This window comes from Acanthochromis polyacanthus, chromosome 22 (assembly GCF_021347895.1).
Source record: "Acanthochromis polyacanthus isolate Apoly-LR-REF ecotype Palm Island chromosome 22, KAUST_Apoly_ChrSc, whole genome shotgun sequence".
Classification (NCBI taxonomy): Eukaryota; Metazoa; Chordata; class Actinopteri; family Pomacentridae; genus Acanthochromis; species Acanthochromis polyacanthus.
In genome coordinates this window covers 27,885,845-27,936,583 of record NC_067134.1, presented here as the reverse complement: position 1 = coordinate 27,936,583, position 50,739 = coordinate 27,885,845, and the positions used below count along the sequence as shown (strand labels likewise).

Genomic DNA, 50,739 nt, shown 5'->3' with positions numbered 1-50,739 from the left:
TTGTAACTCTGTGGTCAAATTTTTGTCATTTAGTTTCTCATTTTTGTCACTTTGTGTCTCATTTTTGTAATATTTTGTCTTGTTTTTTGGCTGACTTATTTTGTTTCTTGTTTTTGTCATTTTGTGTTTTTTGTAGCACTTCTGTTGGATACTTTTTGTCATTTTGTTTCTCATTTTTTGTCGTTTTGTGTCTCGTTTGTCCATTTTGACGTCGCTTTGTAACTCTGTGGTCAAATTTTTGTCATTTAGTTTCTCATTTTTGTCACTTTGTGTCTCATTTTTGTAATATTTTGTCTTGTTTTTTGGCTGACTTGTCATTTTGTTTCTTGTTTTTGTCGTTTTGTGTTTCCAATTTGTCTCGCTTGTGTTTTTTGTCTGATTTTTGTCATTTTGCTTTATTTGTTGTTTTAAGCATCATTTTTTTTGTGTTTTTTGTAGCACTTCTGTTGGATACTTTTTGTCATTTTGTTTCTCGCTTTTGTCGTTTTGTGTCTCGTTTGTCCATTTTGACGTCGCTTTGTAACTTTGTGGTCAAATTTTTTGTCATTTTGTTTCTCGTTTGTGTCAATTTGTGTCTCATTTTGTAATATTCTGTCTTGTTTTTATGTCTTTTTTTTTGCACTAAAACAAAGAAAAAATGTGGAATTGTTTTTATTTATAGGCTATTATTCTGTCACTGGAGATCAGATTGTTCTAAATGTGGAACCTGAACTAAGATGAGTTTGACACCCCTGATCTACCGAGACAAAAGTTTGGGCACTAAAAGCATCCTTCCAGAACATTTTGGGCTTTCCTTGACTGGGACAGAAAAATAAACCGTTTTAATGAAGCTAATTTGGTCTGGTTTTGAATAAATAATCTCACAAGGGCACCAGGGAAGGCTGAAATAAAACATAAATATGGGCAAAGAAAGACAAAAAAGAAGAAATAAATCACCTGAAGGTTTACAGTCCTCCACTATGAATGTGAGGCTTTCACACACTTTAGTTCGGATCAGATTTATTAGAAACGTTTGACATCTTACAGTGTTTCTGGATGGATTTAATGATTCTGCTCCACCAGTAGAGGGCAGTGTGTGAGTGTGTGTCCATCAGTGTTAGAAGCTTACAAAACATCACATTTTTCATTTAAGAACTATAAGAAAACACATTAAAAAAAACGCACAAAATGTAAGTTACACATATATTTGATGGATATAAGGGGCGTCAGGTGGTGTCGGTTAAACACTAATAGAAGGAAGATCAGCTGCAGGTCGTTTTAACCCTCGTGTCGTCCTTTAAAGTTTGAAAATGTGAAAAGAAAAATACATATTTTCACAGTGAAACTTCTAATGTTCACATTTTCAACTTTTTGGGAAATTTCTGAACATTTTTGGTGGGAAATAAAGAAATTTTTCGTAAGAACATTCACCGAAAATCAACCAAAATCTGGTTGATTTAGGTTGATTTTTTTGGTGAATGTTTTTAAAGAAAATATTAGAAGTTTTACTGATTTTTATGTAATCACTTCAGATATTTTTAGGATTTTTTAAAAACATTTTTACTCATTTTTTAAAAAATATTTACAAGAATTTTCTTTATTCTGTATTTTTTAAAAATAAAACTTTCACCCTCGTGTCGTCCTGCGGGTCAAATTGACCCGTTTTAAAGTTTGAAAATGTGGGAAAAAAATTACATTTTCATCGTGAAAACTTCCACATTTTTGGTACATTTTTGAATGTTTTTTTGTGGGAAAAAAGGAAATATTAAAAAAATGTTTATTTAAGAACATTCAGACAAAAATCAACCAAAATTCTGTGAATGTTCTTAAAGAAAATATTACTGATATAAATGTAATCACTCTAGATACTTTTAGGATTTTTTTGGAAACTTTTTCCTCATTTTTAGAAAATATTTACAGTTTTTATATATTTTATTTTTTATTTCTTGCAAAATCTGGGGGATTTTTTTTTAAATAAAACTTTTAAGGGAAACTTTTAAAGAATCTTTGGAATTTTCTCCCTGAAGGTTTTGCAAAATTTTATAAATTTGGGATTTTTTTTTGCTGAAGTTTTGGATTTTTATTTTCAGACAAGAAGACAATATATTTGTTGGCTGTGAATGAGGACAACAGGAGGGTTAATCTGTGTCGATGGGTTGCTTTTTGTGTATGAAGTTCAGACTGCAGCGCTCGTCTGTATTCCTGAGTAGAAGATGTGGAGGAAAAACAACGGAGGTGTCTGTCCAGGATCATCTGACTCGAAGTGCTGGAGGACGGGGCTCAAAGACGGGGATGTAGTGGAGATACGGAACATCAGTGTGTGTGCCTGAGATTTATGAAAGGACCTTTACAACCCTGTGGAGAACGAGTGGTTCTAGCTGCCCCTCCTTGGAGTCTGTACAGCAGATGTAGGACAGACGAATTCCCTCAGCCTCCTGCAGAAAGAGATTTAATTCAGTTAGGATCCATGCACTGGAAAAAATGCCCCTCTCAAAACAAGAAAAAAAGAACTTAATTCAAGGAACTTTTACCTTGAAAAAGGTGAAAAAATCTGCCAATAGAACAAGTATAAAATGGCTTTGTAGGATTTCTTGAAGTATGATCTTGAGATCTTAAAATTAGCTGGGAGAACTTATTTTGAGCTTTATTTTTTATCAGGATTGTCAAGCTTAGGTGTCTTATCCCTCCTGTTGTCCTCATTTACGGCACCAAAAAGTATTGTTTCCTTGTCTGCAAAAAATCCCAAAAATTCAGCATAAAATTCTACAAATTCATAAAAAAATTCCCAAATCTTCAGTAAGAAGTTTCCCCTGAAAAAATATTTTTTAAAAATCCCCAAATTTGACAAGAAATAAAATTTTAAAAAATATAAAAATTGTAAATATTTCCAAAAAATGAATAGAAATCCTCCCAAAAAAAATCCTAAAAAATATCTAAAGTGATTACATATATATCAGTAAAACTTCTAATATTTTCTTTAAGAACATTCACATAAAAATCAACCAAAATCCAGCGAATTTCGCTGGATTTTGGTTGATTTTTATGTGAATGTTCTTAAAGAAACATTTTTTAAAATATTTATTTATTTCCACTAAAAAGTGTTCAAAAATTTCCCCAAAGATTTTAGAAAATGTGGAAGTCTTCACTGTGAAAATATTTTTCCCCACATTTTTAATCTTTAAAACGGGTCAACTTGACCAGCAGGACGACGGGAGGATTTAAATAAACAAGATAATTTCAAGATAATCTGACTTAACGAGATATTTAAGATGTCTTAAAACAAGTCCCTCCATCTGCTGAAATGTCACTTGTTAAGTGAATTCATCTTAAATCAAGCGGGACGAGACATTTAGACTAAAAATAAGACAAACAGACTTGGTGAGATGTAGAGTTTTTGCAGGGCACTAATTCTGATGCAGCGTCATTATTGGAGGCGGAAGCAGAAAGCAGCTCGGTGTGAACAGCATTAAAACAGGCGTGATGAGTCATGAGAGCGTACCGGTGGATCTGGAAACCACACACGTCCTCTTGCACTCCTCCTCCGTGTCGAAGCGGTTCTTGTTGCCGCTGCAGCCTCCGTACCAGAACTGGGCGCAGGCGTTGGCCTGCCGGTCGTAGTACCAGCGGATGTTGTAGTCCCGACACGTGCCCTGGTCCAGAACCAGCCCACAGCGGGGGTCCAGAGGGGCCGACTCTGCAGGGAAACCTCACGTTAGGATTTAAACATAAGAGAATAGGACAGAAATGACACCAAAAACGAGACAAAGGAGGTGAAAGAAAATAAAAAGAGACAAAAAATAGACAAAAAAGTAACAACGCAACTAAAAATGGACAGACGACAAAAACAAGAAAACGACAAAAACATGAGACAAACGACCAGTCAGTCAACTTTTTTGAAAAGTTTTTGGTTGGAAAAAAGAAATGTTAAAAAAAAGTTTCTTTAAGAACCTTCGGCGAAATAAAAAAAAATCCACCAAAATTCTGTGAATTTCTCTGGATTTTGGTTGATTTTTTATTTTTTATTAGAAGTTGTACTTATATATATATATATATATATATGTAATCATTTTAGATATTTTTAGGATTTTTTTGGAAGATTTTTATTCTTTTTTTGGAAATATGCACATTTATTTATTTATTTTTTATTTCTTGCCAAATTTGGAGATTTAAAAAAAACATTTTGAGGGAAACTTTTAAGGAATTTTCTTCCTGAAGATTTTGCAAATTTTCTATACATTTGGGGAATATTTTTGCTGAATTTTTGGACTTTTTTCAGACAGGGAAAGTATTTTTTTTGGTGCCGTAAATGAGGACAACAGGAGGGTTAAGACACCTAAGCTTGACAATCCTGGTAAAATAAAGCTTAAAATATATTTTCCAGCTAATTTTAAGATCTCAATGTTCTACATATCAGATCTTATTTCCAGAAATCTCACCAAGACATTTTTCATTTGTTCTATTGGCAGATTTTTTTTTTACTTATTTCAAGGTAAAAGTTCCTTGAAATAAGTTTTTTTCTTGTTTTGAGAGGGGCATTTTTTCCAATGTGTGCTCTGAGTGTTTTTCTCCTTATATCTGGCATCATTAGAGCATTAACAGTGCAGTGTCAGCAGTGTGCTCATGCTGTCGCTGTAGATGGAGTTTGAACAACAGCAGATAAATCTGAGATGTAACGTCTGCGTCTCAGTCACAGCACAGGTTTGTCATTTATTCAGCCTTTAAAACACAAAACTTCCTGATTGATTAATTAGTAGTGGATGTGATTCCAACATGTGGCAGATGGATGCTGATTCTCCTGAAGCTCGTCACATGATTAATGGGAGAGGAAGGAAGAAAAAAGCAGTCCGGACACACAAATCTGTTTTCAGTTTGTCTCCAGTCTTTGATTTTGACTCAGACATTGGATCACCGGAACATTTCTGGAAATGAAACCATGTGAGAAGAAAAAAAAACATGTGAGATGTGACAGACTACACGCTGCTTTCTAGAGGAAGGTCAGAAGTCACTGTTTAATCTGGAACTGTTGTATTTTATGAGCTTCTTAGAGTGTCTAGTAGAAAGTACCATGAAGTCACAGACAATGGGAGTAATTAAGTAAATGTTCTTTGTTACTTTCCACCACAGCTGTGCAGGAATGACGTATTTATCAGTAAAACTACTGTTCAAAAGTTTGGGGTCATCACGTTTTCCATGAAAACTCCCACTTTTATTCAGAGTTAAAGTTGCTCTACCTTAGTTTGTTAAATTCCAAATGTGATGGAATGGAATGAAAACTAATTCAATCATTTAAAGTTTGGCAGCGACGGATTCTGCTCCAGGAAAGTCCACAAATCACAGCCACAGTTTACACACAGAATCATTTCAGAACTAACATCAGAGAGATCAGCATTTAGACTTCAGGCTTTTTAGTTAAAGGTTTCACTTTGGTGGACTTTTTGTTTTAAAGATGCACAGTGCGCTCACTTCCTCTTTTGATGCTGTAACGCGCACGCTTAGTGCGGAATCCAATTACTCCATTAATCCCCAGAATAATCAATAGAATACTGGATCACTAAAATAATCGATAGAATACTCGATTACTAAAATACTCGATAGAATACTCGATTACTAAAATACTCGATCACTAAAATAATCGATAGAATACTCGATCACTAAAATAATCGATAGAATACTCGACCACTAAAATACTCGACCACTAAAATTATCGGTAGAATACTCGACCACTAAAATACTCGATCACTAAAATTATCGGTAGAATACTCGACCACTAAAATGCTCGATCACTACAATTATCGGTAGAATACTCGACCACTAAAATGCTCGATCACTACAATTATCGGTAGAATACTCGACCACTAAAATTATCGGTAGAATACTCGACCACTAAAATACTCGATCACTAAAATTATCGGTAGAATACTCGACCACTAAAATTATCGGTAGAATACTCGACCACTAAAATACTCGATCACTAAAATTATCAGTAGAATACTCGACCACTAAAATACTCGATCACTAAAATTATCGGTAGAATACTCGACCACTAAAATGCTCGATCACTAAAATTATCGGTAGAATACTCGACCACTAAAATACTCGATCACTAAAATTATCAGTAGAATACTCGACCACTAAAATACTCGATCACTAAAATTATCAGTAGAATACTCGACCACTAAAATACTCGATCACTAAAATTATCAGTAGAATACTCGACCACTAAAATTATCGGTAGAATACTCGACCACTAAAATACTCGATCACTAAAATTATCAGTAGAATACTCGACCACTAAAATTATCGGTAGAATACTCGACCACTAAAATACTCGATCACTAAAATTATCGGTTTGAATACTCGATCACTAAAATTATCGGCAGAATACTCGACCACTAAAATTATCGGTAGAATACTCGACCACTAAAATTATCGGTAGAATACTCGACCACTAAAATACTCGATCACTAAAATTATCGGCAGAATACTCGACCACTAAAATTATCGGTAGAATACTCGACCACTAAAATTATCGGTAGAATACTCGACCACTAAAATACTCGATCACTAAAATTATCGGCAGAATACTCGACCACTAAAATTATCGGTAGAATACTCGACCACTAAAATACTCGATCACTAAAATTATCAGTAGAATACTCGACCACTAAAATGCTTGATCACTAAAATTATCGGTTTGAATACTCGATCACTAAAATTATCGGCAGAATACTCGATCACTAAAATAATCGATAGCTTCAGCCCTAATAAAGACTGAACTGTCACATTTTTTGAACACAAAGGATGACTATGATGTGTGATGATGAAGTTCCTTGTTTGATGAAACCTACAGATAATATTCCTCTTTTTTGTGTTTCTGGAGAACTTCCTGCATCGTTCAGAGGAAACATCTCCACTTTTTCATTCTCCTGTGTTGCAATTGCTTCTCTGTAATTACGTCCTGTTTAATCTGGACGGCCGCTCTGTTTGGTGTCAGATGTTTAAAGAGAGTCTTCTCTTGATAAAAATGTTTCAAACACTAAATCAGACTCTGTACCTTTGGGAAGAGCCGGCCGTGGAGCAGGAATGTACTGCACCGACACACTGGATGTGGTTATATTTGTAGAGGATGAAGAAGATGAAGAGGAGCCTCGGCTGCTGGAGGAGTCCTCTCTGGAAGTGGGAACTGGAATGTAGTCCGAGGTGTTGCGGTTAAATGTGTCCCCGCGCTCGGTTCCTGTGAAGACCTGCTGGCGTCCTCCTCCCTGAAACGGGAAACAGGAAGCAGTGGCTGCAAAGATCTCAGTGTGAAACGTGTGTGTTTGTGTCGTGTTGTTTCATACTTGTGTTGTGCTGGAGCCTCGGCCTCCTTGGCTGCCGGTCTGTCGGCCATTCTGGACTTCCTGTTCGGGTGCAGGTCTGTAGCCGTAGCCTCCGATGGCGTAGTTCCCGTTGAAGCCGTTCCTGTTGCCGTTGTTCCCGTTGTAGCCGTTGGTTATCCTGTTGTAGATCAGAGCTCCGTTCTCGTCTTCACAGAACTGGCTCACTAGCTTTGATTCCAGAGCTGAAACAAAGACGAGACGAGGAGGAAGTAAGTTACTGTTGGTCTGAAGGTTGCCTGGAAATGAAGGGAGAATCCTTCAGAGACAAAACGGATGTTTTTACATGAACATGGTTCACACTAACCCAAACAGGATGAATTCTAACACTCTTTTTACTCATTTAAGGCCTCTTCTTATCTGCATTTTTCAAAATAAACTTCAGCTTTCTATAAAGTTCCTTTCTAGACGTTGATTAAACCCCTAAAACTCCTCTTTGTGTGTCAAACCCATGAATTTTGAAGTTTTTTTCTACTAAAATAATCCCTTCCTGCTTCAGTATGGCTTAGATGTAACAGTGCAGAGTAACATTTTTACTGTTTTTTTGAGATTTAATAATTTTTGCTTGTCAAACCACAGTTTTTTGCCATTTCTGTTTGAACACCACTTTATAACATCTCTAAAATGTCATCTGAGCAATAAACAGCTGCATCATCTGCGTAAAAACACACATTAATTTTGTGATTTATCCTAACAGCTTTACTGTATAATATATTTACTGGATGTAAGAAGGTTCAGGAACATAGGTTCTATAAAGCGTCTTGAGACCATTTGAACTGTAATTGGTGCTACGTAAGTAAAATTGAATTGGAGTAAAATACTGTATTGTTCAGTTCTAGATACCTGTGATTAAAATTAGGAGTTGTGGTTAATTATCAGTTTTTTTGCTGTGATTTTACTGGTCATTGGAGATCATATTGGGCTGACCGTGGAACCTGAACAAAGATGAATTTAGCTCATCAGTAAACATGTTTAGTAGTTCAGTCATCTCTTCACGTAGGTTTTTAATGTTTTTCTGCCTCAGAAACAAGGAGCTCTGTAAACATCAGTCTTACCGGGCAGAGTGTTGAAGTCGTCGATCAGGAACATGTGCTCGGCGTCGGGGTCGGAGGCGATCAGGTTCAGCTCCCTCAGGAACTCCGCCTGGGTCGGGTCTGAGGTGTTCACGATCCCCAGAGCGAACATCTCGATGTTGGCAGCATGAGCTTCCCTCACAGCGATGTCCAGCTTCACCGGCTCCCGTTTGTCTGTCTGCCCGTCGGTAATCACGATGGCCACTTTACTGACTCCTACCCGTGAGCTGTAGAAGGCCTCCTGAGTGGCTTTGCGGATGGCGGTGCCGGTGTGGGTTCCTTCTCCCATGTAGGGGATGTTCCTGATGGCCTGCTTGATGTCCTGCTTGGTGGCGTAGCGGGCCAGGTTGAAGACCAGTCTGACCTCCAGGCTGTAGAGGACCAGGCCGATCCTGGTGGCGTTCCGTCCCACCGTCACCCGGTCAACCAGAGCGTTCACAAAGTCCTTTATGATCTCGAAGTTCTCCGGGCCGACGCTCTCCGAGCTGTCGATGACAAACACCAGCTCCATGGGCCTCTCCTTACACTTGATCCCACATCCTGGAATCACATCACACCAACACATGAGATCACGGCTGAAGTGTCACGTTGACGAGGTGGAATCCGATCAGACGATTCACAGATAAGATGAGACGGCTGCTCAGACGGAGAAACTCAATCTTCTCCTGTGATATCTGTGCTGTTTGGTCAATGCTAGGAAGTGAAATAAATACTGCAAAGATCAGGAGATACCTTACCGCAGATCTCTTTGATCATACGAATGATGTCCTCTCTCTGAAATGAAGATACCAACGCAGAATAAGCAAAGAACGGGAGACATAAAAGATGAAAAAGTAGATAAAAATAAAAGAAACTCACAGTGAGGCCGGCTTCACCTTTGATACCTTGGCGACCCTAAACATTAAAATGGAGATAAAAAAGAGCAGAAATGTTCTAAAAGTGTTGGAGTACCTACTAATGTTGGGACAACAAAGACTATCATGCCCTTCTATTAAACCCTTAAATGCACAACACGAGTCAAGAGGTTCTCATTTTCCATTGAATATGGGTCACTTTTGACCCACATTGTGCATCAAAGGGTTAATTCTTCACACTATAGAGGAAGCTTCAAGCCCCATTACCACAGTGAAAAACAAGGACGCAACAAATCAACACATGAAGACATCAACGGCGTCACCTACAGGCTGTCCAGGAACTCCAGCGTCTCCCAGATCTCCTTTGGTTCCCTTCATCCCCCTCTCCCCCGCTGAGCCTCGGTCACCCTGTTGCACATTATACGGCAAATATACCATCAGTGACGAGACTGTTACAAAACACTGACAATCCAAATGTCCCAGACAACATAGAGACTGACTTTAGCTCCAGGAAAACCCTCTCCAGGGAGTCCCCTCGGCCCTGCCACGCCCTGAGGACCCTGTTCCCCCTGAACCAGAAACAGAAATCAACAGAGGGGTTAAAACAAACCAATACAGATGAAAGTATTTCAGTTAAATATTCCTTTTGAGATTGTTGAGACAAAGACAAATAACAAGACCGATGAGATTGCATCCATTTCTATGAGAAGGAGCACCAATCACACCTTTGGCCCTTGAACTCCTTGTCCTTGAGGTCCTGTTGGTCCTGGTGGACCAGGCCGACCCGGGTTACCCTGCAAGTCAAAGGAACTGTATTTGTACGGCATCTTCCAGCTACAGCTCCATTCAAAGAGCTTTACATCCATCCGTCCATCCATCCATCCATCCATCCGTCTGTCCATCCATCCATCCATCCATCTATCCATCCATCCATCCGTCCATCCATCCATCCATCCATCCATCCATCCGTCCATCCATCCATCCGTTCATCCATCCGTCCGTCCATCCGTCCGTCCATCCGTCCGTCCATCCATCCATCCGTCCGTCCGTCCATCCGTCCGTCCATCCATCCATCCATCCATCCGTCCATCCATCCATCCGTCCATCCATCCATCCGTCCATCCATCCGTCCATCCGTCCATCCGTCCATCCATCCATCCGTTCATCCATCCGTCCATCCGTCCATCCATCCATCCGTCCACCCATCCATCCATCCATCCATCCATCCATCCATCCATCCATCCAGGGAAAACATGCAAACTCTATGCAGAAAGATCCAATTCAGCATCAGATTGAGGATCTGACTTTTGTCATGCATCTCATGTTTTTGCTGTTTTGTTTCTCATTTTTGTCATTTTGTGTCTCTTTTTTTTTTTTAAAAACTACTTTTCTTTCAGAAATAAGGACATTTCTAACCGACCCCCTGACTTTTGAATGGTAGTGTAGATTCTGATTCCAGTGAAGTCAGTTCTGGCTAACTGGTCAGATCTGCTAACAGGTGAGAGGACGCTGCAACGAAACAGTGACATTATGAAATATTTAACTATTATTAATATTCATTCCTTTGAAATTCCACATTTTTGCCCTGGTTTGTTGACCTTGATAGAACTAAATTAAAGAGAATCACCTGGTATCATGATGAACTGAAATAAAGTCTATCTATAACAGTTTTACTGTAATGGGTTTCCAGAAAGAGAAGACATCAGAATAAGGCTGTAACATGAAGAATGTATGGCTGGTATGACACACATGTATCATCAATTATTCAGTTTTAACCAGATCCAAAATGAATGATGAATGATGTCCACATTTTCAACATTTTTGGTGACAAAAAAGAAAAGTTAAAAATGTTTCATAAGAACATTCACAACAAAATCAACCATAATCCAGTGAAATTCACTGGATTTTGTTAGATTTTTTGTGAATGTTCTTAAAGAAAATATGATAAGTTTTACTGAGATATATGGAATCACTTTAGATATTTTTAGGATTTTTTGGAAGATTTTTACTCATTTTTGGAAAATATTTACAAGAATTTCCTTTGCAAAATTTGTTTCTTTTCAGTATTTTTTAAAATAAAATTATTAACGGAAACTTCTAAGGAATTATTGGAATTTTCTTCCTGAAGGTTTTACACATTTTCAGAAATCTCGATAATTTTTTTCTGAATTTTGGGATTTTTTTCAGATGAGGAAACAACGTTTTTGGTGCGGTACATGAGGACAACAGGAGGGTTAAATCCTGGCTTTGCAGCATGACTGACAGACCTGCAGAAATGCTGTTGTGAAGCAGCAGGGAGCCTGGTTGGGATCTGAGAGGACATATGGGGTTCTGGGTGCTGTTTCAGTGGATCCTGCTGGGCCGAGTGTTTCTCATCAGACACATATGTCCGTGGAGATTCACACTCTGCAGCCATGTGCCAGAGCACTGAGGGGCAATCAGGATTAATACCCCGGACAAATCAGCCGGCAGCCTGTGCATATCAGACCTCAGCGGGGTGCATGTCGGCACAGGAGATGAAGAGCTATATTTTCATATCTGTGAATCTTCAGAGAGCATGACTCAATCAGGACCATCTGCTGGGACGTCTTACAATTAAAGGAGGCTTCCTGCGCAAGTTAACACCTCAGAATGTCGTCCTGGACTCGTGTTTGCACAATCAGAAAACAAACGGTGTGTTTTTACAATCAAACAGTCTAAAGCAGGGGTGTCCACCATGAGGTCCAAAAGTGGTCCTCCAGAGGGTCCAATCCGGCCCTCAAAGTGGAAAAATTACAGAGAAGACATTAACTGCAGATTGTAAATTAGTAAAACTATAAATTTAAAATAGTTTCGAGACCATGACAAATTGTTTTGATCAGAAAGTAAAATATTAGATTGTTCTTTTGCAACTTTGTGTCTCATTTTTGTCATTTTTTTTGACAGGTCACCAGTGTATCACAGGACTACATACAGAGACAAACATTCACACCTACGTACAATTTAGAATCACCAATTAGCCTCAGCATGTTTGTGTACTGTGGGAGGAGGCTGGAGAACCTGGAGAAAAGCCACACATGTACAGGAGAACATGGAGACTCCATGCAGGAAGATCCCAGGAAGACCGGGACACGAACCAGGAACCACTGATCACTGTTCAGCCCCAGAAGTAATCAAAAAAAGGTTGAAATTTACTGGTTGTCCTTGAAGGCCTTCTCCCGGAGGTCCCGGTGAACCAGGCAACCCTCGGAATCCGACATCACCCTGTAAAGACGGAAACACAGCGAGGACATGGGAACACTTAAAACACGGCAAAATACAGTCCATCAAACAAATGAACTTCTGCACTGAGTAAAATGCTGTTTCCTTTAAACCAATGAGCTCATCTTTCACTTCTCTTCAGGCTGAATGTAAACACGGCTTTGAAACTGATCCGACCAGTGATTGGTTTTGGCTAAATTTTAACAACAGACAAAATTCAGCAGAAGTCTGAACACAACATTTTGTCCACATATAACCTGAACTGTGAACCATCTGGATCACATCAGGTCACTCATCTCACTGTAATGTCAGCTCATCGCTTATCTGGAAACGTGTTTTAAATGCAGGTCAATAATGTCTCCAATTCACTACAGCTCACCGTTTATATACACTACAGTAAATCCTACATTTATACAAGATAAAAAGATTACTGTGGACTTTATATGATTCATCTGACTGGCGAAAGGACTTGTGATTGGCTAAAATCTTCCATCATGGTCAGATTTTCCAAAAGTGGAGTCAGGAGGAAGTGCAGAAGTCCAGATTGGTCTCCCATCACCTTAACTGTACTATTTTGAAATTTTAGCATGGAATTAGAGCCAAATAAACCTAAAAAAACTACAGCAACCATCACAGATAAAACCTCATTTTAGACATGAGACAACAGTGGAGGTAAAGTAACACAAAATGTATGCAGCTCTAAACAGGAAGAGGCATCGCTTTCTGTCTGATTTTTAACAAACTCTCATCTTACAGATCCACATTCCTACCTTTGGTCCAGGGATTCCTGCTCCTTCGGGTCCAGGTTCTCCTTGGAGTCCAGGTAGACCAGGAGGACCCTAAACAGGACAGGACATAAAGGTAAAACACTGGAGATGCAGAAATATTGCAGAACGACATCTCTAGGTGCACAATTGTCCAGATCAAAACATAATGAGCTTTACAGGTGCTGAAACGGACTCAAGTTTAAGTTCCGCAGAAACCACACAACCCAAACAACAATAAATAGACTTCAAAACAGAATGCTGCACCCATTCAGTCGCCCTACAACAATATAAAGACGTCATGAATTGGTCAAAAGTAGGGAAAGACTAATTTAATGGTTGTTGGTTGGTATAATTGGACATTTGTGATCTTTGAATGAGGTTTTACTGCTGATTGCTGTAAAAAACAATGCACATCATCTGCATTTAAAATATGTTGAAGTTCTTGTCCGATGGTTTCCTGAAGTGTCATCAGACTCTCCTCAGGGATGCTCAAGAACAGATTGAGTAGGAAGGCCTTGTCCATAGACGAAGCCTCCTGTTGGTTGGCCAATGAGCATTTCCTTAAACGTACATTTGAGGCTTAAATAACATCAAGCAACCAAAAGAACTGCTAGAAACAGAAGGGAGCTGTTGTGGATCAAAGTTTTTTTAAGTTAGACATCCTTGGGGTTGGACATGAAGCGTTTCTAGTAAACAGGAAGTGGTGAAGAAGACGTCTGAATGAGCACCAATCCCCTCAATCTGCATTTCATGATTAGAAGCACGTTCCATTATTAAGGCTAGCTAATATTTACCCTGAACCCATACTTTATACTCCTATCAGCCTAAATGTAAATCCTGTCCTTTGTTTGTACCTCTGGTCTTAGTTAAGGAGAATATGTTCACGAGATGTTCAAAGGTGAACTACTGCAACTTTCGGCAATAAAAGTCTCTCTGATTGATAGATGGCTGGACCTGACGTCCAGAATGTGGAAGACAAAAGGCAGAAGGATGGAGGACTAGATGGAACGTCTACATGGATGGTATGGAAGTAGATTTATGAGATGAAAGATGAGCAGAGTATAAATCAGCTCCTCACCATGGGGCCGGGATAACCGTCTCCTTTGGGACCAAACGGTCCTGTAGGGCCTGGATCTCCTCGATCCCCCTACAGAAGACACATAGAGTCAAGTCCATACGTCAATCAGGCAAAGCATACACAGAGATTTACAGATTTTCAAAGCAAACTGCAGTACAGAGTGGATATAAAAGGACATGTGCTTTCTGCTTCTGTGTTGTAAAGCCTGAAAACAAGGGGGAACGTTAAAACTACAACACATGCTGGAGCATTTTATCAGCTGGAATTCTGAACAAATGTTGGCGTCAGGACAGCAGGACAGGATGTGCTTCCCCTTTTCTGACATCTTCTGTTCTTTGTAAATGTTGGGAAACGGCTTTTCTGATGAAAGCGAACACATGTGCTGCTGGATCTCATTACACTCATTAGATCAGTCAGCATCCAAATATAGACTTTCAGCTGTGAACGTGTTCACTGAAGATCTGAAACCAAGTGTGTTTCTACAGGCAGGCCTCCAAGATGAGTGTAGTCGGTGTTACCTTCGGACCAGGAAGTCCATAACCCGTCTCCCCAATCGGACCTGGAGGACCACTTGGACCAGCATCACCCTAGAAGACATTTTAGAACAGAGTGCAGCCACATTAGAAAGGTTTTAAGTCAGGGGTGTCAAACATGAGGCCCGTGGGCCAAAAATGGTCCTCCAGAGGGTCCAATCTGGTCCTCAAAGTGGAAAAATTACAAAGAAGACATTAACTGCAGATTGTAAATTAGTAAAACTAAAAATCATAAAATCATCTAAAAATCATTTCTAGACCATGACAAGTTGTTTGGATCATGAGGTGAAATACAAGAGTATTCATTGTTCTTTTGTCATTTTGTGTCTCATTTTTATCACATTTTATCTTGTTTTTTTGTCTTTTTTGTCTCACGTTTTTGTCATTTTGTTTCTCATTTTTGTCGTTTTGTGTTTCCTTTTTGTTTCGCTTGTGTTATTTATTTTTGGTTTTGTTTGTCGCTTTTGTCATTTTTTTTGTTTAATTTTTGTGATTTGTCCATTTTTTTGTTGCTTTGCAAAATTTGTTTATTTTTTGTTTTGTTTTGTGGTGTTTGTCTCATTTTTGTCATTTTGTATCTCATTTTCATAATATTTTGTCTTGTATTTGTTGTCTTTTGTCTTTTTTTGTCTGATTTTTGTCGCTTGTCTCTTATTTTTGTTGTTTTGTTTCTCGTTGTTGTCGTTTTGTGTTTCCTTTTTATCTCTCTTATGTTTATTGTCTTACTTTTGTCATTTTGTGTTTGGCTTTATTCATTGTTTTTGTGTATTGTTTCTATTGTTTTGTGCTTTTGTTGTTAGTCTATTTTTTTTGTCGTTTTGTTTCTCGCTTTTGTCATTTTTTGTCTAATTTTTGTCACTTGTCCGATTTTTGTTGCTTTGTAACTTTTTTCGTCACATTTTTATTTTGTCATTTTGTGTCTGATTTTAGGAATATTTTGCCTTGTTTTTGTTGTTTCTTTGGTCTTTTTTGTCTGATTTTTGTCATTTTGATCATAAAGTAAAATACTCTGTCATTCAGTTCCAGGTAGCTGTGACTAAATGTTCATCATCTCTCGACCTCGCTGAAATTCCACAACAGTTTGTCAGAACGGACTTGAAATGTTCCACCAAAGAAAGACTCTTCCAGTAAAAGATCTAAACGCTGCTTTAACCGGCGCTAACATCACTGTGAATAAAGTGATCATCGTCTCAACTGCCATGAAACATTTAACTCTGAAGCAGCTGTTGGTGTTGTTTTACAGATAATCAACTTTCATTTTTTAGTTATTTTTGGCCCTTTTCAGCTTTATTGACATGACATTAATGGGTTGTGTGCCAACCAGTTGAGCTATTGGGGAACCTCAATGTCAGTTTTTAACAAGAAATATGAAGTCTTTTTAGCACCACTGGCATCAATCTAAATAATTTTCACTTGCTTTATGGAAACACGCAAGAAACTTAACAGGATTTCCCAGTTCTACGGTGTAACTTGGGTGGATGTGCGTTACCTTGGGCCCACTGACGAAGCGTCCTGGTGGACCAGGAGAACCCACTCTGCCTTGAGCCCCTGGTTCCCCCTGATGGAAATGAATGCAAACCAAGTGGTTAAAATCATTAAATCATAGCTGATCTTTTGTCCACGAGGCCACAGATGAGGTTCCAGTGCAACAATGAATGAATTGTGTATTAGCTGCTGATGGCGGCCCACCTTTGGTCCTGAAGGTCCGGCGATGCCAGGCGGACCAGTCAGACCTCTTATTCCTCTCTGGCCTTGGTCGCCCTTTAAAGTCACATTGGGAAGACAGTTATTGACCTCCTCACTCATTACATGGAGGTGAGGAAAGGCCCTCTGCTGGACGTTTAAATGAAGCCATCAGGACATGCTGCTCTCTCACCTTTTCCCCCTGGGTGCCGATTCCAGGTGCCCCCTCCAGCCCCCTGAGGCCCACAGCGCCCGGTTCACCCTAAAGACACACAACACGCTGACTGGCTTTTGGTGACACACACAGCAGTGACATTGGTGCAAACAACCTTCCGACTACCTTCTGTCCGGGAGCTCCGTCCTCCCCCGGCAGCCCCGGCAAACCGGACATTCCCTGTGATCCCGGCTCGCCCTGACGACAGATTTGTGGATTTGTGTCAGTTCATGAAGCAAAAAACTTTAAATGAGATGGTTTGGTGGAGCTTTGACCCACCTTAGCTCCAGGTTCTCCAGCCCCTCTTTCTCCTGGAGCGCCAGCCTCACCCGGCAACCCCTGGTCACCCTGTGGAAGACACCAACGTTTGATTAATCTTAGACCAGAGATGTCAAACTCGTCTGAGTTCAGGTTCCACATTCAGTCCAGTCTAATCTGCAGTGAGCAGTAAAATCACAGCACAATGACCGATAAATAACTACAACTCCTAATGTTTCACTTGTTTTTTGTGCAATAAAAATACATTCTGAAAATGTTCACATTTAAGGAATTATCTTTTTATTACTAAACATCATGAACAACCTGAGATTTGTTAAGAAAAATAAGTTCAGCTTCATCAACATTCAGCCTCAGTTTATCATTTCCACATTACAGAGTGTCTACAAAGGAACACAACATTTAGTCACAGCTATCTGGAACTGAATGATCAAAATGACAGAAGTCATTGCATCAGTTTTTTATTATTCCCATCATGACTGCACGTCCAAACCTTGGGTCCAGGCAGGCCCTCCCCTGGTGGACCTCTGCTGCCTGGTGGCCCTCTGGGACCCTCCGTGCCCTGCAAGGATAAATGAAAACAGTCAGTAAAAGGAAGGCCAGATAGCAGTGATTGAAAGCTGGATGGTTGGAGGACTGTTCAGGACCTCATCCAGTGAGATTCCAGTTTGTTATCATGTTTCATACGGAGTTTGTCTGAGATGTGCAGAAAACGTAGAGCAGCTAACAGTGGACTGGAACCATATTTTGATGGTAACTAACTCGTGTTTGGATATCAGGGAGGTGACACTTTCTCCACTGACTCTACAGCTGTTGTGCCAAAACATATAATTATGGAACATATATGTCACGTTATTTAAACTATGAAGCTGATTAATCACCTCATACACTATATAAGTTTCACCCACTTTTGTTCAGTCCTCGTGCACATAAAAAAATTAAAATTTTACCAAGTCTGTTTATCTTATTTTTAGTCTAAGTGTCCCATCCCACTTCATTTAAGATAAATTCACTGAACAAGAGACATTCCAGCAGATGGAGGGACTTGTTTTAAGACAACGCATCTTAAAGATCTCGTTAAGTCAAATAATCTGGAAATTATCTTGTTTTAACTCGTGTCATCCTGTGGGTCAAATTGGCCCGTTTTAAAGTTTAAAAATGTAGAAAAAATAATAATTTTCACAGTGAAAAGTTCCACATTTTCAACATTTTTGGGGACATTTTTGAAAAATTTTTTGGTGGAAAAAAAGAAATGAAAAAAAGTTTCTTTAAGAACATTCACATAAAAATCAACCAAAATCCAGTGAAAGTCGCTGGATTTTGTTTGATTTTTATGTGAATGTTCTTAAAGAAAATATTACAAGTTTTACTGATATATATGGAATCACTTTAAATTTTTTAGGATTTTTTTGGAAGATTTTTATTTATTTATATCAAATATTAAATATTTACAATTTTCATAGACTTTTATTTTTAAAATTTTATTTCTTGCCTAATTTGGGGATTAAACATTTTTTTAAGGGAAACCTTTTAAGGATTTTCTTAATGAAGATTTTTTTTTTTTTTTAATAAATTTGGGGAATTTGTTTCGGATTTAAAAAAAAAAATTTCAGACAAGGAAACAATATTTTCTGGTGCTGTAAATGAGGACAACAGGAGGGTTAAGACACTTAAGCTTGACAATTCTGGTAAAAAAGAGCTTAAAATAAATCTTCCCAGCTCATTTTAAGATCTCAATATTCTAAATATCAGATCTTATTTCTAGAAATCTTACTGAGACATTTTTCACTTGTTCTACTGGCAGATTTTTTCACTAATTTCAAAGTAAAAGTTCTTTAAAATAAGTTTTTTTTCCAGTGTGAAGCCGAAAATCAGAATAAAAGCTGCTTACCTTCTCGCCCTGTATGCCTTGTCCTGTTAGGCCGAGGGGCCCTGGAAGACCTGGGGGGCCAAAATCTCCCTACATAAATTAAGAACAGGCATTAATGATGACAACGACATATAAATGTTGGTAGTATGATCACACTGAAATGATTTACTGCATGTGGAAAGCACCCAGCTGTAAAAGACTTTGCCAAGAACCGTTGCATTTCCTTTTGCAATGAGTATAAATGTGGTTTTACTGCAGGAGCCCATTCAGGCAGTTAAACCTTTTTATGTACATAACTCGATGACAAACCCGTTACATGCAACATTAACATCACAGGTAAACATAAAGAAAGCCCTGCAGGCACAGGTTTGTCACACACAGCAATGATCTGTGATGAACTTCACCACAACGCTGCAGTAAAACTGTCAGCAGGATGTGTGACAGCGGCGCCCACGGAAAGCTCCGTGTTTTCAAAGACCTGTGCTTTTTGGTGGTGAATGATTTCAATAAATGCCAAATGTTAACATCACATTCCAGCGATGTAAGATGAATTATGTAACGTTAGAAGTCTTTTTTAAAATCGATTCAGCGTTTCCTCGTCGTGTCCCTTTCTGTCTGCGAGCTACAGAGTGCCAGATGGCTGCAAACACATCCTGAAAGATAAAAACCTGCGTGTTTCTGTCTGACGGTGCCAGTGAAGAAGAGATAACTTTCCCACATTCATCAGCCGAAACCACGAAGCCGCACTCCTCCTACACCATCCAAGCTCTGACCTTGATTCATCACCTGCAGACGCTGACCTCCTATATAACACCACGCTGAATGCATTCAGCTGTGGATCTGCCAACTCTTGGCCTTTTTTGCAACAGGATTCTGGCTTTCTCTTCGTGCCTGTGTGAAGGCTTTTCAGCCAGGCGCCTTATTTACAGCCTCTCTGTGCTCTACCTTGTCTCCTTTGATTCCGGCGCCCGGCTGTCCTCTGGGCCCCCGTGGCCCCTCCAGGCCTCGCTCTCCCTGTGAAGGCAGAAGAGGAGAAGTCGTTGCATTCTGAGTCTTCAAATCTTAGTTTAATGTGCTGCAGTTATGGCAGAGTGAGAGCACATGCAGCACAGCGGAAAACGTCTTCTTAATGGTCTCTTTGATAAGAGCTGCAGAAAGGACAGGTCAGACTGAGGCTGAATCTTATTTTCAGTCCTCTCACTTAATCTGATATCCACATGAAACACAGAGGACAAAATGTTGCACAACACTAGCTCTGATTGCAATCTGGCAAAAAAAAAAAACACTTTATGTCAACATTTTACTGTCAAATGGTTTTACTTTTGATGGTCTATTTTCCTAAAAAAAAAAACAACTAACTTTGACTTTTTTGACACCGTCACCTAGCCTAGCCGCGCTAGACAACCCACAGCAACGAATTTAATTCTCTGCCAGGGTGGGTCTAGTTACCCTCCATAAGGCTCGAGGCTGGATGCTCCTAAAACTGGCCGGACCAATCACCATGAAGTGTAGAGTCAGAAGGCGGGCGTAACTAAGTGACGACAGAGGCGTGACGATTCTGACAGAAACAACCGGCGCACAATAAACAGTTATCTTTCCACTCGGCTTTGGCCACAGCCCTTAAAGATTTGAAGCTAAAATTCAACTTGAAAGATAAACAAAGGACGGCACTGAAGTGTTTCATTGAGAAGAAAGACGTGTTTGGACTTATGCCGACGGGATTGGCAAATCCTTAATATACCAGTTGGCTCCGCTGGTTGGGAAGCTAATGGGACTTAGCCACAATCCGGCGCTCTAGGAACTACGTCAGCCTATTCGTTGCACTGATTGGTTGTATACCTACCCAATTGCTGCAGAGTGATTTGAAAGACAACCTTTTAGCCCGCCTCCCTCTCTGTCGAGCGGCCCTAGACCCTTGTGTCTTAAGAGCTGGGTCTAGCACAGCTAGGCTAACCGTCACCTCAAATGCTGCCTGTTATTTCCTGTTAGACTTTTACTATATAAACTTATCTGTCTCAGCTTATTATTAGGCGGCAGTTTCAACATTCCTCTTTTAAAGAAGGGACACTTTTCTCCCTGAAATGTTCGTTCCATGTGAGTGATTTGTGATAGGAGACTCCAGTCTCACTTGTATCTTTGACTCATCTTTGTCATTTTATGTCGTTCATCTCACTTTTTGTCATTTTTTTTCTCGTTATTGTCATTTTCTGTCTCATTTTTCGAATATTTTGTCTTGTTTTTGTTGGGTTTATTTGTCTTTTTTTAAATAAAATACCATATTGTTCACTTCTAGATACCTGTGACTAAATGTTGTGTCTTTGTAGACACTCTGTTATCTGGAAGTTGTAATGTGTAAAGGATGAACTGTGGCTGAATGTTGTTCACACTGAGTTTGTTTTTCTTAACAAAATACAGGTTGTTCATAGTGTTTTGCTAAAAGATAATTTTGGTGATCTGACATGACTAATTAGTTTGGTAAACATGCTAAAAGCTACTAATCACCTCAGACCAAATCCAGCTGTAGCCTACAGGTCTGTGTGTTTGCTTCATGTCTTAAGAATCAGTATTTGTACAACACAGAAAAAAGAAGCAGGAGTAGAAGTACGGTGAGGGATCAGAGCATGAATCCAGGCTGACAGTTAGTAAATGAAAAGAGCGCTGCATAATGTCTGGCTCTGCAGAGAAGTCACCCAAGGACAACGGAAAAACAGAACCACACACGGAGGCAACATTTGCATGTTTTCCTCCAGAGGTATGGATTTATCACCATGACGGTACGATCCTTCAGTTTGGCACACAAGCTAAGGTGCTAATGATGTGAAGAAAAGGGTAATATTGCTGCTGAGCTCCTGTAAGGCTGGGACGTGTCGAGGCACGAAATGTGAAGAACGTTGCTTTAGAGCAGAATGCCATCTGCAAGTCCGCAGTCAAATCTGTTAAAAAAAAAACCCAAAAAACAGCACCCTCCAGGGTAAATCTCTAGAGGTGGGGAACACCTCCTCCTGCTCAGGGTGGAAACTAGCTGTTAGCATCTTCGAGGAAAGTCAGCGAGTGATAAATTAAATGAAGGTTAGTGGAAAAACTTCACTCACATTCCGGTTACCTCATCCTCTACAGCTGCCTGACGACGGCAGAAAGCGATTACATTCATCACGACCTAAACGACTTAATCACGCTTAATTTAACTGTCTACACTTATCAAAACTACAAAAGGGCTCGGCCTCGCTTTACACCTGCAGTCTAAAAGGAAGCACGCACATTTCACAGAGCAGTGATGATCAGTTCTGCAGTTACAGTGACGTAAAGTTCAGGAGTGTTTGATAGGGCTGTGAGGCAGATGTGTAAAAATATCTGAGTGTTAAACTAAGCCTGACGGATAATTCTGCTCAAAAATTAAAATGTGTTAAAGCAAGTCTGACGGATGTATGAAGTCTGGGCTGCTGATGAATCGTCCACAGCGTCTTAAATCACACCATTCCATTTTTACAGAATTTATGAGCCAGAGCTTCAGAAACAGTGAAGTCATCACCCCAAGTGGAGTCTTTAACGTAAAAATGGACCCAGAAACGTGGATTCCAGGGTGTTATTTGCATTTAATGGTCTAAATCAGGGGCGCCAAACTCATCTTAGTTTAGGTTCCACATTCAGCCCAATTTGATCTCAAGTGACCAGTAAAATCACAGCATAATGACCTATAAATAGTAGGGCTGGCCCAAATAGTGGTTTCTGGTCTCCGGATATTCGGATATATTTTTGTTTAATTTGTCTGATTCACATAAAATGAATATACTGACCTTTAGTGGACTTGTATGCATGGTCTCGAAAAGAATAAAAAATAAAAAAAAATAACTGTGGACATGGCAGGACCTGAAAAATATCAATCAATGCGCTCGGACCGAGGCGTTTGGTTTGCTCCCTTTCTTGTCAATCAAAAATCTTCCGGCTCAGGCCTAGTTACGTAGATTACGTACGCCTTGGACTTACGTGTTTTCTGAATGTGTTGCTTTGGTATAGCTTTTGCTATACCAAAGTTTTGCTCATCTTTTTTTACACAATGGCAGATAAAGATCCAGGGGGACCCAGCCGTAAAAGACAACTTCACGAGTGCTACGCAAATTTCTGGAGGGGGGCGTTTCTAAATGTTAAATGTTAAGAGGGGGGAGGTTAGAGAGGGGGGTGAGGGACAGGTTGTATGTGCGCATGCTACGTTCAAAGTCGTAGGAAATTAAATCTCCTCTAATGCCTTTAAAGACGAATATCCGAATATTCGTTCCACCCCGTAACGTCCGGGGGGGTGGGGGTGGGGGTGGGGCCCCGAACATTCGGATCCATTCGTCTGGTCTCCCGGAGACGAATTTTGCACACTGCCTTCGTTTTCTCTTCAGTTAAACTGAACAATTCCCAAACAGCGGCGGTCTTCAGCATCTTGTCTTGTGTTTATGCAACAAAGTGAAGCGTGACGTCAGAGTCAGCAGCAACCCGGCCATTCGGGTGGTGGTAAGAAACAGGAATGGAGGAGCCGAGATGAGCTGAACACGACGGGATGAGTCGATGTGGGCCGAAGGCGAAGGGAAGAGACGAGCTCCGAATATTCGTATTTTCGTCTGGGGGGAGGAAGGGGTGATCACATAGACAGACGTGTGTATATGTTTATGTGATCACAGGACGAGATGAGCCGATATGAACCGAAGGCGAAGGGAAGACAGTAACGACGAATATGAATATTCGTTCCGCCCGGTAACATCCAACCGGGGGTGGGGGGTGGGTGGGTGGATATTCGGATACCAAAATTAATATCCAGATACTGCCGTACCAAACGAATATTCGGATATTCGGGTCCAGCCCTACTAAAAATAGGACAAAATATGACAAAAACGCGACACAAAATGACAAAAGAACAATCTAGTATTTTACTTTATGACCACAACAACTTGTCATGGTCTAGAAATGATTTTAAATTTATAGTTTCACTAATTTACAATCTGCAGTTAATGTCTTCTCTGTAATTTTTACACTTTGAGGACCGGATTGGACCCTCTGGAGGACCACTTTTGGCCCACGGGCCTCATGGTGGACACCCCTGCTCTAAATGCTGCCTCAGTAGGAGTAAAACCTTCTGTGGAAGAACTGAATGTGATCATCGTTTTGGCCTGAAACTGTTAAAGACATCGATCATGTGTGACCTCAGGTAACAAAGTGGTGGGACGTGACTAAAAAAAAAATTATCCATTTAATTAGAGGCTTCATAATTAATTTATCACGATTAATCACATTTTATAAGCAAAGTTTTTAAATTCAAATACATTTTGGTTTACGACTGAATGAATGAAAAGACATTTACGTGAACTGAAAAAACATTCATTTATATTTATTTGCATTTTTCATCTGTCTGCTACATTCAAATTACTACCCAAACTTTCTTGTTGCTGACATGACTTAGTGCATCCACTTCACGGTTTTCCAAACAGACTTTATGCTCATTATTGCCACCTACTGGGCTGGAGTGTATTGGTGTGACAGAAATTCGGGAACTGACAAAGGTGTGATTAAATGTGTTATTTTTTTGTCGTCCCAGCCCTACAAACAATATTAATGTTAGGAAAAATGGTGAAAGAAGCTGAGTGTGAGCCTACATGTGACTGAGCTGTGTCTTTGTGTCTGAGCGTGATGAAAAAACACAGATGGAGGAACAGACTCTTTCTTTCCTCTCACTGAGTCATGCCTCTGCCATGTGTCAGAGTGTCCTGGCTCTCTTCCTGCGTCTCCTGCTCTGTCTTTACATCTTCTCCTGTCCTCTAGCAGGGACACTCAGTGGACCGGATCCTCGCCTCAGCTAATCACATCCATACTGCACGGCTCTATGTGAATTTATGGAACTCCTGTCTTGCGTGTGACCGTACACAGTTTCCTGTCATTACGTCCTGGAATCTGGAGTCCAGACGGGGCCTTTGGTGCAGGTCACTGGGTGGACAGGTGAAGTGAAGATGGATGCATGAAACCAGCTCAGAAGGGTTTCTGGTTTGAAGGTTTGAATGCATGAGGCTTCCAGGAAGAAATGTCAGTCCCAGGAGCTTAAAACATAAAAGATAAGAACACTAACTCACCTTTGGTCCGGGGAGACCTTCTCCTGTCGGTCCTCTCTCTCCTTGGACTCCCTGTGGCCCTTGAGGTCCCTGTGGAAACCAGAAGACATGAATGACCACAGGAGGAAGATAGAAATGATCTTTAACAAGTGACTGTTCTAAAAATCCTGTCCTCAAACGATCTGTGCTGCTGGTGTCAGGTGTATTTGTGAGGATTTTTTTTTTACTCACTGGTGGTCCAGCCTCGCCGAGCCCAGGAGGACCGGGAAGCCCTTGTTGTCCCTGGAAACCAACGTCACCCTGCAAAATGCACGAGAAGCACGAGAGAAGAGCCCAAACGAGGTGAGATGCTGGCAGGTTATTATGTTGGCGTGACTTCACTTTCCATAACAATAGGGTGGCAGCCTCACCTTGGGTCCCGGAAGGCCGATCCCTGTTTCCCCTTGGATTCCAGGTGGCCCAGGAAGTCCCCTTTCCCCCTATAAAAACACAGGCAGGGACATGTGCATGCAGGGACGAATTAACGATTGCACATATAGCCGAGTCAAACTGATCATTAGCTTTGTTTTGGTATATGCAAACCAACAAAGCAGCCCCAAGTTCTGAGAAAAACTGCTGTCGTTCCTTTAATATTCCAAATATGTTGGTCTTATTGGGGGTTCAGACTTGTAGTGTTGGGTTCCTTCATTCCTTTAGTCAAGACTTTATTGGTAAAGAATGCGATTATTCACTGAGAAGCTGTAAATCACAGCGGTGGTGTGCAGCGGGAGGGCATACGAGAGTCATAAAGAAGGCGTGGAGATATTTGTCGGCGCATACCAGCACTTTTACCCCCCGTTCCCTTAACCTTTCGAGCAAGTTGGGACAACGTTTAAAGTCAGACATTACCCTGCCATTCAGGTGATATAGGATGACAGCCAGACTATCAACATGAACATTCTTCCAAAATAATTAAGGAGGGAACAGTCGGTGGGGAGTGTGGGCTCATGGCAGAATTGGCAGGTAGAAGAGGAGAGAGGGGCCAAAACGTACGAACAGACAAATAAGCTGACAAGGTAATAACAGACGAGCTACCTGAGAGCCGCTCCAAATGTTCCAGTGGTGATGGATCATAATTCATAAATAAGTGTTCAGATATCACAGGCTGAGCAGTTTGTAGAACATACATGACATCTGTGACACTTTTACACCAGTGCAAAAACGTCAACTTGTGTCAAACCTTATTCCAAGAAAACAGAGAAAAGACTTTTCTCCACTCTGCCACACCACAGGTACTTTGATCATTCATTGTCTGTGTTGCTGACATGAATGCGCCTTTTGTTACAGAGTCTTAATGCAGACCAGACTGGAAATCACATCATGTACCCAACCAAAGATCCAGGGCTCCTTCCATATGCATCTGGTTTTGAGACCTTTGATGAATATGTTTGGGCAGGAGGAGTGGAAAAGCCAGTATAGGGGGTCCTCGACTTACGTCTGAGTTCCGTTCCAACAGATCGATATAAGTCGATTTTCGCCACAAGTCGGAACTCCGGCGAAAACGTATGAATGGAGAAGGAGCCTCAAAACAGTGGAAGGGACTCTCACAATGAGGTAAAATGAATAAAATACCTTCATTTTAAGGTTTCATTTTACTCTACATCTGTTTATGAACACGAGGAGGGCGAAGAGTTTCAACGGGAGGGATTCACGTGCATAAGTCTGACTTACTGGATGTGCACTGTGAATATAAGCCTGCCACAAGATGCAAACATCACACAGCTTTGGATTGGAAACGACAACAACCGCTTCTGGGCTAGCAACCTACCTCACTAAAAACATCAAGTTTTCCCAAGGATTCGGATAGAGCCGTAGGCAGCGTTACCAATTTAATAACAGTGCTCGCCTCCCTGAATATACACCACCGTTCAAAAGTTTGGGGTCATCCAGACAATTCCATGTTTTCCAGTAAAACTCCCACTTTTATCCATGTGCTAACATAACTGCACAAGGGTTTTCTAACCATCAATGAGCCTTTCAACACCATTAGCTAGCACAATGTAGCATTAGAACACAGGAGTGATGGTTGCTGGAAATGTTCCTCTGTACCCCTATGGAGATATTCCATTAAACATTTAGAGCTAGAATAGTCATTTACCACATTAACAATGTCTACACCGGATTTATCATTCATTTAATGCTATCTTTCTCTTAGTTTTTCAAAGACAATGACCCCAAACTTCTGAACAGTAGATGTTCCAACTAAACATTTCCACTCATCACTATTTTGCGAGGACACTCTTGCTTCACTCAAATAAATCCAAACAAGTCACAGCATTTTTTCCCCTTATAGCTGAATGATACGGAGCCATTCTGTGCTGTATAATGGTCTTAAAATGCATGACTGCACACACTAACGTGCATTAATATGCAAGCTGACAAGACCTAGATCAGACAGGCTCAGATCACAACACGCAAAGCTTTCTGCATATTTAATTTCATACTATTTAAAAGCGCCTATATTGAGTCCATCAAGAGTAACTTAATAGATGCGTCTCAAAGGAAGAAAGAGTGATCTACAATCTAGTATTTGTCTTCAGCCTCTTTCTCAGCAGGTAAAACTGTCATTAGGACTTACACACGTGGACAAAATTGTTGGTACCCCTCAGTTAAAGAAGGAAAAACCCACAATTCTCACTGAAATCACTTGAAACTCACAAAAGTAACAATAAATAAAAATTTATTGAAAATTAAATAATCAAAATCAGCCATCACTTTTGAATTGTTGATTAACATAATTATTTAAAAAAACAAACTAATGAAATAGGGCTGGACAAAAATGATGGTACCCATAACTTAATATTTTGTCGCACAACCTTTTGAGGCAATCACTGCAATTAAACGATTTCTGTATTTGTCAATGAGCGTTCTGCAGCTGTCAACAGGTATTTTGGCCCACTCCTCATGAGCAAACAGCTCCAGTTGTCTCAGGTTTGATGGGTGTCTTCTCCAAATGGCATGTTTCAGCTCCTTCCACATATGTTCAATGGGATTCAGATCTGGGCTCATAGAAGGCCACTTTAGAATAGTCCAACGCTTTTCTCTCAGCCATTCTTGGGTGTTTTTGGCTGTGTGTTTTGGATCGTTGTCCTGTTGGAAGACCCATGACCTGCGACTGAGACCAAGCTTTCTGACACTAGGCAGCACATTTCTCTCCAGAATGCCTTGATAGTCTTCAGATTTCATCGTACCTTGCACACTTTCAAGACACCCTGTGCCAGATGCAGCAAAGCAGCCCCAAAACATTACTGAGCCTCCTCCATGTTTCACCGTAGGGAAGGTGTTCTTTTCTTCGTATGCTTGGTTTTTGAGTCTATGAACATAGAGTTGATGTGCCTTACCAAAAAGCTCCAGTTTGGTCTCATCTGTCCAAAGGACATTCTCCCAGAAGCTTTGTGGCTTGTCAACATGCATTTTTGCAAATTCCAGTCTCGCTTTTTTATGAGTTTTTTTTCAGCAGTGGTGTCCTCCTTGGTCGTCTCCCATGAAGTCCACTTTGGCTCAAACAATGACGAATGGTGCGATCTGACACTGATGTACCTTGGCCTTGGAGTTCACCTTTAATTTCTTTGGAGGTTGCTCTGGGCTCTTTGGATACAATTCCAACGATCCGTCTCTTCAATTTGTCATCAATTTTCCTCTTGCGGCCACGTCCAGGGAGGTTGGCTACTGTCCCGTGGGTCTTGAACTTCTGAATAATATGAGCCACTGTTGTCACAGGAACTTCAAGCTGTTTAGAGATGGTCTTATAGCCTTTACCTTTAAGATGTTTGTCTATCATTTTTTTTCGGATGTCCTGGGACAATTCTCTCCTTCGCTTTCTGTTGTCCATGTTCAGTGTGGTACACACCTTTTCACCAAACAGCAGGGTGACTACTTGTCTCCCTTTAAATAGGCAGACTGACTGATTATGAGTTTGGAAACACCTGTGATGTCAATTAAATGACACACCTGAGTTAATCATGTCACTCTGGTCAAATAGTTTTCAATCTTTTATAGAGGTACCATCATTTTTGTCCAGGCCTGTTTCATTAGTTTGTTTTTTTAAATAATTATGTTAATCAACAATTCAAAAGTGATGGCTGATTTTGATTATTTAATTTTCAATAAATTTTTATTTATTGTTACTTTTGTGAGTTTCAAGTGATTTCAGTGAGAATTGTGGGTTTTTCCTTCTTTAACTGAGGGGTACCAACAATTTTGTCCACGTGTGTAAATCTTGTCCAGTCCATGCAGTTTTTGTCTTGGATTTGATGGTTCTAGTGTGTTTGAGCTTATTATCTTGAAGCAGGATGATGGTACGGCCACCATAAGGACACAGCCAGACTAAATATGTGTGTTTACATTTCAGCTTTCTGCCATCATCTGTTCCATCATCAATCCTGATACGTGAGCCAGACCCAGCAGCAGCCGTGCATGCTTCACTGATGAGGTCCAACGGTTGGTTCCGACTCCCTACATTTCTTGTGCTGTTTTTCCTCAATCGCGTGTTTGTTTTCTGCTCTTACATGCACCTCGGTTCTTTCTTTCTGCTGGTGTTTGCCTTCTAGCAACACCTGTCAGTCAGCGGTTAACTTACAGCTGCACACCTGAAACCGGGAGCCTTTTCTGAGAAACAGTAAAGTGAATGTGCACTGTGAAGACTGTTTACTGAAAGGTGATAATCAAATCTAAGCACCTTAAAAAATTGGCCTAAACTTCAAATTTGATGATTTTGTTGACTTGTTTGAAGACAAATGAATGTGGCGTGTTGCAACGACTCAGTGGAGTTCAAACTTCTTGAACCGTGACTGGAGGCGTGTTGACCTCGGTTGGAGCAACTAATCACTGATGACAACTATGTGAACTGAAAGGATTGACAACAAACTAATTAGGGACTTGTGAAGTCCCTGTGTAAAAACAAATGGCCCTACAACCAGCCATAGACTGCATATTTAAGATGGACACTGTGACGCTACCAACTGGTTTGAGGACGACGGCTTTCAAGACCTGAATTTGGGTTTTTGAAGCTGGATGTGATGATGGAGGCGACAGAGAACTTCAGGACACGACACATGGCAATAAGGTAGCACTAAAACACTAAAACATATCTTGCTTTTTAATCCATCCATCCATTATCTATACAACAATTAATCCTCATTAGAGTCATGGGGGACTGGAGTCTATCCAAACTGTCTTAGGGGCTCGACACACGGGAGGTGACAACAGTTGCGCTACATTCATTTTCTATGGGTGCTGTGTGACGAGACGAACATCGCTTTCCCCCCTCCCAACAACGCGACGGCGACATTCGTGCATGTGAAATTTCGCGCGCGTTCACGTAGACGTGCACCCGCTGGCTTGCGACGCGATACAAGAAAGTTGAAAAATGTTCAACTTCTGTTGCTGTCGCCTGGAGCTTCAACCAATCAGCGAGGGTTTCACTCACTGACCAATGAGCTTACAGCATGTTACACAGTGCAGTCCGCTCCTATCCATTAATGGTCCGCTTTGGAAAAAAGTTCTGGGCTAAGGCGAAAGTAGGCCCGGAATTTTTCTGGATCTTTTTTGAGATCTGGCATCAAATGGTGGCATTCTCAATGCTCTTTCTGAGTTTGCAATATGGCATGGACCCAGGGTCATTTCTTTCTTTTAAAAGCCAATGTCAAGAGTAAAATTCCGGCTAAATCAAGCAATATCTTCTGGCTCATCATCTTTATGCTTTTCTGTCATGAAACTCTTTGAAAACGTAAAAAATCCCTCCAATTTCACAGCCAATCAGAAGTGAGGGAGACAAGCGATCTGTGCTTTTGCACAGCGCGCCGTGTGTCGCCGTCGCCTGCCGCTGCCAAGTATCGCGCACCGGGTGTTGAATCCATCTCCTGTTGCGATGACTTTCACATTCCCCCCTCAACTGTCGCTCCCCGTGTGTCGAGCCCCTTAGGGTGAAGGCAGGAGTCTATGAAAGGGCTCCACATACAGACAAACAATCACGTATCTACGGACAATTTAGAGTAACCAATTAACCTCAGCATGTTTTTAGACTGTGGGAGGAAGCCGTAGAACCCAGAGTGGTGATATAGGGTATTGAGGGACTACTTCCTGTACAGCCCAAATAAGAACACACACTCTTTAAGGTCAAACAGTCCCGACACAGCAAGGCGTGACACCATTTAGTCCAGCACCATCAGGACTTTGGTGAACTTTTGGACAAGTTTGAACAATCTTTCCAGGCAGCGGAAAGCAAATAAAAAGTTACAGCAAAGGGTGGACACGGTGACACCTCCCAGATTTAGTTTCACACGTCCAACAGTGAGTTCAAGACTGAGGAGAACTTACTTTTCTACCCATCACACCCTCAGGTCCGATGTCACCAGGTGGTCCAGGCAAACCCTAAAGTATGAACAAATATGTGAGGGTTAGAGTTCAGGTGAATGGAATGTCCAGTCAGACCGTCCACCTGTCAGAACTGGATGTATGGTGGTCTTAAGAGTTTTTCTTTGGACTTGACTGCAAGTGAAAGTTTTTAAAAATCACTATAAATGAGTCGTAAATCTTTCGAACTCCAATGTGAACACGTGATGCTAAAATAGGCAGAAAGAAAAGTAGATTCAACCTGAAGTCCACGGTTTCCTCTTGGGCCAATGGTGCCTTCAAGACCCTGGAGAAAAATGGGAGATCCTTAAGCTTTAAAATCCAAGATGGTCATCAGCAATGCTTTTATCTCTCACATTAAAATACAGTGTGATTAAAAAAAGGTAAAAGAACATGGAGAAAAATGTTAACATACGACTAGATTAAAAGAAAAACAGATATCATTTTATAAAGGTCAGAAGTTTATCGTAAATAGATGAATCATTTCTAGCAATAAGAGGGAAAAAATAAAGGAAATTCAACACTTAAAGGGCAGCATACTCTGTCTCCTTTAATTCCAGGTGTGCCACATTCACCTCTCTCTCCCTGAAAAGGAACAAAAAACAGTTCAGTGATGGCATTAGCATGGTGTTATTCTGCAGAATTTCACACGTATAATCAAAAAGCAGTTTAATATCCCAGCTAGGATCAGGTTTGCAACATCGAATGCCTCCAGATTTACGTAATTAAATCACTTTTGGGTTGAATTCCTTTAAAAAAAACACAATAAGCAGCGAATGATCCTTGTAAACAAGCTTGACGTGAAAAAAAGGAGAAGAAAACGGCTTTATGTTTGTAGTGTCTCAGCATTTTATCACGTCTGGAAAGCAGCGTGGGAAATCCGTTACCGTGAGAAACCATAGGAACGCAGAGACCACAGAGGAATCCATACGGTACCTTCTCTCCTTTGTATCCCGGCTTTCCCTGTGAGGACAGAACAATTTAGTTAAGTCAGAAAGAGACAAGAAAAGAGCATAAATGCTGCCACACAGACCACAGAAAAGGAATTCTTTTTTATGCTGACGACAAAGAAAACAAAAGCGATTTTCATAATGTGCCCGTCAGTCTTATTCTTCTCCTCCTCCAGGTCATATTCTTACATTTTTACATTCCGTAGTGACATTTTTTGGAGTATTTTTATTTGCTTTACATCAGTACACTGGAAAAACTACCCCTCTCAAAACAAGAAAAAAAAACTTATTTCAAAGAGCTTTTATTTTGAAATAAGTGGGAAAAAATCTGCCAATAGAACAAGTGAAAAATGGCTTGGTAAGATTTCTTGAAATAAGATCTGATATGTAGAATATTGAGATCTTAAAATGAGCTGGGAAAACTTATTTGAAGCTCTATTTTACCAGGATTGTCAAGCTTAGGTGGTTTATCCCTCCTGTTGTCCTCATTTATGGCATCAAAAAATATTGTTCCCTCCTCTGAAAAAAATCCAAATCTTCAGGAAAAAAAATTCCTAAGAAGTTTTCCTTTAAAGTTTTCCTTTTTAAAAAAAATCCCCAAATTTGGCAAAAAAATTAAAAATCTAAAAATTGTAAATATTTTCAAAAAATGAATAAAAATCTTCCCCAAAACATCCTAAAAATATTTAAAATAATTACCCATATGTGTATATATATATAACAGTTCTAATATTTTCTTTAAGACTATTCGGGAAGAAAAAAAATCCATTTCGCTGGATTTTGGTTGATTTTTCTGTGAATGTTCTTAAAGAAACTTTTTCTTTGTATTTCTTTTTTCCACCACAAAATGTTTAAAAATTTCCCAAAACATTTCTGAAAATGTGGAAATTTTCACCATGAAAATATATTTTTTTCCACATTTTTAAACTTTTAAACGCGTCAATTTGACCCTCAGGACAACACGAGGGTTAAAACACGCTAATTTCAAGATTATTTGACTTAACAACATATTTAAGAGGCATTGTCTTAAAATAAGTCCCTCCATCTGCTGGAATGTCTCTTGTTAAAGGAATTTATCTGAAATCAAGTGGGATGAGACATTTTGACTTAAAACAAGACAAATAGACTTGGTCAGATTTAGAGGTTTTTCAGTGTACAACCCTTATGTCCCAATTTTTAACAACATGTATTGATTTGTGTCCAAACTACGACAATAAATTGCTTAAAAGTGCAATAAATCGTTCTTGTTTTATTCACATATATTTCAAAATACAAAAATTGCACAACATCCTGTGGTCTCGTTTAGAAAGATTTTTGTTGTGTGCGCTTTATTGTATATTTTTACGAACCCGTAACTGCAACTAAAGAGCTCTCTGAGACCTGGAGAGTGTGTGAAATGTTGGTCTGACTCCCCAGATTTTAAAAGCAAAAAGAACGATGGATCCATCTAATCTGGTTTTAAATCTGTCACCAATCAAAAATACGCTCACCTCTGATCCTTCCCGTCCTGGAAGTCCACTCAGACCGCCCTCACCCTGCACAGAACAGGATTTTGGTTTATTAGGAAAGCTAACACACACTGTCTGCACATAAATTAACAAAAAAATGGAGGTTTCTGAGCATTCAGCACCTTCTGTCCTTTTGGACCGGGGCTTCCATCCTCTCCAGGACGACCTTTTTTACCCTGCAGAGACATTTACATGAGAAACATTCAGTGGAGAGAAAAGAAAGCAGCTAGCAGAGAAATAAACGACAAACTGGTACAAAACATTCAGTAAAGCGTTGTCATTTTGGACAATTTTCCAGTCATTTTGGACAAGTTTCAAGTCATTTTGGACAATTTTCAAGTCATTTTGGACAATATTTGAGTCATTTTGGACAAGTTTTAAGTCATTTTGGACAATTTTCAAGTCATTTTGGACAATATTTGAGTTATTTTGGACAAGTTTCAAGTCATTTTGGACAATTTTGAGTCATTTTGGGCAATTTTGAGTCATTTTGGACAAGTTTCAAGTCATTTTGGACAATTTTGAGTCATTTTGGGCAATTTTGAGTCATTTTGGACAAATTTCAAGTCATTTTGGACAATTTTGAGCTATTTTGGACAATTTTCAAGTCATTTTGGACAAGTTTCAAGTCATTTTGGACAATTTTGAGTCATTTTGGACAATTTTTCAGTCATTTTGGACAAGTTTCAAGTGATTTTGGACAATATTCGAGTCATTTTGGACAATTTTGAGTCATTTTGGACAATATTCGAGTCATTTTGGACAATTTTCCAGTTATTTTGGACACGTTTCCAGTCATTTTGGACAATTTTCAAGTCATTTTGGACAATTTTGAGTTATTTTGGACAATTTTCCAGTCATTTTGGACAATTTTCCAGTTATTTTGGACAATTTTCCAGTTATTTTGGACAAGTTTCCAGTCATTTTGGACAATTTTCAAGTCATTTTGGACAAGTTTCAAGTGATTTTGGACAATATTTGAGTCATTTTGGACAATTTTCGTGTCATTTTGGACAATTTTCCAGTTATTTTGGACATGTTTCCAGTCATTTTGGACAATTTTCAAGTCATTTTGGACAATTTTGAGTTATTTTGGACAATTTTCCAGTCATTTTGGACAATTTTCCAGTTATTTTGGACAAGTTTCCAGTCATTTTGGACAATTTTCAAGTCATTTTGGACAAGTTTCAAGTGATTTTGGACAATATTTGAGTCATTTTGGACAATTTTCGAGTCATTTTGGACAATTTTCGTGTCATTTGCAACAAGCTGTATGTCAACTTGGATCACTTCTCACCATCCAATTATTCATTTTTGAGTCATTTCGGACACTTTGAGTCATTTTGGACAAGTTAATTCTATACTGATCCATCTGCTCCTCTGGGAGATTCTTTAATATGTTCAGTAGCTGCAGATCCATGCTGTACTTTCATGTAATTAGTCAATAATAGCCTTCATTCTTCTTCGTAGCTGTTATATTTTCTGCCTTATGCCATAAAGAGCTCTTTTAGAACACGTTTCATGTCCATCGTGGATAAAGGTCGCCGGGTTTAGGAGCAGATGAGTCAGAGGGACTGCAGTCGTCTGGCTTTTCTCTGCTTCTGTGGACTTTTCTTATCTTTTAAGCGTCTCTGTCTGCTCACATCGCCTCCATCAGTGCTGTCCCCTGATGTGAAACAGCTTTTGTTCACAGCGTTACATTGAAAGGGGGTAATCGCTCCGTTCTCATCCTGTTAAAACACATCAAAGTGAAACCGCAGCGTCTAATTGCGGCTGACCTTCTCCGTGTGATGAAAGGAATGATCGTAGCACGACATGCCAAGAAAGTCCTGCAGGTAACGTCTCATCATCCCATCCCGTGTCCTCAAACAATCCCGACCACCAGGATTCCTACGGAAGACGTGAACCTGCTGCTTTCACGTCTATTATCCAGCCTGTTCTCCATAAACTATAGGAGGAATGTGCGGCATTCCTCTCACTGCTGCAGGGAAACAGATCCTCCAAACCGCATGATTTACTGAAGCCCGACCAAACCCTGCAATTATGCAGCCTGCCGGCATTAGCGGGGCTCTGGTCGGCTATACTGGTCTTTATGATGCTGCAAAATGAGCTATATTGTGAGTAATTGTCTTTGTGTGACATGAGAACAATACATGTGGCTTAAAAAATAAAAAAGTGGGTTTTACTGTATGGAACACCGAAGTGAAGGAAGTTTCATGACAGTTTTTACATGAAAATTCTAGTAATGAAATATTTCTTACCCTGTGGGTCAAAAAACGAGTCATTCTGGACAATTTTCTTGTCATTTTCAACAGGTTTTAATGTCAGATTGGATCTTTTCTCATCATTTTGGATCATTTTTATGTCTCTGGGATAATTTTCGAGTCATTTTGAACCATTTTCTCATCATTTTGGATCATTTTTGTGTCTTTGGGAACATTTTCAAGTCATTTAGGTTAAATTTCATGTCATTCTGGACTAATTTTAAGTAATGATGGATCATTTTCAAGTTATTCTGGACAATTTTCTTGTCATTTTCAACAGGTTTTAATATCAGATTGGATCTTTTCTCATCATTTTGGATCATTTTTATGTCTCTGGGATCATTTTCAAGTCATTTATGACAATTTTCTTGTCAATTTCAACAAGTTCTATGTCAGCTTGGATGTTTTCTCGTCGTTTTGGATCATTTTTGTGTCCTTTAGATAATTTTAAAGTCATTTAGGACAAATTTCATGTCATTCTGCACTCATTTTCTGTAGTTATGGATCATTTTCAGGTCATTTTCAACAATTTTCTTGTCATTTTCATGAAGTTTTGTGTCAGCATGGACCTTTTCTCATCATTTTGGATCATTTTTGTGTCTCTGGGAACATTTTCAAGTCATTTAGGGCAATTTGATTCATTTTGGACAAGTTTTGAGTCATTTTCAACAAGTTTTAGTAGCCGCTCTGAGCTTTTCTTGTCATTTTTGGATCATTTTTGTGTATTTGGGATCATTTTCAGGTCATTTAGGTTAAATTTCATGTCATTCTGGACTAATTTTAAGTAATGATGGATCATTTTCAAGTCATTCTGGACAATTTTCAAGTCATTTTGGACAAGTTTTGAGTCAATTTGGTCAAATTTGAATATCAGCTTGGATCTTTGTCATCTTTGGCATTAACGGGGCTCTGGTCGGCTATTCTGGTCTTTATCGTGTTTCAACATGAGCTATTTTGTGAGTAACTCTTTGTACGACATGAGGAGAATACATATTATAATAATGCTACGATTAAATGCTCTTTTTGATTTCCAACTACTGCAGAACTGTGTTGTTTCCATGAAAATGTCACAAGCTGGTTTTGCAAGCAGCCGGTTGAAACTGAAAATCCCTCTGCAACTTGTTCATGTCACTAAAAGCTGTTTCTTTCTGTCATCAGTCACTTGTCCAGACTGTGTTCTGTTTATGCCGATTCCTCACGCAGGTAAAACATTCGCTTTGACTTGAGAGACGGCTCTGAGTGTTCCTTTGAGCAAACGGCTTTCCAGTCAAGAACTTTCTTCACGTTTCTCGGTCATGTCAAGAGCACTCAGAGTCGTCTCTCAAGTCAAAGGGAAAGTTTTACAGACGGAGTGTTAACAGCTGGAGGGAAAGAGCGGAAAGTGTCGACAAAGTGGACATTCTTCTGCTGCTGTTCTGTGTGACATTCTTCTTTTACAATTATCACAATGTTCAAAATACGTCCTAAAATGAAAAATAAACATATTTCAAACATGAAATCCTCTCGTGTGGACCAGAATAAAATATAAACAACAAGACAAATGATTATTCTTCATTAAAATGACAAAAATGGCATAAAAACACATTAATTCTGTCATTTTTGACCCACTTGTGGAAGAGCATAGTGTCCAATCACTCCATTATTCATGCATTTATTTTACACAGTGGACCCATGCAGCTGTGTTTTAAATCAGTACATCTAACAGTGGCTAGGCTTGCGCTAGCCAGTCGCCACTGCGCCATTGGTGCATCGTTTTGCTGGATGGCGCTGTCATTCTGAACCGTGTGAGCCACAGTGGCGCTCTATTTTTCTGGTAAAAAGTAACAAAAAGCGGTTCGACTTACTTTTTCCTCGAAACGCCCGAGCGATAATATAAGAAAAACAAACTTTTCTCTCAGCAGGCGTCGGAAACGGTCGGAGCCACCCGAATCTTGATGATGCGCCCAAGTCATGACCCGCTCTCGGCCAATCACAGAAAATCATGCTATTTTAAAGGGGAACTTCGGGTTTTTTCAACCTGGGGTCTGTTTTCATGTCATTTCATACATGTGAGTGATGGAGAAATGAATTTTCGACATAGCTCCAGTATTTAGCCAGGCAGGCAGCTTAGCTAGCAGCTCAGCTAGCAGCTCAGCTAGCGAAAACTATGGGGCAACTGGCCCAAAGTCCGCCCTAACGTGCTTTTTCCCCACACTGACCGGCTCAGACAGTCTCAACAAGTGTGCCACAACATACTAGAGATGAGAGGAGAACGAAAACCTCCACATTACGTGGTGATCGCTATTTGTTGTGGTCTGTATCCAAATCTCAGGACGCTAGAAAGGAAATCTCGTTCTGAAATCGCGCGATAGCTCGCGCCAAAACACCGGTTTTGGCTTGAGCTACCGTGTGATTTCGGAATGAGATTTGCTTTCTAGTGTCCTGAGATTTGGATACAGAGTGTGGGAAAAAAAGCACGTTAGGGCGGACTTTGATGCGGGGGGGCCAGCTGCCCCATACTTTTCGCTAGCCGAGCTGCTAGCTGAGCTGCTAAGCTGCCTGCCTGGCTAAATACTGGAGCTATGTCAAAAATTCATTTCTCCATCACTCACATGTATGAAATGACATGAAAACAGACCCCAGGTTGAAAAAACCGAAGTTCCCCTTTATCTGTATGAAATCTCTGAACGGTGTGCCACAAGGCGAGTCATTTGCGATCAGGAAAAGCGAGAAAGAAAGAGGAGGTTTTTGTTGAGTTTATGCTACAGTTGTGAGATATGGTACATAGTGAGGGTTGAAGAATTGGACACAGGAGGAAAAGAAGGTAACTTGGACATGAAATTAATATTTTTATGGGTCAAAAAGTTTTGATCATGAACATGTTTCAGGTAGAGGTTTTTAAATGGCCAAATGCACATGGGAATGTGTCTTCACCCCTGACTGCCTGTTTTTACGAAAAGAACATTAAATTTGGATCTGAAAGTTTAGCAAAATTATACAGACTCACACTTTGTGATGATATTTATATTCAGGACTTAGAATTAAACATTTCACATAGTGTGTGTGTGTGGGGGGGGGGGGGCAGCCGAGGAGGAGTAAAAATGTGTAAAAACAATGAAAATAACAACATACATTTAAGTAGAAATAAAATAGTTAAAATAGAACTGTTTTTTAACCTCAAAATGCACCAGAAAGCAGGAAAATGACTCCATTTTTTCCGCTATCACTCACACAGAACTTTGTGGCTTTTTGTGGCTCATTGTTATTCTTATGAGTGAGGCACAGTGGCTCTTCATTTCAAATTCCTAGTGCAAGCATAGAGTGGACAGTCATACTTACTGCAGGGCCACTGGGTCCCCTCTCACCCTTCTCACATGCACACTTGCTCTGGGCCAGAGGACACTTTAAAAAAAGGAAAACAAGAGTGAGACGGGCCATGAAGACACACAAAAAGCAAACTATGAGCAGGAATATGAGCAGTCTGCAGACTCACCCCTTCATCCGCCAGCGCCGTCTGCGGAGCAAAAAACACGAGAAGGTCAACATGTGGACAGATTGAGTCCATACGGCTGATTTAGTACTTCATTCTAAACCTGAGGACAGCAAATGTTCTGGTTTTGAGGAAAACTGTGAGCACCTGCTGCTCAAAACGCCTAATTAAACTCCTCCAAGTTCAGTGTGTCAAAGCCTGCTCCTGCCAGCAGATTCACATCCTCCACCAGTAAAAGACAAATATTGCGTCACAATTTTCACCCGTTTCTCCTCAAAGCCGACAACATTCTCTACAGCAGAGGAGTCAAACTCATTTAGCTCAGGTTCCACATTCAGCCCAATTTAATCTCCAGAGAACCGGACCTGTGAAATCACAACATAATAACCCAAAATTTTTTCCTAATTTTTCCTTTGTTTTAGTGCAAAGAAGTACATTCTGAAAATATTTACTTGTAAGGAATTATCTGTTTATAAAAAATCATAAAAACGTGAAATTTCTTCAGAAAAATATAATCAATTTTAGAAATAATGTGCCTCAGTTTGTCATTCACATAAAATATATTTTAAAAAATTAGACAAATGACACAAAACAAAACAACAAAGAGACAAAAAAAATGGACAACGACAAAAATAAGACAAAAAAATTGCACAAATGACAGAAACAAGATCAACAGATGACAAAAGCGAGAATCAAAATGACAAAAAATTAGACAACACAAAACAACAAATAAAGCGAAACACAAAATGACAAAAATTAAGACAAAAAACACAAGCGAGACAAAAAGTAAACACACAACACCAAAAAAAATGGGACAAACAACACAAAAAAGGTACAAAAAATAACAAAAAGTTACAAAGTGACAAAAAATGGGACAAACAACACAAAACAAAACAAAAAAGATACAAAAAATTAAACGAAAAAGTTACAAACCGAAAAAAAATGGATGCAAACAACACAAAACAAAACAAAAAAGGAACAAAATGACAATAAAACACAAGCGAGACAAAACGGAAACACAAAACGACAAAAAATGGGTAAAACAACATGAAACAAAACAAAAAAGATACAAAAAATTAAACAAAAAAGTTACAAAGCGACAAAAAAATGGATGCAAACGAGACAAAAAACAAAAGACCAAAATGACAGAAGATACACAATAAAACACAAGTGAGAGAAAACGGAAACACAAAACGACAAAAACATGAGACAAACGACAAAAGTCAGACAAAAAATGACGAAAAGCAACAACATGACAAAATATTACAAAAATGTGACACAAAACGACAAAAATGAGAAACAAAATTCCAACAAATGAGACAAACGACTCGAAACAAAACAAAAATGACAAAAATTTGATCAAAAAGTTAAAGCGACAAAAAATGGACACAAATTAGACAAAATAATGACAAAAAAGAACAAAACAAGAAAAAAATAGTGACAAACAAGAAATATGAAACGACAAAAATGAGAAACAAAACAACAACATGAGACAAACGACAAGCCAGATAAAAAACAACACAAACAAGACAAAATATTAACAAAACGAGACACAAAACGACAAAAGAACAATCTAATATTTTACTTTATGATCCAAACAACTTGTCATGGTCTAGAAATCATTTTAAATTTATAGTTTTACTAATTTACAATCTGCAGTTAATGTCTTCTCTGTAATTTTTCCACTTTGAGGGCCGGATTGGACCCTCTGGAGGACCACTTTTGGACCACGGGCCTCATGTTGGACAGCCCTGGTTTACACAATGGAGCATCATCAAACCTCTACTGAGACTAAACATAAAGCACATTTACATGATGAGGAAAACAGCCCAGCTAAGCATGCAGAGGATGTTTCTGGTGTCTGAAGACAGTCGGTCCATTCTTCGTGTCGCGACTCAGACTGAAGATAAAAGAATGTTCTCAGCCGGGACAGAGGCACATGCTTATGACATACAGATGCTGTCTGTGGAGCAACGAGATGAAAGTCTGGCTGGAGCTGCTGTTTCTGGGCTCTTTGCATGCCAGCAGAATACAGTCTGTTGGGCTCAATGCTCTGAGAGGCTCACTGTGAGGTTTCTGTACAGCTTTCCCTTCATCAAATTTAGATGCATGACACTTGTGTCAACAGCAAAGCCTCGGTTTGAAGTGGTGTTTGCTGGATGGTATAGCGTGCATTCATGTTCTAGCCGGGTTCCTGCACTTACTGCAGCCCATTTTCCCACAAAGAGGTTCTAATGCAGAGCACATGTTGCTGCCAGCAGGATGTTACTGTACAGCACATGTTCCACTTCTCTAAATGGAAATTCATTGCTGGCTTATGGAAGTTACACGTCTCATTCAGGTCAACATAAACAACTGGATATGAAGTTTGTCTTAGTTAACGTCCAACACATGCAGAATCTCAGTACATGAGTTAAAGTTGCTCTAAAATGACTTAAAGTTGCTTCAAAATAAGCTAAAGTTGCTCTACATTAGCTAAAGTTGTTCTAAAAGGAGCTATAGTTGCTCTAAAATGAATTAAAGATGCTCTAAAATAAGCTAAAGCTGCTCTAAAATGAGTTAAAGTTGCTCTAAAATGACTTAAAGATGCTCTAAAATGAGCTAAAGTTGCTCTAAAATGAGCTAAAGTTGTTCTAAAATGACTTAAAGATGCTCTAAAATGAGCTAAAGTTGTTCTAAAATGAGCTAAAGTTGCTCTAAAATGACTTAAAGATGCTCTAAAATAAGCTAAAGTTGCTCTAAAATGACTTAAAGATGCTCTAAAATGAGCTAAAGTTGCCCTAAAATGACTTAAAGATGCTCTAAAATGAGCTAAAGTTGCTCTAAAATGAGCTAAAGTTGCTCTAAAATGAGTTAAAGATGCTCTAAAATGAGCTAAAGTTGCCCTAAAATGACTTAAAGATGCTCTAAAATGAGCTAAAGTTGTTCTAAAATGAGCTAAAGTTGCTCTAAAATGACTTAAAGACGCTCTAAAATGAGCTAAAGTTTCTCTAAAATGACTTAAAGATGCTCTAAAATGAGCTAAAGTTGCCCTAAAATGACTTAAAGATGCTCTAAAATGAGCTAAAGTTGCTCTAAAATGAGCTAAAATTGCTCTAAAATGAGTTACAGATGCTCTAAAATGAGCTAAAGTTTCTCTAAAATGACTTAAAGATGCTCTAAAATGAGCTAAAGTTGCCCTAAAATGACTTAAAGATGCTCTAAAATGAGCTAAAGTTGCTCTAAAATGAGCTAAAGTTGCTCTAAAATGAGTTAAAGATGCTCTAAAATGAGCTAAAGTTTCTCTAAAATGACTTAAAGATGCTCTAAAATAAGCTAAAGTTGCTCTAAAATGACTTAAAGATGCTCTAAAATGAGCTAAAGTTGATCTATATTAGTTAAAGTTGCTCTAAAATGACTTAAAGATGCTCTAAAATGAGCTAAAGTCGCTCTAAAATGACTTAAAGATGCTCTAAAATGAGCTAAACTTTCTCTAAAATAAGCTAAAGTTGCTCTACAATGTTCAGCAGCAGGTAGCAGGGTTACATCAGAGCTGCAAAGAAATCAGGACAGCAGCAGAGGAAGTGCTCATGGAGCTGCTAATATCTGCGCTATCTGGAATACATCTGTCTGTATAATCACTTTTTGGAGCCTCTACCTGTCATAAATTTCTGCCCTCTGGTAACCAGCAATTATGAAACATACATGCAATGTCTCGAGCGATGCAAGCGCCAAAGAAATGTAGTTCCTGGTTGGATCTGAGTGAGAAATGCAAGTCTAAGCATGAACAGAAAAAGCATTAAATTCTGTCAAGTCTCTTTAAGCGAAACGTGTTCAGAAAACTGCATTTGAGGGGTTTGTAAAGCAGATATTTTCTGTAAATGACAAAGATGACTCAATGTTCAATAACAGCTGCAGCGATTAATCGAACAACGAATTAATTAATCTTCACAAGGAGTTTTGTCCCAAGTGACCACATGGACAAAGAAGGAAACGTAGAGAGGAGTGTTTGACACTCCTGATCTATAACCCTGCCTGCAATCTGACAACAAATTAAAAATCCATTTATTTTTACTCACAATCTCCTTGATGACTTTGTCCACGATGCCTCTGTCCTGCAGGTTGTGCAGGTAGCGGGAAGCCGGGGAGCTGGCGATCAGCCTCAGCTGGGCCACGTTAGCCGGCTCGTTGGCTTCAGGCGTGATTCCTATGGTGAAGAAACGGACGCCCTGGTTCTTGGCGTCGGCCACGGCTGAAAATATGTCCGGGTTCCTGGGGTGGGAGATGCCGTCAAAGAGCAGGATGGCCACCTTGATGCTGCTGGTGTCGGACTCCTCCAGGTAGATGCGGGTCAGGTTGGTGATGGCGTAGGTGGTGTAGGTGCCGTGGCCGATGTAGGCGATGGGGGCGATGCGGGCTTTGAAGTCCTCGGTGCCCCTCCACTGTTTGAAGGTCTGCTCGATGATCACGTGGCTGCTGTACTGGAGGAGGGCGGCTCTGGAGCTGAGGCCCCGGCCGGTCTGCAGCCTCAGGCCCTGCAGTCGGTCCATCACGTCCGAGGCGAAGCGCTTCTCCTGGGCATGGTTGTCCTTGGCGCTCTCTGAGCTGTCGATCAAGAAGGCCAACTCCAAAGCACAGTCCTCATCCACGAGAGCTGGACAGAACAAGGAGTTAGCATTTATTAAACATGTTGTAGTAACAGTTACAGGAACATTTTTTGCTTAGAGTTATGCTTCTGTACACCTATGTAGATATTTCATTAAACATTTCCAGCAAGAATAGACATGTAAGACATTAACCATGTCGAGATTGTGTTTCTGATTCATTTGATGTTATCTTCATAGAAAAAATGGCTTTTCTTTTCAGAATAAGGACATTTCTAAGTGACTCCAAACTTTTGAACTGTAGTGTACATGAGTTAAAGCTGCACAATATGAGCTAAAGTTGCTCTAAAGGAGCTAAAATTGTTTTATATTTGTTAACGTTGCGATAAAATGAGTGAAAGTTGCTCCATATTAGCTAAAGGTGCTCTAAAATGAATGAAAGTTCTTTTATATGAGCTCAAGTGGCTCCATATTGGTAAAAGTCGCTCTAAAAGGAGTTAAAGTTGCTCTATATTAATAAAAGTTGCTCTTTATTCGTTAGTGTTATCTTTATTGGAAAAAAAAATGCTTTCTTTCAAAAATAAGGACATTTCTAAGTGACCCCAAACATGAAGCTGTTGCGACAAGCTAGCAAGCGATTCCCATCAGTTCAGTCTCTCGCCTCAGTTGAGCTAATGCCTTTTTAGCTTATATTTTAGCTTAGATCAATATCCCTCCATTAACCATTAAGCTACAGGTAGCAGCTGGCTATCTTAGCACAAACACTACCTTTGCTGTAACTATGATGGAGTAGAGCTAGCAGCTGGGTGATTAGCCTGACACAATTGTTACCCTTCGGTTTTTGTTTGCATTAAACAAATTAATAACCCAAGCTTGTCGTTTCCCATAGTTTACAGTTTTTATTGTTTGCAAAGCTAACCATCTTCACTGCACAGAAGAGCGGTACTGTTTACCTCTCAGCTAGAAAGTCAAAACAACAAAAGTGAAATAGTGGTCCCAGAGCTAAGCTAGCTGTTCTTCAGTTTATAGCTAAGGTAGCTAAGCTAAGGTTAGTCAAGGCCAAGTGTCCCCCTCAGTCTTTTTCTGGTTTGCTATGCTAACCAGCTGCTATCTCAAGCTTTTTATTTTTTTACTGCATAGAAGAGTGTTATTGTCTACTTCTTAGCAAGAAAGATAATATGGCAAAAGGGGAAAGGTAGCTAAGCTAAGGTTAGCTAAGGCCAAGTGTCCCCCTCAGTTTGCAGTTTTTATAGTTTGCTAAGCTAACCAGCTGCTAGTTTGGGCTTTTTTTTAAAACTCTTCACTGCACAGAAGAGTGGTATTGTCTACCTCTTAGCAAGAAAGATAATACGGCAAAAGGGGAAAGGTAGCTAAGCTAAGGTTAGCTAAGGCCAAGTGTCCCCCTCAGTTTGCAGTTTTATAGTTTGCTAAGCTAACCAGCTGCTAGTTTGGGCTTTTTTTTAAAACTCTTCACTGCACAGAAGAGTGGTATCGTCTACCTCTTAGCAAGAAAGATAAAATAGCCAAAGTGAAATAGTAGTGCCAGCGCTAAGCTAGCTGTTTTCCAGTTTTCAGCTAACATAGCTTAGCTAGCAAAGCTATGGTTAGCTAAGGCCAAAAGTCTCCCTAAGTTTACAGTTTTTATGGTCTGCTAAGATAACCAGCTGCTACCTGAAGCTTTTTTATATATTTTTCTTTCCTGCACAGAAGATTGGTATTGTCTGCCTCTTGGCAAGAAAGACAAAACAGCATAAAACAGCATAAGTGGAAATAGTAGTACCAGAGCAAAGCTAGCTGTTTTCCGTTTATAGCTAAAGTAAGTTAACTGTCTGCTAAGTTTGCTTTGTATTTAGCATACAGATATAAAAATGGTATTTCCTCTCAGCTAGAAAACAAATACGAGTAGCAACCAAGATGCCAAACAAGTTGTAATTGATTTAATAAGCTTTTGCAGCAAACAGGAGAAAGTAGTTTGTCTATAAAACTGTACAAGTGGCATTTTATCATTGCTAGATAGCTGTTTTGACATTACAAGCCTCTAGCTTTACCGCATATAATGTATCTTTCCTACATTAGCTGGTTGTCTAGACGTTTTCATGCAGATATCATTTATTACTTTCATGTCCAAAGACCCAGCTGATCACATCCAAATGGTTTTCCTGAGCAGACATGAAACTTTTATCTGTGGAGCCTTCAGCGGGGTGGGGGGGTGGGGGTGGGGGGGGGGGGTGATTTATTGATCATTTAGGTTCTATAGGCCAACACTGTTTGCAGAAAAGTGTGATAAGTTCATAAATGTGGCATACCATTTTGAAGAGGAAATAAAAGGAAGTGGAGTTGCCGCACCAACCTTCAGCAGTGGAAGGAGGTCACAGATGTAATATGGGCCGAGGATAAATCACATTAATCTTCAAAGAAATATGTCACGGAGAGAATGTGCCTGGGGAAACAGGATTCTGAGCGAATAAAACATTTGGGTAACAGAGCGCTGAACGGTCACACGGGAGATGGATGGCTGGGAGAAGCCCCAGAGATACGATCAATCCAAGTGGATTGCATCCTCCAGCAGTGTCCTTGTTGAGCGGGGGTGTCAAACATGCGGCCCGTGGGCCAAAAACCGGCTCTCCACACGGTCCAATCCAGCCTGACTTTGTAAAGTGTAAGAAGACATTAACTGCAGATTGTAAATTTGTAAAACTCTAAATGTAAAATAATTTCGAGACCATGACAAGTTGTTTAGATCATAAGTAAAGAACTAGATTGTTCTTTTGTCATTTTGGGTCTCGTTTTTGTCAAATTTTGTCTTGTTTCTGTCTGACTTTTGTCATTTGTCTCATGTTTTTGTCATTTTGTTTCTCATTTTGAGTTTCGCTTTATTCAATTTTTTCTGTGTATTTTTTTCTCACTTGTGTTGTTTGTCCATTTTTTTGTCACTTTGTGCCTCGTTTTTTGTCATTTTGTCTTGTTTTTGTTGGTTTTGTCTTTTTTGTGGACTTTTTTTGTTGTTTTGATCATAAAGTAAAATACTATATCGTTCAGTTCCAGATAGCTGTTTCTTTGTAGACACTCTGATCTGGAAAGTGTAATGTGTAAATGATAAACTGAGTCATAATATTGCTGAAATTGAACTTGAATTTGAGGTTCATGATGTTTTGTAAAAAGATAATTCCTTGAACATGAAAATTTTCAGAAGGCACTTTTTTGTACTAAAACAGAAAAATGTGGAGTTGTGGTTATTTATATGTCATTATGCTGTGATTTTACTGGTCACTGGAGATCAAACTGGGCTGTACGTGGAACTTGAACTAAAAATCCACACCACTTTTTCCTCAGTAAAAGAAAAAGACTTTAGTTTCCACAGAAAATTCATAACAGAAGGAACTTACATCTGCCATTTTGCGATATGGAATTTGGTGAATAGAGTTTCTTCTTCTTCTTGGGGGTCACCACCTCCTCTTCGTAGTCTTCTTCATAGTCCTGAGCCCACAGACCCTGAAGCCCACAGAGCAGCAGCAGCAAACAGTGCAGAGAGGGCAGCATGACTTCCCTGAGGAGAGGAATCAAGAGAAGACAAAAAAAGGTCTTCGGGTTTTAATGCCCTCCAAACCTGCACACGCTCGGAGAACAAGCTTTAACAAGCTGTTTAAGACTGCGGCATCAAGCATGCATACCTCACAGTGTAGCTCCCTCTGGTCTCCAATGGGCTCTGCTCTGTATGCTGGAGATCTAGTGGCAGAGAAGAAATTCAGCAAGACGATGCAAATGAGGCAAAAGAGCATTCAGGAGTTAGTTTGGTTCCATGTCCTGAGCATCACACCGAGGTTCCTGGGAGTCAAGTAGGCACCATGCAGTCAGCAGCTGCAGCGAGTTCCTAAAAGTTTAGATTTTATTCTCTCTCTGGGACTCCCACAAATTCAAATCATCCAAAGCTTGCAGTAAATGAAGGTAAGTCCTGCCCTTTTTTGAAACTCGCTCCCTCCCTCTGTGGGGGGAGTGTGGGTGGGGAGCCAGCCCTCGTCATGCCTGAGCAATGAGCGCCCTTTCCATTTCTTTTTAGTTGGTGTCATTTCTACTTTGTTAGTCGTGCTATTTAAAGCAGCCACAGGAAAGGAAAGCCCCTGGGTAGAATAGCAATTTGTCTTTTTCGCCGAGGCAGTGGAGATCAAAAGCAGGGATTTATCAGTTTTTGTGGGTGTGTTGCCTTGTAGCGGGGCCGCGGAGGACATCAAGGTAGCGTCCTTGGTAGCACGTCTGGAGACCGGGGTGATAATGAGATGCAGAAAACATTTTTAATATATCCAGAGAAAACAAAAGTAAAAGAAATAAATAATCCAAAGAGTGATTAAGTGACTTTGAAAAAAGAGGAAGAAGTGAAACAAATGAAAATCTGAATTTACACACACACACCTGCAGTTCACTAGCCTAGCCGCGCTAGACAACCCACGGCAACGAATTTAATTCTCTGCCAGGGTGGGTCTAGTTACCCTCCATAAGGCTCGAGGCTGGATTCTCCTAAAACTGGCCGGACCAATCACCATGAAGTGTAGAGTCAGAAGGCGGGCGTAACTAAGTGACGACAGAGGCGCGACGATTCTGACAGAAACAACCGGCGCACAATAAACAGTTATCTTTGGACTCGGCTTTGGCCACAGCCCTTAAAGATTTGAAGCTAAAATTCAACTTGAAAGATAAACAAAGGACGGCACTGAAGTGTTTCATTGAGAAGAAAGACGTATTTGGACTTATGCCGACGGGATATGGCAAATCCTTAATATACCAGTTGGCTCCGCTGGTTGGGAAGCTAATGGGACTTAGCCACAATCCGCCGGCGCGCTAGGAACTACGTCAGCCTATTCGTTGCGCTGATTGGTTGTATACCTACCCAATTGCTGCAGAGGGATTTGAAAGACAACCTTTTAGCCCGCCTCCCTCCCTGTCGAGCGGCCCTAGACCCTTGTGCCTTCAGAATTCAGAACATGGGTCTAGCGCGGCTAGGCTAGCAGTTCACCTGAAACCTGTAGAATTTTTGTCATGTGATTTTTGGTCACAGCTCAGTCACGATTAGCTTCACGACTGCACGAAAGAGCACAGAATTTTTTGTTTTTTTACAGAATCCGATTAGAGAAAACAGAATATTTTTGTCGAATTTTTAAATGAGACATGTAGAATGAGATGACTTTGATGAAATATCACAAGTTTACAGTTAATGGATGTTAAACCGAGTCATTTGGGGGATTTTTTTAAAAAAAGGAAACATGCCTTTTAAACCCGTTTGGCTGAATTATTTATGTAAATATTTACATAAATGCAGCAAATAAGAGAAATGACTGAATATATTGGATATGAGTTGAAATAGTTAGGTTAAAGGTCACATCCAAATTGCATATGCTACCATTTAAAAGCTTGGGGTCACTTAGAAATGTCCTTATTTATGAAAGAAAAGCAGTTTTTCTCAATGGAGATGACATTAAATGAATGACAAATCCAGTGTAGACATAGTTAATGTGGTAAATGAACTGTTCTAGCTGTAAATGTTTAATGGAATATCTCCATAGGGGTACAGAGGAACATTTCCAGCAACCATCACTCCTGTGTTCTAATGCTACATTGTGTTAGCTAATGGTGCTGAAAGGCTCATTGATTGTTAGAAAACCCTTGTGTAGCTATGTTAGCACATGGATAAAAGTGGGAGTTTTACTGGAAAACATGGAATTATCTGGGTGACCCCAAACTTTTGAACAGTAGCCTTTCAACAGCATTAGCTAACACAATGTAGCATTAGAACACAGGAGTGATGGTTGCTGGAAATGTTCCTCTGTAGCCCTATGCAGATAAGTTGAAAAGTTGGCGTACACTATTGTTCAAAAGTTACTCTAAAATGAGTTAAAGGTGCTCTAAAATGAGTTAAAGTTGCTCTATATTAGTTAAAGTTGCTCTAAAATGAAGTTAAAGTTGCTCTATATTAGTTAAAGTTGCTCTATATTAATTAAAGTTGCTCTAAAATGAGTTGAAGTTGCTCTATATTAGTTGAAGTTGCTCTATATTAGTTAAAGTTGCTAGTTGCTCTAAAATGAGTTAAAGTTGCTCTATATTAGTTAAAGTTGCTCTAAAATGAGTTAAAGTTGCTCTATATTAATTAAAGTTGCTCTAAAATGAGTTGAAGTTGCTCTATATTAGTTGAAGTTGCTCTATATTAGTTAAAGTTGCTCTAAAATGAGTTGAAGTTGCTCTATATTAGTTAAAGTTGCTCTAAAATGAGTTGAAGTTGCTCTATATTAGTTGAAGTTGCCTCTAAAATGAGTTAACGTTGCTCTATATTAGTTGAAGTTGCTCTATATTAGTTAAAGTTGCTCTAAAATGAGTTGAAGTTGCTCTATATTAGTTGAAGTTGCTCTAAAATGAGTTGAAGTTGCTCTATATTAGTTGAAGTTGCTCTAAAATGAGTTGAAGTTGCTCTATATTAGTTGAAGTTGCTCTATATTAGTTAAAGTTGCTCTATATTAGTTGAAGTTGCTCTATATTAGTTGAAGTTGCTCTAAAATGAGT

General features: G+C 39.7%; 1 protein-coding gene across 1 annotated transcript; it reads right to left on the bottom strand.

Annotated features, from left to right (window-relative positions):
• Window positions 1–982: 982 nt before the first annotated feature.
• Window positions 983–48,075, bottom strand: LOC110961685 (collagen alpha-1(XXVIII) chain-like). Its single transcript, XM_051943292.1, has 36 exons — window positions 47,865–48,075; window positions 47,580–47,740; window positions 43,669–44,243; window positions 39,614–39,634; window positions 39,460–39,522; window positions 34,000–34,053; window positions 33,860–33,904; window positions 32,356–32,382; window positions 31,960–32,004; window positions 31,661–31,705; window positions 31,384–31,437; window positions 25,437–25,505; window positions 25,258–25,326; window positions 25,048–25,116; window positions 19,889–19,957; window positions 18,965–19,033; window positions 17,567–17,635; window positions 17,077–17,145; window positions 16,924–16,995; window positions 16,777–16,845; window positions 16,590–16,661; window positions 16,390–16,458; window positions 14,886–14,954; window positions 14,368–14,436; window positions 13,293–13,361; window positions 12,457–12,525; window positions 10,008–10,076; window positions 9,783–9,851; window positions 9,610–9,690; window positions 9,287–9,322; window positions 9,166–9,202; window positions 8,411–8,968; window positions 7,320–7,540; window positions 7,034–7,241; window positions 3,479–3,673; window positions 983–2,414 (listed from the first exon to the last, which is right to left on the bottom strand). Exons 2-36 carry the CDS (start codon window positions 47,731–47,733, stop codon window positions 2,407–2,409), a joined length of 3,606 nt encoding a protein of 1,201 aa, XP_051799252.1. The 5' UTR covers window positions 47,734–47,740; window positions 47,865–48,075; the 3' UTR covers window positions 983–2,406.
• Window positions 48,076–50,739: the final 2,664 nt, after the last annotated feature.

What these genes read in the sequence shown, in the direction of transcription:
- LOC110961685 (XM_051943292.1), bottom strand. Translation starts at nt 47,733, where the DNA reads ATGCTGCCCTCTCTGCACTGTTTGCTGCTGCTGCTCTGTGGGCTTCAG. An exon ending in CTGGAGTTCCTGGACAGCCT is followed by an intron (nt 9,323 to 9,609) that starts GTAGGTGACGCC and finishes TTTAATGTTTAG; the next exon opens with GGTCGCCAAGGTATCAAAGG. An exon ending in CGACTTCAACACTCTGCCCG is followed by an intron (nt 7,541 to 8,410) that starts GTAAGACTGATG and finishes TCTTTGTTTCAG; the next exon opens with CTCTGGAATCAAAGCTAGTG.